The sequence below is a fragment of the Megalops cyprinoides genome, chromosome 7, assembly GCF_013368585.1.
Source record: "Megalops cyprinoides isolate fMegCyp1 chromosome 7, fMegCyp1.pri, whole genome shotgun sequence".
NCBI classification, from domain to species: domain Eukaryota; kingdom Metazoa; phylum Chordata; class Actinopteri; order Elopiformes; family Megalopidae; genus Megalops; species Megalops cyprinoides.
This window is the reverse complement of record NC_050589.1, coordinates 25,757,628-25,829,716: the sequence shown is the minus strand read 5'-3', so window position 1 is coordinate 25,829,716 and position 72,089 is coordinate 25,757,628. Positions and strand designations below refer to the sequence as shown.

Below are 72,089 nucleotides of genomic sequence, written 5' to 3'. Positions count from 1 at the left end.
GAGGCACAGAGACTGAGGGTAGTTTACCCTGGCAATTGGGAACTGTTATAACTGATCCCAGATCAAGGCAGGCAGCAAGACAACATCCAAGATGACAGCTGTGACAGTTATCCTAGAGGACAGCAAAAAGACACCCGGGTCAGGAGAAACGAATCCGCTGAAACCTCTAGGCTTGGCACTTTTGCAGCAATGACCTTCACAGTGATGCGCCTCAGCAGAGGCAGACTCTATAGACAAGCTCTCCCCATCTGAGATCAGGAAGGACAGTACAGCACAGTCCAGACTTCAGCCCCCAGTGCAGTCACCACATATATAGAGATGGTAAATTGGGTGTCATTTCAGACTGGTAACTTTTCGGTCGCAAATGAGATTTTCACTCCTTGGGCCCGAACACCCAAATGAGCGCCATGGTGTGGGACAGAGTGGTGATTTGATCTCACGGGAGGATGCGAGAGGCTGAATGAACTTTTGCGCCCAGTGCATGTCTGTGAAATGAGATTTTGTTATAAGATATCAGTTTTGTCACATCACATATCTTTATGTGCCTCCCACGGGTCACCCTGTTGCAGAGATTATTATTTTTTATTTCAACCAAAATAACTGGTAGAAACAAAAAGAAGGAAAAAAGAACAATGTCTGAAACCACCCCATGGCAGCACAGAAGAGGAGTGGGTGTCACCAAAAAGGGAGTTGTGCAACATCCTTCAGTGCAGAGAAACTAGAGATCTTATAATTCTATTGGGTCGAATTTTCTTCAAAAGTCTTCTTCCAGACCTGACTCCAATACAATGGCCATGCATCATCCAATGTAACACAATCCATCCATGGCCAATGGCCTTCATTGGCGTGTATCATTCATATTCACATAGTGGAGGCACTTATCCGGGGCAATGTAACTTGTATTCTTACATATTTAGATCACTATTTATACAGCTGGGTAGCAGCACAGTTTAATCACATAGTTCAAGGGTACAATAGTCATGATCCACTCAGAAATTGAACCTGCAACCTCTGGATTATGATCTCACCTCCTTAAGCCACACTACACTGCCACCACTCAAAATTTCACCTGCAAACACAGCCATCTCTCCAGGCGCCTCTCCAAATTACCTGTTCTGAGGGAAGAAAGTGAACGCAATGACAAACATCAACAAACAGCCTCAGCCTCATTTGCATGGGCATACTTATTGCCTGTTCCTGTGGGAAAAAACTAAACCGCCATTGTTCCCGCTATCAAGCATTCACTGCCGACAGGTGTTTAATTCCTCTTAATTTACTCTCAGGTTCCAAGTCTGGTTCCCTTCCAGCCCTGGGAACAAAGACACAAAGCACAACCGTTCAGATGACAGCTGACTTGGCTGCATGCACCAGCTGAACTCAGAGATAAAGTGGCCGAGGTAGAAATGCTCTCTGGTGTCCGTGCAGAACTTTCCAACAGCCTCATCAGGGTGCAGTCACAAGTAAAAGGGAGATGCCAGAGCCTGCCTTTGAAATGGCATTGAGTGTAAGGAAGGGAGGTGAGAGCTGAGCCACGCATCCCAGAATCCTCTCCTGAATAGAGAGATCATGTGGCAATGGTCCTATGTTCCGATGGCCTCATCTCGGAATTATCAGTGGAGCAACCCTACTGCCCATTGACTTCTATTAAAGATCCACATTGCACAATGGGTTAAATGGAGCAAACAGGAGAAATCGGCCAGTTGGAGAGTCAGAGCGATTATGTGATTGAATTAGCATTTGTAATTTCCCTGTCCAGCACTTAGCCGCCTGGTTGCTTGGCCGCTGTCCTGTTAGTTTGGCCAGTGTTGCCCTCCTGCTCTGTTTACCATTGCGGTGTACTGAGGTGAGAGTCCTGACCTTGGACACTGCGATTAGTTCCAGGGTTTCTATGTCCATCTATTTGCTTATTTATTTTCTTGCCAATCCATTTGTATTCTGCAATTGAAAAGGGTTTTGTGGTCCATGCCACTTACCGTCATGATGAACTACAGCCCTTGACGAGTTTCACAACAGCAGCACAGCAACAGCCTCCCAGCGTAATCAGGAAGTCCTCCAGTTTCCCACATTGCACCTGTGCCTTCATTTTATCAGCACTCAGAGCAATTTCCTTACATGATACACAGAGACAGGTTTAATCTCATCTCACAGTGCCCCCTGAATGCAACTGATTATATTCCAACACTTCTCCTAATCCACTACTTTGCTCTGCAGTGATTTGGGACAGTTGGGGAATGCTTTGGGGTCATGTTGGGGACACTGCTCTGCCAGACAGCAAATCTGTTTTAAGGAGGAAGGAGGACAGAGGGAACTTTGATCTATCCCATAAATGCTCCCAACAATTGATTAAGAACTGTTTACAGGGTGGTAAACAGTGTGGTTAAGAATCTCATTTTCCCTGAGCCATGTTAGAGGCAGTGCCCTCAAAATGTAGACATTTAAAGCCACACTCTGGAAACTGTCTTGCGTTTGTCCAAGTTAATTTCGCGGAAGGATGGGAAGCTTTAGATTTTGACATAACTGTTTAATTTAAACCGTGACTTTCAGTGGAAAAAACAGCTACACTCTCTGAATTTTAAACTGCAAAATGGATGATGAGTGTTATCCTAAGCAGAATTGCACTTGTGAAATGTTGTGAAAGACCTAGTTTAGAAAATCAAAATCAGTTCAGTAAAGGTTCAGTTTGCTTCACGTTCAGTATGCAATCCAAACAGCTGGCTTGTAAACTAACCTCAGCTGATTTATGCATGTCTACCCTGTCTCACTGTGACCCTGCTTAACAGCAAAAGCTAACTATGCATTGCTAACACTGGCTATTAAATATTTACAAACATGTAATAGATTACAGCTAACATCCATGACATGTTAAGTACCTTCCAAGAATTACATGCCTCCACCAAAGGGTTGAGGGATTACTGCTACATGACCCTCAGTGGTTTGTTATCCTCTGGAAGGCAGAAAACGACCAAACCGTTTAAAACGTTTAAAACTGTGTGTTTGCTTTGCGCAGGTTCTAAATGGTAACATGGGTTAACAAGTGGCCCTGCTCCCAAAGCACACTTAGAAACCACGTCAAGCACTACATTAATACTCCTGGCAGAAAAAATATAAATAAATAAAAATCAATGCTGCTCTTGTCATACTTATTTTACAGCAGTTGATTTTTGCAGCACATTGTTGCTCCTTGCAATTACAAAGACCCAGGTCAAGTCTGAATAGCTCTGAATGACTGAATGCTAAATCCAGCCTGTTACTCTGTGTAATTGGCCAGGACGTGAGAGGAAACAGCACCTGAATGCTAACTGACAACGACAACCTGAACACTATCCCAGTATTGATATTATTGAGTGTGGAACAGCTAATTATAGGATAATTGCTTGTATGTCGTAAAGGATTATGGGATTGTACCCACTGAACAAGAATTGAGGTAATCAGAGGAGAGAAAGCAGAGTTTTTTGGGGGGGTGTTTCAGTTCGTTGAAAGCCCCCCACTCAATTTATTGAAAAGGACAAGACATCTTTTCTGAGTGAGGTCAGTGCTGTCAATAACAAGGGGAACTGGAGACTCGTTATCCTTTGTAATCCTACTGAAATGCACAGTTTTTATCTATTACCTGAAAACAAGTTCATCAGAGACAGGGAATATTGTTAGGTTTAATGAATGGGTAACACATACTAGTATAATTGGCTCCAACAATCCATGTAAGCCGATGAGACCAGTTTACTTTTCTTTTAAGCTTCTGCCAATCCTCATGGATTTAATTTTCCACAGATGATCTTCCTCAGTTGTGTTTTCAAATAAAATGTAAAAAGTTTCATTTTTTAATTCTAAATTTTCTTTAATTCACATATGTTCTAAGTTGCACAGCTTACTTCATTTTGCTAAATCAATTCCATCAAAGGCAGTATCATTCATCTATTTTTTATCATACCTTCAAGGTTATCCTTGGAAAAATTATTTGCAATCAATTTCAAGCTCTGAAAACATGTTATGTCTTTGGGAATACTAGAAAGTACTAAGAAACACGGAGAGAAAGTTTGTATGGACACTTCTGGAACACACAAAGTCAAAAGCTGTGCTCCAAACTGACCAACATAGTACATGGTAGACATGGCTGTGAACTACACTCACACATTGAAAGCATGGATAATGTAGTGTGCTTCAAAATAACCAGACATCAGAAAAACAAACAATGCATTTATCCAGGAAGTGTTTCACATTTCCTTTTGCAGGGTGCATGGCTGAATTCCATGTTGAAATGTAATAATGGTCAGTATCTACCCACTGTCATATTTGCTTGACTAGTTGAGGGAAGACAGGAAAAATTTAAGGTGAAAAGACGGAAAAGGTAGTGTCAGGGCTCAGGCACAGACTCAGACGCAGACCACGAGTGTTACAGGTTCCAGGTGGCTTTTATTTGAATCGCTGGGCACGAACACAATGGCAAAACAGGCAGGGTCAAAACCAGGCAGGCAGTCCGAAGGCAAACAGGGATCAATAACAGGAACAGGCAGGGTCAAACCGGGTAGGCAGGCGGATCAGGCAATCAAGGCAAGGCAGCAGGCAGAGACGAAGTAGAGGAACAGGCAAAGTCGGAACGGGAAATTCCAAGCAGAAACCACAGGCGGGAATGAAACAGGCACAAAACACTGCAACGAACTGGCAACAAGACAGAGACAAGCAGGGTAGATGTAGGGCTGGGGTGACGAGGAGATGGGATGCAGGTGGGCAGGCAGGCAGGTGGAGGTGATCAGGTAATCAGGTGGGTGGGGACAGGGCAGACAGCGGGCCTGGGCTGGAACACAAGGAAAACAGTAAGCAAAAATACATGGACTACATTGACAGATAGGGAGAATACCAAAACAACAGCTAGGGGGGCGGAGTACCGACACTTATATAGCTCAAGGGGCTATGTTAGAGTGCATATAAGGTAAAAGTTCTTTAATACAGAATAATGATGAGGTGTGTTCACAGCTGAAAGATTTTGTATCTTGTAAACTTATGTTCTTAATGGAAGGTACCAAAAGGTTTTGTGTGGAGTACCCACTACACAGCATGCTAGTATGCTGTATGCTAGCAGGCAATTTGAGACATGGCCAATGACTCTTCCCAGGAAGATTGATTATTGCCTAGTGTACCCAACCAAATGATATAGATATTTTTCATGCTCAGGGAAATATTTGGTTGCCTTTGAATAAAAATCTCTGCCTTGTAATGCTTCTTCACATCCCAATCTTGGCAGAAGCACAGAGTACCAGGGTCAAACTAGAATTTTAGCTTGCATCGTGTGAGCTCCAGGTAGCTTGGCTCTGTTCAATCAATCGCAGATCTCCTCCAAATGCAGTGCGAAGGGCTGAGGTGGACTTCCCTGAGGTCAGCAACTCTTTGGCAATGGAATCCAACTGCCCATGACCATCAGTGTGTTTGCCCAAAGAGAGACTAAGGCTGCCAGAGCCAAAGGCAGGCGTTCTTAAAATAGCCTCAGCTCATATGCTGGCCAGGGCTGTCTGCTCACCTGAAATACAGTCCAGTCTGGTTTTGTCTATTCAGTTTTATTTACTTATGACCAGTAATAAAATTGAAATTGAGGAAATAAAATTAAGGAAGTTGAAAGTGCTGCATTTTTTGTTCCAAGTCACTCCAGCACACAGAGACAAGACATGCATACATACACACATACACACACACACACACACGCACACACACACACACACACACACACACACAGTCACACACATACACACATGCACACATATACACAGAGACACCTTCCTCTCTTCTGTCTTTTCCTCCCCATCTCCCTTTCACGCATGCCTTCCCTCTAATTATTTATTATTGGCATAAAGCTTGGTTGATACAATGGGACATCGATGAGCCGCTGGCAGAGCAGGAGCAGGAGAAAACGGACAGGCAATTTGAGGATGATTAAAACGTACTAAATCAGAGTGTCAGCCTCTCTTCTCCCCTTCCTCCTCTCCACTTGTACGACACTGGTACAATCACACCTCGCCGGCCAGCCATTATTCACCGGTCTGAGGCACCAGACACAGAGGACATGATTGTCTCGTAAAATTAATGGGGCCGATTGATTAGCGCCGGCCGTGTAGCTGCTGTGTGTTTGCTTTGCGCAAAGTGGCGGCTTGCCGGCTCTAATGTGGCGCTGCAGCACGGAGCGTAGCTCACTTCCACAGGCACCTACCCAGTGGCTGAGACACAATTCTATTATGTTGTGATAACATTGCAACAACGTTACAGAAACCCTTTGATTACGTTCACATAAACTGAATTTAAGCCATTTGAGTTTCTTTATATCCACAGCACATACACAGCATTTCCTTTTGATGTCAAAATATCAACATCACAAAAACTTTGCATGAATGTCCCTAGACCTGTAGCCCTGCTAGCATGTTTACTTAGCTTTCAGAGAGATAGGATTTCTATTATAAATTGATGTGACAGTGGGAAAACCTGATAATATCGTAATAACACTGCAGAAATGTTGCCGTAATTTAATTATTTAAGACCAGGGCGGAGCCAATGGATCATTGCAGAGGGGGCGAGGACCTGTAGTGGGCCGTTATACAGCCTATTATATGGCTGTATGGAGATGCAAGGCAGAACCAAGGGGAAACTTACAGAGACGGAAGGGCGGAATGGTGAGAAATGCGGGTTACAATGAGGTGTGCTATTTCAGCACACCTCATTGCGTGAGACCATTTTTAAATACCGCGGCTCCGTCAGCATTGACAGCAATGGGAAATAAAAAAGACAGCTGGCGATCGCCTAGTTCCTATACTTTGAGACTCGAACAGAGGGTGTAATTTTTCTGTTTGTACACTTACACAAGAATACTGGACAGCGAATAAAGTTTTCTGTAACTCTATTGTGTCTCTGCTCATTCAAAATAAATATCGTTGCGAGAAGCTTAGCTAGGGGTCGGTAGAAACCATTACGCCCTCAGTTTGACTTTTTTTTTGCCACAATCAAGACACACAAACAAACTTTATTAAAAATATTCAACTAAACAACAAAAATGCATGCTCAGTCAGGCAGATTGGGCCCAGGTGGGCCCCTTTGTAACTGGAAGAATCGTGGGCCTGGGGCAGCTGAACCCTTTGCCCCCCCACTCGCTCCGCTACAGTTTAAGACATTACAGCATAGTTATCGACAATGCAGATGAGAGAAAAAGACAATGCAAAGTGCAAGCCACTGTCAAACTTAGTGAAGAGGTGATTCAATCTTTCAGCTTTTTCTATTTTTGTTTTCTGGGATGGAGGGGGTGTCCATTACATGAATAATTTGTTCCCTCCGCACTTGTGCATTGCATACTTTTTCTTGACAAATGACACTGTATATTTCATCCACACCAAAGTGGATGAGCTGAACGTATTTTGAAGCCCTACAATAAAATCAACAACAATGTCTGCTAATTAGCTGGCATGGTGTTTTGTGTTCCAGGAGTCCCATCCATCATTATCTAAGAGCTGACAGCAGTTTATGGGCGTTATAGCCTTTGATTTATGGTTATATTGTTTAGTGTACAGAGGTATGGATATCAACATTATCCAACCGCTCTGACTCCTGCCAGCTAATAATAATAAAAAAATGCGAGTCACAGAAGAGATGAGCGTGAATCTGCACAGGGCTCGTCTGTGTGCCCCCTGACTGCCTTGTTTGCTGGGCCTCTCCTGTTAATCGCTGAGAGAAAGACAAGTACTCGGATTTATGCAAATTTGCAATCACCGTCATATCATGCCGAGCTGTAATCTCCGGTGGAAATTGGCCGTGTCGCAGCTACCAAAACCACCACTTTAATGTACCCCTTGTGTCAGTTGTTCAGACTCATCGCCCCGCTGAAGGTGGGTGTGACAGTAGGTAGAACAGTGCACAGAGATCTTGTCACAGGGCTGCAGCGTGACTGGCAGCGGAGGTTGTGCAGAGGTTGTGTGTGTCATCATTACGTAGGACAGCGGGTGTGAGAGAGGATGCTAGAGATGGAGAGAAAAAGAGAGAGGAATACTTAGCTTTTTGTTTTTGCTATTGTTTAACTATTTTATTGTATTTCATGCTTTATTTTTCTTTGAGTTTACCTGGCATACACTGTATCTATTCACCTGTAGTCAGATGTACATACTGTATCTGATTATTTTACAATACATAATTATACTCAGCAAATTACACTTTACATTGTATATGGCTGCTCTGGTAACACTGTTTTGGCTTATTATGCCAGTAAAGCCCCGTTGGTCTTAATTGAATGTAACTGAGCTGAGGGAGATTCTTATTGCATTTAACGACACCAGGAAACAGAGGGTGAGACAGAAGGACAGACAGATAGACAGAGGGGTTGGAGGGAGTGTGAGAGGGAGAAAGAGAGAAAAAGAGAGGGTGAGTCTGATTCATTTCTGAGCCGCAGAGCCCCTGTGCCAGTACACAGATGCGGATCTGCAGGCTGGATTACGAATGAGACAGCAGCCCCACGTTCCCCCTCCGTCTCTGTACAGCACTGTGTTTGTGTGTCATAGGAGGCTGGACAGCTTGCACTCAACACCAGGTGTGAAATGGAGACGGAATTTAAATCTGCATGAGTTCTCAGCTCTGTGGCACACAGGGGGAGTCCGGAGTGTGTGTGCGCGAGTGCGTGCATATGCGTGAGGTGAGATTTAATAAGGTCTTTTGATTTAAAAAGTCCCGTCATTTTTTTTCGTTCATTCAAACGACAGTACCCCCCTCCAAACTTCTGTCTGCTGTATCCTAAGAATTACAAATTCCATTAATATATTTTATTATTCTTATGTTTTGCAGCCATAAACATTCACAGCACACTAATGCAAATTCTTTGACGGCAGGAAGTGAGCTGAGGCTCCTTGGAGGAAAAAAAAGAGCTGAAGAAAAGAAAAAAAAATGTGAGGTGTGGCAGGAGAATGGTCTGAAAAGGGAGGGAGAGAATGCACCCCTCTTTCTGAAACAGCTCATCTCTCTCTCTTATTACCATGTCTGTTCATCTCCAGGCTCCAGCTGCATTCCCCACTCTTTTCACACACTCTGTTTCAGTTTCTCCCCTTCAGGAGAAGGCATCCGCTCCCAGTGCTGCACCCGCTTGTAATGAAGCCACGTATGGAAGCCACTCTGAGAAATATCTCTGGCTCACATCCACTGGTCTTAACCAGTAGAGTAAACTTCTCAAAGTTTGTTTTTTCTTCTTCCTGTGCCCTGCCGCAGTTTGAAGACCACCTGCCAGCGTGCTTTTCAGATTCTTCATTAACATGGAAAGGAGCCATCTCAGCATATGCTTCAAGGTAGATGAGAGGAGTACATTTAAATGTGCCGAGTGAGTGAGAAGCACAAAAAAATAAAGTAAAAAAAGGTGCTGAATCTACAGTTTCTGCTGATAATGTTTAACTCCCCTTTTCGTGCAGCTGCAGCTAATGCGTGATACATAACCGAGCACTGAACAGTCTTGGAAGCGCTAAGAGGAGGGAATGCGGGTTCAAGTCCTAGATGGTACCATACGTTGTTGCTATGGTTTGTCACCTGAAAGAGGTGCCATAATTTGGGATTGTGATGACCTGAGAGGTCATTTGACCAGCGTGCCTGTTCCCTGTACCTGCTTTCATAATTACTCCCACACACTGCATGACCCCTTTATGCCAAATGGGGTGACATCAAGATATTAAAGGGGGGACATCAAGATCAAGACAATGCATTGTTTTGGTTTATGTTCTGAAGGCCCGACTTGAGGTTTCTGGAACCTGGGGTAAACTGGAAGGGGCATCCCAGCGTTGGAAGACTACCTTCTGATGTTTAATCTATTAGAGGGTGCCACATGCCAAAGGATGTAGCCTTGTGGCCTGTGTGCAAAGTGAAATGCATTGGCCTTTATTTGAGGGGCCAATGCATTTCAGCCCACAAGCATCACAGTTCCAGTGCAACAATTACATAGCATCAGTTTGCAAGCATATCCTCTTAGCATACTCTTAGCGTAGTGATGCACTTTTTTGTAAATCACTCTGGGTAAGAGCATCTGCTAAGTGAAGTAATGTAATGTTATGTAATATCCCAACAGAATAGCTTTGCTAGTGTCAATAGCTGCAGCAATGTTATAGAAAGACTGCATGCTAGCTGGTTAGGGCTCTCTCTCAGGCATAGAAAAAACTACAGAAGAAAAATATGCTTGTGGCTTCTAGGGGACCTGTCCAGTAGGGAGGGTCTTGGTATTAAAGTGGGACTGTGCATCCAGAATGTGTGACTGCATTCTGCATCTAAAGCAGTCCATGTTTAATACAGAGTGATCGTTAATTCAACATAATGACTTGGGATGTTTTTTTTCTTCTTTTCTTTTTACATCATGCCGCTGGTGCTTGTGTGGGCTCGTCTGTTGTCCCCATGGCTCTGGAGTCAGCTGCTACGGCGCGTGGAGACAGTGCAGGGAGCAGACGGCATGCCGTTTGTCTTCGGATCAAGCGGTCTTGGTAGGTATTACCATGCAGTGCAGCGGCTACAGCCTGACTCAACTCTGAGCCCTGGGAGGCTATCCAAAGACCTTGTGAGTACAGGTGTCTGAATATGTCACAGAAGCTCCAGCAGTGTGCCCTGGGCTTCAAAGACACAGTGCTCACACGGGGCCTGCAGATGCAATGAACCTGTCACAGGCAGTTCTTTTCCTTCATTTGCACTTTTTCTGCTTTGTTAACATCCACATGCATGGCAAACTTTTTATGTTTCTCCTGTTTACGGCCCCTTTATACAGCTGCGTGCTTCCTGGAGCTGTCAAGGTAAAGTAGCTCTCTCAAACTTCCAGAAAGTTCACAACGTCCAGGCCTCAGGTCCAGTGAGCGGTTCTCTCACTGCTGATCCAGCTGGAAACATTGGAATGTAACAAATATCACAGGCTCAGGCAGTGAAATGGACAGCCATCACGGATGTAGTTATGAGTCACAAAGGCAAGAGGAGAAGGAGGAAGTTGGAGGAGTAGCCGTATTTCACCTGTGGTAATTAGGTCTTGGAAACTCTCGCTGCGACTTCTCCCGCTAATTAAAATTCCCCTCTTCTGCTCTAGACTTCCAACAAGATTCACCCAGACTGAGACATCTCAGGGCAGAAATAAACATGTATAAATAATGAGAACCATCAGCAGAAACCCGTCCATAGACCTCTTTTATCTGAGATTGAGGAGAAGAACGAGTTCAGTCATTTTGATTGGTTGCTCCTGGCAAAACGAATCAAAGGTTCGAAAGCAAAAAGTTGTCACTAACATGTCTCCCTCACCAGATTATGCTTCACATTCCCACTGTGTCCTATAGAAACATCTCATTCCAGTGCTTGGGTTTCAGCTGTGAAATCAGAGCTACCTGTCCTGATCAGAGTTCAGATGACAAGATGAGTTCACAGTGTTACTGTTAAGTCCAGAGGAGTTGGTTTGAAGCAGTCCTGAACTACATCTTCCCGCATTCTCTGTGGACCCGGTGACCAATCAAGCTTTTCCTTCCATCCATTTTGAGTATTTATTTACTTACTTATGTATTTACATTGGACCCTCACTACTAACAGGTTCATCATTCACAGTGTCACATGTTTCATCTGGCAAACTGCCATGTTCAAGATGGATAGAGAATGCAAGGAATCATGTAGCCAATCAACAGTAAGCATGATGATCATGTGACCGCATGCAAAGAGACAGTTTGGAAATTTTCCATATGATCTTTAATGGCTACAGTATGTCAGGATCTCAGTTTAACGCGTCAGAAGATGACATCTCCTAAAGCACAATGTACCCATCACTGCTTTGGTTCCATGGTTAAGACTGGCCCCTACTGGCCCAGTAACAGCCCACGAAATAGATTTGACCACAAGGGCACCATATTAATCTCCACATCAGTCTGACCTATCTAGCTGTGCTTCACCGCTGCACTCCCCTTCTCATCGATCGCCTGTACTGGGAAGGGATGGCGGTCTTAGGAGAGGAGCTTAACCCTCAGTACTCTGAGCCATTCTTTGCGAGACTGCAAATGTCAGCGGGCGTCCGTACTGGAGATAAGAGCTGCTTCCCACCCCCGGTTGCTGAAATTGTACGTCTCGGTGGAAATGTATTCCGAAGGTCAAATCCTGAGGCCAGGACCGTGGGAAAGTATACGCTAATCTCGAAAACAGGAAGGGTGGACTGTCTAGGATTCCTGTCTGCAGAAACACTCATCGTACACCTACTGGCGATTCCACTAAGACAGGTACTGCTGTATAAGAAAAGACTGGTCAGGGTGAACCAGTGGTGCTGACTGCTAACCTGAAGACTGCACACTACCAACAGGCTATAACTGCAATGCTAGGGGCATTGAAACATGACACCCTTCCTGAGGGGGCAGGGGTTATATTCTGGTACAGGCTAGCATCCCAGTTGTTGTGTCATATTCAATTTTGCATTTCATGCACATTAGGTTAATTATTTTAATAGAATATTCAATTACATTGATAATTACGGTATATATTAGTAAACTTTGAAGAGGCATGTATTTTTCCACCGTTTGATCATATTTATACTGCCCATGCACATTGACAGCAGTGTGGAGCACAGGGCAGCGGTGTCTAGACAGGAACCGGACTGTGGATCCAGCGGGTGCAGGTTTAAATGGGCTGAGACACATTGCTTTGCACTTCAGAAGTTTGCTCTCCACGACTTGCTCCAGTAAATAGCACTGCATAAACAGGCAAAGTATTAAATGCAGGCAGCCAGGGATAAGGCTGTCTGCTAAGCTAATAAATAATGTAAATTGTTATAAAGAAATACTGAAAACATCAAATCCGTTTGAATAATGACTAGCGCTGCTGAAAGTAAGTCGCCCACAGAAGAGCCTGGCAGAGCTTTGCTCAGAATGCACCATTCACTGATCTGGGCTGTGGATAAATATGTACATTTTGATGCATATGTATATGTACGTGAACAGGAACGTGGATGTATGATATTGGTGAATGCTGGAATCAGGCTAGAACGAGCAGCGCACTGTCCCAAAACACAGATGTCTGCCTTTCGGCTGGGTTTGCAGACCTCCAGTCCCAAATGAAGGGCATAGATGGTTGAGGTTGTCGGGTTTTAGAGTGCGCATACATTTTCCTCAAAGGTTAGCAGATGCAGCTGTTTGTGTGGAGGAGCCATAAATAGGAGCTGGCTTAAGGACAGTCATGCCCGTTTCAGCAGGCCCCCTCCTAGTCAGGGACAGCACTGCTGCGCTCTGCCTCCTGGTCAAAGACGAGTTCTTATTATGCAAGGAGTCACAAGCATACAGACCACTCACAGTTATCCTGTTCACTGATTTCTGCCTTCTTTTTTCTCCTGCACGGTGAAGAGTAACAGTTCGGGCAACCATTTCCAGGACTTAAGATTCTGCATTCGAATGGCAGATGCGACAGTGCTGATGTACCCTTCAGCAGGATGCTCAACCACAGATGTTTCAGTGAGAAATAAGCTCTCAAAATGTGTTACAAAAAATGCTAATTTATGAATCAGCACTGAATAACCTTGAGAGCAGATATTAATAACAGTGTTGCTGTGACGCAGTCATTTGTCACATCAAGTTGATTGTTCTGTGGTAATGTTTTCAACCACAAAGTGGCAAGGTGGTGTTTTTCTTTACATCTATACAATTCTCTCCTTTCTTTCGATGTTTTCAATTGTCAGAAACTGGAATTTTGAGCAGCTGTATCAGTCAGCTGTGCTGCACTGCCCTCTGCTGGCATTTTATATGAACTGACAGGATTTGAGGAGCCTGTTTAGACGCGAAAAGTACCAGTTACTGTTCAATTACTGATTCATACAACTGATACAAAAATTCTCACAGTTCATTAAAGATTACAGAGGCTTTGTTCTTTAAAGATCAGACAGAGAACAAGGAGATTTGATCATCAACAATGAACTATGCATGCTGAATATGATAATCCTTAACCCACTGCCAATCAGTGGCTTAAAAAATACACAGATTACTTTCCAGTACACCAATAATTGGTGTATTCATAGTTGTCAAAAAACAAAAGGAGAAGTTCTGATCCCCTCTTAGCCCAGAGAGAGGAGTATAAATATATTTTTAAAGTGCTTAAATGTGGTTTGGCAACAAAAAGGAATCCCACAGGAAGTGCTTAGTTGGACAATCCTAGCATTTATAAATTTGTAAGAGCCATTGACTCAAAGTGCACTTGGCAGATCTTATTCACTTCATTCAGATCACTTCAAATTAAATTCAGCCCCTAACTAAAGTGCATATTTGTGTTCAATGACAACTTGAAGCTAAAGCTTTGTTCATTCTTTTAGATTCCCTTCAAAAAGGAGGGCTGATCTGAGGTCAGTTCAGATCCCATTTATCTGCATTCTGGATCTCCTCAATGTATCTGCATCTGACATGCATTTCCATGTTTGTCTGGAAGCCAGAACTGCTGTGAATGCTAAAGAACAGCGTTGAGCTTGGCTAGTGGTCCTGCAGGACACATTCGGTATTAGTCACTCCCCGGCCAGGGACTGAGGAACACAACTGCAAACACGCATCTTCTGTAGTTCCCTCCTTTAGGACTGCAGCGATCAGTATATCTATCAATGAATCAGTATCTCCATTAACAAACCCAGAGCGAATATACACTTTTCAGCCAATGAGGGAGCCCTACACCAATGCTCCCAGGGTGGTGCCAGAGTCAACATGGAGGAAACGAGATGACGCAACAACACTAAGAGGTCAACACAAGTGCAGGGGCTACAGTTACACCTCCTGTCCTCAGATCATCTGCAGGTGAAAATGGGTTTCTGTTGTTCTCAGAAGCACGTGGCTCTGACCTATTTCAGTTGCTCCTCCAGCCAGGGAAGGGACTTAGAGAAAGCAGGCATGTTCAAGGGTCAGGGTGAACTTGGGCAATGCCCCATATCCACCATGACAGCGGTCTGATAAACCCCCTTATTGCATTTGGGCAATTGACACAGTTTCTGTTAATGGATTCCCACCAATCAGATCACACCAAATGGCCTGGGGAGGGCAGGAAGCAGCACAAAGGACAGCCTGTGGCTCAGGTACTGCTGTGTGCTTACCTGCCTGGGGCTCCAGCTTGCAGGTGGGGCTGAGGGCAGCTCTGGCTTCCCACTGCGGTGTGGGGATGAGTGGACGGGGGATTCAAGCAACCCTGCACCTCATCCACACGCCATGCAGCCAGGTTGTTAGCATGAACCGCGCCAAATGCAATCACTGCAATCAGTTCACACCTGGATCCACAACCTCACCTGCCAATAGTCGCACGCCCCATCTTTCCCACCCGCTGCCACACACCTAAACAAGAGACAGACTAACGGCAGGCTGAAGGAGTCTGAACAAGCCATTCATCTGGAATGCAATAACATTTCATTAAGTTCCACTATTACTTAGCTCAAATGATTAACAGTAAAGCTATCATTTAGGATTCCATTAGGAAGCTGCAAGTATTTGGCTAAATGTTGCTCTGTAAACACTGGCACAAACTCAGTGTAACTGTGATATCCTTAACTTTGGGAAACACATTTACTTGAGTGTCTCTTTTTGCTTCTTTCTCTCAAACCCAAGTGTAGCAGTCACTGAAGTAAATGAAAAATTATGAGTGAGGAGTTTAAACTATGCTCTCACTTTCATTTGTTTCTCGAAGTTAAGAAAGTGTAATACACAGTGATTAGACTGAATTCTTGCCACAGTTACATGGTCAGCATGCTGCCACACTCCTGCAGCTCTGGCTCAAACCTCATAACTGAAGCACACAGCTCCTGCCTCCCTGGAGCACAGCTGCCCAGGTGGCAGGCACAGTCTGGATTCTACCTGAATCACAGTTAGCCAGACACAGACAGACAGTCACTGCTGCTAATCACAATCACACACTGGGGCGCTGGCTTTTGCTTTTGCTGTGAGTCCTTTCTTTCTTAACCAAACACTCAACTTCAGGCATGACTGTAAGAACTATCGAACATCAGAACTATTGAATGTCTCTTCAGAGCTGAGCAGTGATCAGGGACACCAGTCCAAACTCCCCCAGTGTGACTCACAGTCTGCCCACAAAGACTTACAGACAGGTGTGTCTAAAAGGTGACATTCTCATCGCACTCAGGCAATCACCACATGTTTCTCAGAGGTTGGGGGGTTGGGGTCACACTGGTGCATTGCATGAGGGCGCAATTAACTCATCCTTATCCGAAGAATCGGATAAGGATGAACTGTGATTCTCTCGCCACTGAGCACCAGCTGATGTTTAGAGCCCTGTCTGAGAGTATCCACATGTTCAGTTCCTCTGAATAACTGTTCATCATCCAATAGCCTTCCCACTGAACAGCTTTTCTCGATGGGAACATGTGATGTGGCACTTTACAGTGCTTCACCCCTATGTGAAGACGTTTGTCAGGATTAGTTCATGTGGTTTCCTGAGTTTGACCCCCTTCTGACCCACATCCCACATTCCATGGCTTGTAATAATAGGGAATGAAGACAAATGGCCTCATGTCACCTGTGTAAGGTATAATACCAGCGCCCCCCGCCCCCGCATTCCTCTCTGACCATAGCTGTAAGTGTCTCTGTGACAGTGAGATGGATTTGATCTGGGACCACCCCCTGTGTGGACAGTAAGGAGACCAGCATTCTGTGGGGGGCGCATGTGGAGGAGATGCAGCGGGGAGAAATCCAAGCTTTTAACGCTTTCATGGAGCGGTCACCTAAGTGGACGCTCTGACTCGCAGTGTTGACACAGATGGTTCACCGCTGGGACAGGACTCAGGCTGTGATTTCAAAGCTCGAAAACATGACCCCTCTTTCACAGTCCCAGAGGGGACAGACCGAGAATGTTACCACGGTGGGGCTGACGATAGTGAGACGTGTATCACCAGGGGAACCAGAGGTCTTTTGCATCGGCTCCACTGATACAATGCAGATGGCATCACTCTCACTGTGCTGAATGTAACTAATGGTATAGGCAAACAGGAAGCTCTGCAAGTCCTGTTGGCTGTGAAAACTGTGCTCTGAGCATCCTGGACTTTATTATACTGTGCTGTATAATGAGAGGCATAATGACCTCCTGAATGACACTGCAGCATCCTATGAAGAGTCTCAGCAAGAGATGGGAGAATGAGGCTTCACAAACCGCAAAACAGAGAGAGATATCATGTTATCAGTGACTCACAGATCTGAAAAAATCATGGTGCTTTCCTGTGGTGAGTCAAGTTTCTTGTTTATCTCTTGATTGATAGTGCATGACAAACACATAAGGTCATGTGTAGTAATATAAAGGGCTAGCAATATGATAATATGTGAGGTTGAAGTCACACCTTTTAGGTGGAGCACCTGGTCAGACAGGGCTATCAAACCGCCCAGTCACTTTTCTACACACCCTCTAATCTTCCCCAGTGTGACAGAATCAATGTTTAATAAGATGTCCCTCCAACGACTCGATTGATGTCAACTGTGAAGGAGGGGAATCTATTCAGAAGTCCAGGAGGACAATAAATGACATGTCATCGACACATCAATACAGGCATTTCGGTGCTGTTCCCATTGAGTCACTGTGTGCTAACAGACAGCCACAGAGGGGAGGGCCAAGCAGGCAAACAAAGGCTGCAGAGTATACCCATACAAAAATGAAAGATACTGTGATATACTGAGAAATATGTTGTTAAGCCTAAAAATATATTGCAAATACATGTAGTAGTAGTAGTAGTAATAGTTTATTGTAATTATATGTAAAATATGTTCATGCAAAGGAGAAATGTATTGCAATATACCTAAGTCGCAATAATTGACGTATTGGCAATATATTGATTGAGCTAAAAATAAAATGCATATAAAATTAAATTTATTCTCAATGTATTAATTTTTGTATGGGTAGATGTTATGAAGGATTTTAAGGTCTGATGATGGACAAATGGTGCAAAAAGGAGCAACCATGGCCTTAAACCTTAATGTTTCATGAATTTGTGAGCTGAAATGCCTCTTATTGGCAAAAAATAAGACAGTCTAGCTGTAATGAAACAGACTGGGATCCAAGTGCAATCAACAATCTTTTCTTAGTTTTAATCTCCAAAGACAAATTGTAGTCAGGGACGTAAACTGGTCAGTAACAGGGAAGCAGCGGTACAAACAGATCCAACAAAAGCAAGGTCCAGAGAACAGGCAGAGTGCAGGCTTGGTAGAGTAACAACAACAATACCTCACAATGAGACTTGAGTCCTTAAGTGGACAGGAACTGATTGAATAATCAGTTACAGGTGCACTTGAAGAGCAGGTGAGGTTGAGCAGGGCTGAACTGGGTGTGGCTAAGCTGGCTGACTGGGATCGGGTGTGACACTAGTCACTTGCACTGCCAAGAGCCGTCACACACATCATCATTATGCACAGAATTACATCTAGCTATATTAATCACAGTCGCCATTAACAAACTCTGCACAATTAGTCATGCGTTAAGTGTGTTGCAACATAACAAATGTTTATCGTACATGTGTAATGGAGTTACAATTAGCAGCGGAGAGGACTGCACCTCAGTAGACTTAACACGGCCGCCCACGTGAATCCCCTGCTCGGGAAAGGCAGAGCGAGAGCTACATTAATGAGGCATGCTGTTTATAAACAGACTGTGCCAAGTTTAAGGAAGGATGTAATTACTTACAGACTCTTCATACGAAGACCCCCCTGGTGGTGTAGGGATGCAAACATCAGCAGGTCCCACGAGCTCCTGGAGCATATACCAGTACATTTTGTCATTTTTCTGTTCGTTAGGACAGACCCTGGCGTGACAGGGGAGAGGGCCCCCCCGGCCACTCTGCCACCCCCACAGCCATGGCTGTGTGAAATTGAGAATGCGGCTTTGCCATGATCCAGCTTATTAAAATCAATATATTAGATCCCTGGTGGTGGGAAGAATTTTGGGCTGGGGCAGCAGAACTATTGAAAAGGTAAGTAATTTATAGCAATGTTGTTCTGAACCATTTTTATCAACAACATTTAGGATTTCTTACTGGACTGAACTAGGTGTAGGGCACAGACTACTGTGGGGGGTGCCTTAAGATAAATAAGACAAACTCCACAGAAGAACCAGTAATTTGATAATCTTTCCTAGTACAACATTCAAGCCAGAAAGCACTGCAATGTGGTGTAACAGTCAGGAACGAGCTGTGGAAGCCAAATTTTGATGGTTACATTTCCCCGGAGGATATTTTGTTGTTGGGAAAGGTACTTAACCATAATGTCCTGAATAAATATCAGCTGTACAAATGGTTAACATGTCAAAAATTGTAAAGATCTTGCAATACAAACAGTAAGCAGCCTATCACTGAGGACCGCCATGTAAATATTGAATTCTTCCTGTGACTCTTTGTGTGATGCAGAGGGGAGAAGAAAATTACACACACATCCAGTTACTGATACCAAAAAGTAACAACACAAAATCCAGGTGTCCTGTGCAGTTTCAAAGCTCCCAAGTTATGTATTGCAAAAAAACAACGTTTCAGCCTGTGTGATCTTCATCAGGTTACCTGTAACCTGACAGACAGCGTGAGGGTCTAAACAGCATATTTCTCCTGTAGAAAATCAGTTTATTCTTTTCTTCTTCTATTCTTTGCACAGTGCCAAGACAGAAACAGTTTCATGGGTAGGAAGTTGAGATGAGCAGAAGGGGCAGGGCTGAGCAGACTCAAAAGCCACACGGTGTCCTGGGGGTTAATGTCATTTTGCATTGAGTCACACCATACCTGAGGCTTTAAACATTATACTCATTATCACTCAAGGTTACAGACAGCCATGGCAACAGCCCTGGGGCAGACAGGTGAACCATTATGGCTGGCTAATCCACACAACGGAAATGACTAAATAAATTGTCTGGGCTTCAGCATACTTTCAGAGTTTTGTCTCATACATAAAGAGGTATGTAGTGTAGAACATTTACATTGTGACTTGGCAGACATTCTTATCCAGAGCAACTTAGAAATCAAAAGGTACAGAAAGAGGAACATGAGGTCACATAAAGGACATTGCTTAAAACCTCTGCTCATTCATTGGCTTTAAAGCACTGTCTTTCAATATGACAAACCATCATCTTCACACTACATTGTCCTCAAGATGGAGGCTGTTAGTTGAAAGGGCTGTTTTGTTCCCAGTCCTTTGCATTTTAAATTACTTTCTGCACACACAGTTTAATTTTGTATGTCGCTCAGAATCCACCCACACTGGCCTAGTTCAGGGTGAGAACAATATACCACGGAATGCTTTATCTCTGGGTCATTTAAGTTACTTCTGCAGGAGGCCCTGAAATGGGATCATCTCTCTGTACTATGTAGGTATGGTAATATCCTGGAAACCTGAAACATGACTGGCCCATGCACCTGCCATTCCAATCACTGCTGAACCAACCAGATCCCCAAAATTTACGCTCTCTAGAGTCTAGATCATGAACAGGACCAGCAGACCTCAGCAACACTTTGGCAAGTGCTTAGGTAAATGCTTCCCAAGCTCCCTTATGATGCACATTAAAGCATATGAATTCAATTTCTGAAAGGAAAATAAAAAAAACGTAATAATTTAGAGTCCTGCAGTGATCTATAAACCATGGATTTACAAACATGCCCAAAATCAGCAAGTGGCAATCCCTAGCAAAATTTAATAGATTTTAAAAGGGCCATTTATGAACATTGAAAAACACTTAACCATTTTAAGACCCTCTTAGTGAAAAATAAACCCTTTCATCTTTGAATGTGCAATCTTAGAATTGCATTTTAAAGGCACATTTCCTCCTGAATCCCATCTCATTGTCTATCACGCCCTGCACAAGTAGAGTTTTGTGGTTATTACTTTCAGGGACAGACAATTAAAACAAAGCATTTGAAATGTAAATGTCTAGATCTCGGTAAATATATAAATAAAGTTGAGACTTTAATTGCCTCTCTTATCCCTGGAGCAAAATTTAAACTAATTTTGAACTCAAGAATATTGAATGCAGCACTTGTTTCAACGTTCATGTGAAAACAATTTCACGGTGTGTACAATCTGACAATGAGCACTTATTCTTTCAATTACCCCAAGTGCCCCAAGGTGCCACTCTTAGTCTGTGAATGAAATGTTTCATAAAAAGCCTCAAAGAAAGGCTTGACATCAATATCAAACAATCCTCAACTGTGTCTAATTATATAAAAAGTGGCAAAGGCTATTAGTTACCAGAAAACTTGTTTTAAGCCAGTGCCTGCTAACTTCAATTTGCATTCTTGACACGAATCTGGATTTTCTTGGTTTATCTAATCTCTGCCTGCCAAGTAGCACTTCACTTCAGCTGACTTCATTCTGCTATGTAGTGAAAGGAAATTTAAAGTATGTGTGTGTGCGTGTGTGCCTACACCTGCGTGTCTGTGTGTGCACATGTGCATCTGAGCATATGTTTGAAAGGAAAATAGGCAATTTGTGTCTGTGTGTGTGTGTGTGTGTGTTTGTCTGTCTGTCTGTCTGTCTGTGCATATTCCTGGAATGTACGTTGACGATGTTGTGAGTCTTATCTAAGTAGGGCTCTTCACTGCAGACCTCAGAAATGGAACTCCACAAAGCCAGCTCAAGTGCAAAAGAAATGAATGAGCTGAGTTCTACAGTATGTATGTGTACAAAAATCATCCCTGCAGCTCAATGGGAACACTAAAGCCACAGGGGAGTGGTGCCTGCTATGTACGCGTGCGTGGGGGTTCAGACAGGAGACCAGACCTAAGCATGGGGCTGGAACAGAGGGGCTCATTCATGTTGACAGAGGGGTTAACTCCCACTCCCACTCCCACCCCTGAGCGAAACCAGGCGTCTGTGCTTTGAGAGAAGTTGCTTGAGAGAGAGAAACTCTTTGTCATCTTCTACTACTCCCAACACCAAACACACACACACACACACACACACACATCAGGGAATGATTTATAGTGTGTCACGCAGAATATGAGAAGGTGAGGTTCATTTCCTGTGGAAGGCTGTCTGCTTAAGTCGGTGTACATGCGACTCGAGATTTGCAGTCTAGATCTGTCAGGAACGTTCACTAACACATCTGTACTGGTATTACCTGTATCACCAGAAACAGACTCCAGAGCAAATTAAAGTCAGTTATAACAATATGTTGCAAATACGGACAATATACAGCAAACAGGCAAAGGTTGACAGGTTGTCGTCAGGCATTTTGAATAAAATTAAATCAGTGCTAGCAACCGCACTAAGTCGTCGTTATTTTTGCCACCAGGGGGAGTCTAAACACAAACTACAGTTTTTTATCCTCGGTCCCTGAAGCGAAGTGTCAATTTTAACTAAAATTTCATCAGATTTAATGTCACATATATCTTCTGTCATAGGGGATAAGCTAGGGAGAGTATTGGGCGAAAGGAACGATGGCTGTATAAAAATTCCCAGTGAGGTTTTTTTAAACCGATCGAAAATAGACAGTTGTTTTATGATGTTTTAAATCGGCCTGTGAAATTTCACGATGCCTGGGGAATAAACAGTAGCGACTCATGCACGGATTACTGGCCACGCGGCTTTCAAGATCCACGTAATAATTGCATGAAGTGGCGACAAGTCTCTCCAAGCTAAAGCTCGTCTGGCTTTCAATGCGAGTGCGTTATTTATTTGAATGTACCTGTCATAAAAAGAGATACGTAATTGTTTAAAGATACTTTTTGGCATGAACATGTTCTTTTAAATGAATTGAATACCCACTGTGTTCTTATAATGTGAGTAATGAAAATAAGAAATAAGATAAAATAAAAGTAAGAAGTTTCAAATATTTGGCTTCAGTGCAGCCTGTTTCAACAGCCACGGAAATGTAACCTACAACATGCAGACACATTTTCATCGCTTCCTTTGAATGACGATGCAGTACTTGTCCTACATATGGTGTCTAACTAATGTGATAGATTTGGTGTCTAGTTATGATTCTGTCCTGTTTAGTTCTAAATTACGACAGAATAACTGTAAAATATGTCACATTAGGTTAGACTAAGGACAATCGAAAACAAAGACGCGTGTGATACAACTGAAAGCGATACGAAGGAAAAGTCCTAACACGGACCCAGGGACTACCGCACCGGCCAAAGTGCGTTACTATAGCTACATCACAACATATGAGGTAGCAAGGTGAACAACGAACTATTAAATATAAAGACGTACTAAATAACCATGGGAAAGCCGAGGGAAATGACTTCATCAATCAGTGCTGGGCAGAAGGAACAGCGGGATGAAAAAAGTCTAAACAAAGAGATTTATCCTAAAGCCAAACGACAGCCCCTTTCCCCTCCCCCGCCAACGACGCGAAACTCTCATAGGCCAACAATTCGACATCGCTCCCGCCCATAGGTTGGCTGCTTTGTCAAAGATTGTTGTCCATATTTTCCGCAGGGACTGGTATACAGTAAGTCTACTTTTGATGGTAAATGTTTCTTGTTTTGGATGGGGAAAATTAGGGAAGCTGGAACGGGGCGCATGAAGGTATGTTCATTTTCTTGCTTTTAATGTCTATTGTTGCCTGGTTGCGTGTGTTCAGTGTCAAGACTGTGGGGGCAGACTACCGTCAAGTCACAAACTTAGTGAAAACCGAGGCTTCGGACAGATGTTCCCAAAGACCTGCTAAATATTATGTGGACCGAATAGATAAATTCTGCAAAATAATGAACATGTGCTTTCAACAGTAGTCATAATAAACAAGAGACTTTTGTTGTGAGTTTTAGTTTTTTTTTTTTTTTTAGATTTTCTATACACAGGTTTTAGAAGTATTTTGGCAATGATATTGTTAGATAACATGACCGAATTGTAGTGAGAGAACAAACAGCTACAGATTAACATCTATATTCGCAGTGAGCCTTTAGTGTTTGTTTGGTGCATTCTTTTAGAAATGACTACAGCTGAACAAAAACATGTTATACTTGATACTGTGACTGGAGCTGAGGCCAATTTTACGCGTGCTCCTTTCGCTGTGTCTCCATGCTTCATTCTCACGACGATTTGGCAGTGTAATCGTTTGTCAGAGAAGTTTATTATTTTATTTCAGGTTATTTGGTTTTTCTTGTAAAACATAATGGTACTGACTTAGGCCTGTAAAACAGGTAGTCTGATCTTTTAAATTTCTTTCAATGATATTCATTAGGCGCTTCCAAGCTGATAAGTGCAAAGTGATGCTTCTCTTATAATATTCATTTTCTGTTGAACAGATGCTAAATTCAGTTCATTTTTTAATGGTCCCGTGAGTTTTATAATGTAATGTCTACATGGGGGGCCGAACCGGCCAAAAACTGAAAACTCATATTAAAAAACAAACAACGAAACAATAACAATTGAACAAACACACCATTATCTACGATAAAAATATATATATATATATATATTTAAAATCTTAGTGTTAAGCATTACTTATTTGAACGAATTTCTTCTATTTATTACTTCACACTTAGTTGTTGATTTATTTATTTTGTGAGGTTTGGTCCTAAACAATAAAACAAAAAGACCTTTCTGTGGTTAATTCAACAACAATGTGGTTACTTCGCGCTGATTGGATTAGAGCTGGGCCTTTTTTTTATTCGTTTAATTCTCATGCACCAGCCCTCGAATGGCTGGCTCCCCCCTCCGGAGCTCTGTGGAGACCTTAACAATATATCTCTGCAACTGTGGGAAAGACGGTAAAATGCGGGCGGCCGTGGATTTGCTGAACTATTTAAAAAGGGCCAACGTCTAATGTGATCGGTGCAATTAAGAATGAAGGTGAACAAGATGTGCGCTGAATGGTTACTCTAGGCAACAAATATCTATAGTAGTTTAACTTCCCGTTTTGGACATAGTTGGAGAGTTACTGACAGATCTCTCCTCAACATTCTTGCATGTCAGTAGCTTTTTTCTGCATCGCTCTCATTCAGTCATATTGCAGAGAACTCGCTGCTGAGCCAGTCCACACTGGTGTGCTGTGGACCAGCCTCACCTCCAGCAGAGCTTTTTGGTGATTTTTTTTTTTGTTAGTTCAGGTGGGGGAAGGTGTATGGCTTTTCTCACAAACACTGTGATGGTGCCAGTTTGTGATGGAGTCCGGCTTCTGCTCTGCCGGCTGTCATACAGGAAATGTGGAGACTCCACAGGGCCAATCACAGCCAGCGTTCTGTTGTGCGGTCATAGAATAACTTGTTTTTCTGTTTTCACAGGAATGCTTATGGAGGGTAGAGTAAATATTATCTTATTTATAGCTGGTTATTATTATAGCTGAAACCTTCAGAGGTTTCCCAAAGTTGATTCAGTCTAGAACCCCCCTATTCTGAAGCTCCTGCATCACAATGCAACCCCTTTTCACCTGCTGTAGGGGATATATACTGATGATCTTTGAGGCAGTAGCCACACAGCTTGGCTACAGTAAGTCACCAGTAATGTGTCGAGGTGTATGGTCCTGGACATAGGCATCATTTACGCTGGGGATGCTGGGGACATGCCCTCACCACTTTTTGTTGTGGCTCATTTCGTCCCAACCACTTTTTCAAATCCTTTAATTAGTTGAACTTAATCTGTCCCCAGCACTTTTCAAAACAAACTGATGCCCATGATCCTGGAGGTGGCATCCTGAAATTTCAGATGACTTTTGCAGACAGAAGTTGTTTAACCCACAGGTTAAGCAGTAAGTGGACCACTGACTCGCGTGTGTGGGTGTGATAACCTTAGCCACAGGAAAGGTTTAATCCTCCCCTGCACCTGTGCACTGTGATATCAGCGAGGCTTTGATCCAGGACACCCTTCGTCTTCCTCTTAATGCTGCTCTGTGTGTGGACATCCGCGTGGGAGAGTTGTAATGCTGATGTCTTTAGCACAGTGACTTGGAAGTGCCCAGGGCCCCGTGGCAGAATCTGCTCAATTTAATAATTTTCTATCCATGTTTATACCTCATTAGCACTTCAGCTCTTCCGCGAAGCTCCTCTGATGTCAATCCAGCCATTGAGCTATTCAGAGGTGTCTTGGCTGAGCAGGGTTCCCTCACCCATACCCTCCCGTTCAGCTCAGACGATAGCGTGGCGAGTTGTGCCGTCTGGCCCCCGGCCTCCTCGAGGTGCTCTGTGGATCCAGCAGGCCTGCGAGTGTCACCCGAGCCAGGTTAGCAGGGGGTTCAGAAAAACAAACTCGCCGCCCCCTGGGTTTGTTTATCTAGAGAGTGTAATTAATTTAGAATAGAGCCGTAAATTCCATGCTGCACAGAAGGGACTTTGCCTCCGCTTTTCACTTCCAGGAGGCCAAGACCTCTGCGTGCTGTGGGCTGCTGTTGCTTATTTCCCCCTATGATCGCAGAGCCGGCCCTCTGTAATTCCACTCACGGCAAAGGGAGGCATTTTATTAATTAGCCCCTGACATCTGTTTGTGTCAGGCCTGGAAGACCGCAGCAGCTTCACGCTCACAGGAGAGGAGTATGTTAAGACAAAACAGATGAGATTGACGTCTCTCATTTCGCAGAGCTGCTCGGCGGATTCATGCCAGCAACAAGCAAGACACATGTATGGAAACCGTCAGAGGCATAGTTAAACGTGTCCGTTTGTTATGAGGCAGCATGGGCACAGTAATATATCTCTGTGCCAGGCTGAAAATAAACTGGCATGAAAGGGTTGCTGCCAGCATTTTCCTGGGTAACTTGGAAGTTGAGGAGTGTGGGAACATTTGGGATTCCCATGCAAACATTGTGACGCAGTGTTGCTTTTCCAGTGCACATTTATACATGTTTTAGTATTCTAAACTGTCCTGTATAAACTGAATATTGTTACTGGGGGGAAAAGAATGGATCCACAAGTTTGATAATGTGTTTGCAATTTTTCTCACGTTACAGCTGTGCATCAGTCAGTGTAATTATCCATGTTGTAAAACTCCAACTTGCAAGCTTGTGGGAGTCACGGGGTTGTATTTTACAGCAAGAACTGAGGGTGCCACATGCATTAGCACTCAATCCAAGTCTGTAATTAGCATTCCATGCGTGCGGTCAAACCACAAGCCACTGGTGAAGGCTGTCAAAAGCACGCAGTGTACTGGAACACAGATCCACAGTAGACAAACCTCACCATCTACTTCTGATGAACCTGACGTTGCTGCACCTTGTAAAGTGAGTTTGCAAATATAGACATGCGTGGGAACCACTTCCCTCTACCCGCCAATGAAATTAATCATTCACCGGTGTTTACGGAAAAGTATGAGGACAGACCTGTCTCACCAAGCAACCGAAAGCAAAACATTCACATTGCACGGTGTTCAGCAAGCCAGAGCAGGAGCTGTTTATTAATGCTGTTACGCTGGTTTGTGATATAGTTGAAAGGGGTGGGGGTCCACTGTGAGGGAGAACTTTGCGCTCAATAACTTTCACAGAAGGATACACCACACTGCAGTTCATTTTCAGATATCTTAAGGCTCAGAATTTAAAGCCATCTTTTTCTTTTCTGTCAACATGCAGTTGCCAGGTGATTTACTCGTAACTGATTGATAAAATGCTTTGCTTTTGTTTTAAAAGTAGTGAATGTCCCTGCTTCATTTCAGTCAGTATCAATGCCTATATACTGAATGAAGATGTGAAATATCAAATATTTGTCCTATTACACACCAACAGGAAGTGCCCCAGCATTTTAGCAGGCTCCTGTTAATGTAAGAGGCAACATCCATGTGGTTGACTGAGCTTTTCTTCCCGCTAATGAGAAAACAACATGACCACATCGTAAAAAGCACTATAAATCTTCTATAATGTTGCTTTAATGCCCCCTCCCTCCTTCTTCCTCCCCCCAGGGGAGTGGAAGTCTTTCTTTTAAAGATTGAGATGTGAAGGCTGATTGCTGGCTGTAGCCCTGATGAACGCTTTGCCTCTGAAGGCTGGGTCTATGGCTGCGAGGACAGTAGCGTCAAAACTGAACTCTTCTGTTTACAGGTTTTCTTGGCAGCAGACTCACAGCGTAGTCCTGATGATGTCATAGGGCAGAAACTCTGGTCGGCCTCACAGCTCATGCAGGAACTGGTCCTGAAGAGGTCTGAGGTGTGAGAAAAAGCATGATTTCCCGCAAAAAGTCAATGAGAAAAATGCAGGGCCGCTACAGGAGCTGTAAATCTGGGCATTTTTTTTTTTACTTTTTCCTTGTTTGCCTTCCGGCAAAGGCACACTGTTAATCAGATATTTTAGGATTCCTTAGCTGAGGCATGGTGGCCTGGGAATGGCACTCAGAGGCTGGGTGACTAAGCGTTCAGTTGCAGGCGGTCTTAGGGGTTTACACTGAGTATTCGGAGGCTTTCCTACCATTTCCCTTGCAAGGTCCTTCTGGCTGTCCTTTGTAAGACCCTGACAGAAAGTCATCTGAGCCCTTGAAAAGGAAAATTAAGTTTGCACTTCTGTGTCTAGGGTAGCAGTCAGGCATACTTATCAGGATAGAGGCTTGTAACCCAGAGATCACTGGGCTGATGTGCAGATGGGCCGCTGCTGTTGTACCCTTGAGCATGGCACCCAACCTGACCTGGTTCAGTGAATATCCAGCTGTAGAAGTGGATGGCAATGAAGTTGTGCTGAATGAGAGTGTCAGCTAAGAAAATAATGTAGTGTAATACAATCTGAGTTCTCTCCATGGTTTAAAAGGCCTTTGAATGCATTTGAGGTAGTGTGGCTTGATGGCTGAGAGCTGCAGTAAGCGCACAGTGGATGCCTGCGTGGAGAAGTCCATCTCCACCGCAGAGCCCCCTCTGTGAACATGGTTTTAGTGTCACTGCTTAGATAGCATGTAGCTGCTCTGCCACCCATGCTGCCCCCTGCCTGTGCCCCTCATGTAAAAGAAACAGTTGTGACAGAAAACCCAAGCTTGCAGTTCAGAGTACGGTCGCCCGTTTGAGGTTCAGATGCCACAGGCTTGTGAAGGGAGGCTCTGGCGTGGCCCTGGGAACGAGAGCATGGTTTCTGGAGCGAGGCCGCAGCACGTTCCAAACATTTCCATCAAACTGCCTCTGGTGGCTGCCAAACAAACAGTTTAAAAAACCCTCTATACGCTCTCTGAATTTAGAATCAAAGACACTGTGGGAAAGTGCAACTGACCTCACTAACACATGCAAATGCATTAAATGCTTCCTGTTTCCAATCTGATGCTTTTCTGAGCTCCATTTGAAAATGCAGTAATTTCCTGTCAAAAGCTAAGAAATGCAAATTCTCTGCATATTCTCATAGCATATTTTAATTCACAGAGCACATACCAGCAGATTTGCCTGGAGGTAATTTGACATGAAGCCATAAATCTATCAATGTGTAATTAAAACTTCTGATTGAGCTAAAGTGGTCTGATGCTTTGATTCAGAAGAAAACCCACTTTGTTTATACAAAGGGTGTCGCAATTCAAACTGTTCATTATGCTGAAGCAGATGCCAAATCTATTTTACATTATGTCACAAGGAATGATTTAGTCAGCTTTCAGGAAACACTGCGAGTGGTTGGCTGCACCATGACCCTTCTCTTATGGTGTCGTTAATCACATGGTCACATGCCAGCATCTCTCACTCTCTGCTGTTGCGTTCCTGCCAGGAAACCAGGATGAACATGGAGAACCTGAGTAAGCCAGAGCTGCTGACACTCTTTAGCATCCTGGAGGGGGAGCTTGAGGCCCGGGACCTGGTGATCGAGGCTCTGAGGGTAAGTGCAACACTCGGACGTCGCTCACGGCCAATCATTGACCCCCTGCAAACCAATGACATTGAGTTTGCTGTGTTCTAGATCATGCTGAGTTGGTTGGAGTAAATGTTGTCAGCAGTGTTGAGCGTGACACTCCAAACAGTGCTTTGATGTAGTCATAGTTGTCAGTGGATTAAGTAATAAGTGGGTGCCTTCACTGTCTTAATGTTGCTGTGTATTGATTTCTCTTAGTGGTCAGAAGTTTAATTATTGTAGGGGTGTATTTACTGTATTTGCTTATGCCTCTTCTCCCTTCAAACCCAGCAGATGTGTTTGCTCAGAGCATGACCTGAAGAACAGTCTGCCACCTTTACGTTGTTATGAAGTGCACTCAGTAGTGTGCAACTCATGTAAATGATGGATTATAAAGGCTGTGGCTACTACAGTACACTTTTTTTTGGTACCAAGCCTTAGGTGCATTTTAAAGGGATTTCACAGGCAGGGGAAAGCTTGCAAAGACTTGCATTTAATCCAGTGAAACCTGAGTCAGAGCTCTGGCAGGACAGCGTAGTTCAGTGCTCCGTTGCAGGTAGCTGCTGAATGATCAGGGTGTGGTTGCCAGGTGGAGGTGCGTGGTGTCCTCAGGCACTGAACCTGTATCAGTCTCAGTCTTTTGCATATTATGGTTGGCAGTAGAATTAAAAGGATTGAGCTGACCCTGGATCAGTGTTTGCGGGGGTGTATATCTACTCAGAACTTGCCGCAATTGAAATGGCTTATTCTGGATGTGGGGGGCATTGTCTGCCCTTAAAACAGCTGTGACGAAAGGGAAGGGAGAGGAAGCACTCAAATAAATAAATAATAAACAAATAAAACTCAATGGCAGATGGTTAGAGACTTTCTGGTTCCTGTCAATGAAGCAATCAGTGCTCTAGTTTGTTTTCATGCCCCACCCTACACATAGCCATCAGTTAATGTGTCCTTTATCATAGCGTACAAACTTCCTCCTAAACATTTTAAAGATAAAAAGCTCTTTATCAGCCCTTTGTCTCTGGCCTTTATGATTTGAAGTGCACCAGTAGGCCAGGCATGTATCATTGCATGAGATCTCTTGTTTTTTCCTCCTGGATCGGTGTGGCTCCACCCTGGACTGGAGGTGGCAGTCCACCCCACACACGTCCCAGGAAGAAGTGTGCCACCCCATCTGGGCCAGTCTGGCCAATCCAAATCAGAATGTTGCTGGTGACTTCATTCTCAAGAGCTGAGCAGGGAGAAAAACAAGCTCAGCTCTGGTATCCTGGCAGCACCCATTCACCCAGCACGTGACTGAGAGCCCCGTCTCACACAGCTTGTGTCCTGGAGTTGGCTTGTCCACTCCTAAGGGCCGGCATGAAAAGGTTGTAGGTTATAGGGCAAGCTTCCCTGCAGCCGCTGACCTGGAGGCTCCACAAACACAGGCCTCACAGGACACATGGTCTGCTGTGCTGGCACAATCAGAGGACCGTGCTGACATCAGTTGGGGAAAACCTGTGTTGTGTTTTTTATCATTTTATCATTTTTTATTTTTCTTCCCAGTGTTACGAAAATGTTTAGTTGTGTTTATGTTAAGTTTTAGTTACAGGAACAGTTGTGTAGTAGGATGGACTGCAGCCAAAACAATCATTATGTTAGCAGTGGAAAAGAATCTGTTGAGAATGTGGCCATAATCACAGTGCTGTCATTAGTGTGAAGTTGCTGAAGGCCTGAGAAAGCCTGGAAGGAGCAAGGAACTCTTAGACTCTAAGAAAAGTCAATGCATATTAACAAACCACCTGAGTGGTATTTGGTTTGAAAATGTTGTATCATTGAATACAAGATGGCAATTCCCAACCACAGACTTAGTGGCAGGGGGTAGTCACAGATTACCTATGGTTACATATTGACTTCTCAGGTCTGACATGAATCCCACACTCCATGTGTATGTCATTGTCACAGTTTCCTTACACAAAGAGCAGTTTGTCTGCTGACAGCCTAAAAGGTACAGCAAAGAGCTGTTTGCTGAGGTTTGGAAAGGCAGACATGTCCACTCCACCCTCCCCATTTATCTTCTCTTACCAAAGCCTCAGTGTCTGAGATCTCCCACTTTTTGGAGCCTGTGTTTTGAGGATAAATAATTATAGAGTGAAAGAGCAGCATTTACTTAGATGGAGTCAGAATGCGGCCCTTAACGTGGTGTTACATCAGAGCCTGCCTTACACATTCAGCTGTAGAAACGCAATCTCACAACGCGGAGAATGGCAGGCTCTCAAGCACACTCTGGGCAAAACTCCCCAGTTGAGAATGTCAACAACAGTCTTGTATCACTCGTAAAGAAACTCTCCACTCGAAACATTCTCTTTCCAGTTGTCATGGTGCGACTGCAGTCTTGCTGTTTTAGGGGTAAATCTTTCAACCAAGCATTTTCCAAGATGACCAGTCTGTTGAATATTTACCCACTTGGCTCCAGCCGGTCGATGGGAAAGTGGAGAGGGTCGTGTGGGTATTTTACCTTTTGAAGACCAGCATCAGAACATAGGATTATTTGAGAATAGGGGCTTCCAGACAAATGGACTTTCTGTTAAAACAATTTCAACACTAACGGTAGACCCATTTAAAAGATGGGCAGGTATTAATTTATATAGGGGTATGGGTCATATGATCATGTTACACTAGATTATCTGGGTCCAATACCTTTAGTACCTAATATGTCTGTCATTGAGACCTGGCTTTTGGTTTGCTGTCAGTCTCCTCTAGTGTTATTTGTAACATGCTTACGGAGTTATCTTCAAATTTAGTACCTTGTTGAAGTTAGTCTAGGGGGAGGATTATTTCACCAGCCACATCTTTCAAACTAAAGTTTTATCATAATTCACTTAAGATATCTGCAGCTGTAGCATTGCTTCCATATGAAGACACATCAGTGTGGCTGTAGTCCTTCACCTGCACATCTGAGTCACAGCAAGCCTTAGCCATTAGCTGGGAGCCCAGAGTCCTTCCATCCTTGCCGCAAGACCACAGCGGCCGCATTGAGATCATTACGCTCCAGTGCTCGCGCTGAAAAGACTCATTCTCCACGGTCACGTGCACTTGTTCTTGCCTTTGCCACGTGCCCTTTGATTGTGCTTATCAACTCTGCCCGGAGCAAGTGTGCCATCGCTGCCTAGTGATTGGTCAGCGGCAACTGCGGAGAGGCCTTTGTCTGGCCTTGGGGGCGCATTCTGCTCTGATGACGTTTGGTTGAGGTGGATGTAAGATGGCAACTGTGCAGTCTTGACAAACACAGCCCAACTGAGCAGGAGGTAAATAAAAGGTGCACCTCCCAATGCGGTGCTGTGGTTTACCTCAGGAGAAGTAGAGCTCTCTCTGAGGCAGAACAATGTGAGAGTCACGCACAAGTGTGGGTCACTCACGAAACCCTCAACCCATGACTGAAATGCACGAAAACAGGAAACCGAACAATGAGGGAGCAAGGGGAAGGGCAGCTGCTGGCGACTCCTCTGACCTTGGGCAAGGATATTTAACAGATAGGATACACCTTAAAGCTCTGGCTTTGAAGCACATGTGGCCATCTGGAGCGATCGTACGGCAGAAGTGCTTTAAGATATACAAATATTCAAAGGATTTTCAGCAATGGGGCAGTATTTTTAACATTTTGTCACTTGTTCTGTGTCCTAGGACGCGAGCACCAATGTCCCGGCCTCTATGACTGTGTGCCTCTGAGCAGGGTTACATCAGCAACGGTGGATAATGATGTGGTGAATCATATAAAGGGTGACGCTTCTGCTGTCAGTCATTGAACGATGTGAGTCAAACAGAGTGTGTTAGTGGCTGGCAGCAGTTGATGGCTCCGCCCTGGGTGATGTGCAGATCAGCGCTGTTGTGTTTGCACTCGATCTTCTGGCAGAGCTTGCAGTACTGTTCGACCCACTACCTTTAAATCATTTAAATTCAGGTCATTCTTTTTACCACAGGGCAATACTTAACTCCTTTTCACTTTTTCTTCAGCTGTTTTTTTGCCTCTTTTTTTTTTTTTTTTTGGACTGGGCACCCCAGCTGAAGAGTTACTGTGGCTTGTTTGTCCGGAAGAGTTGGGGTATGTGAGCAGAGTGATATCAGACATTGTGACTGTTATTTTGGGAATTGGGAGGGCACAGGAGATGGCGGGGGTGCCAGTCCCCCTCAGAGCGTCCTTAGATCTCACCCTTTGTTCCTGTTCCCGGCCGTTTCCTCGGGAACATGACGTCCAGCCACCCTCCTCCCAGCGTTCGCTGGTTCCTGTGTGTTTGAAGCTGCAGGAAGTAAGAAGAAACTTTGTAACTCTGTAGTCACCAGCCCAGAGCCCACGCTGCCCACCCTCCCCAAACAGAAATCCTCCAGGGTTCCAATGAAAGTCAGGAAAAGGTGAGATAACTCATTGGACTCCCTGTGAACCCTCTAGGGTTGTGTGATCAGGGGCGGAAATGCTCTCAGCCCTGAGGGGTGAAGTGGTCATTACAAGGGTGGCCCTACTCTAACAGGGCTCAGAACTCAGAGGCCTGGAGTTTATGGCTGAACACAATAGGTGTTGATCAGTGGAGCCTAGCTAGGGTCAGCCTGTTCTGACTGCTGCTTTGCCTAGCAGAGTAAAGGAGACAGAGGTGAAATGCATGCATCTCTCTCAGGGCTCACAGCTCTAATGCACAAATGATGCAGAACGAGAACTGAAAAGACCGTTATTCCCGTCATTGAGAAATAAATCGTAGAGATCCATCCACCCCTGTGCCTCTACATTGTAAATTAGGCAAAACCTAAGAGTTATGGTAGTTGTGCCAATAGCCAGCTGTGTCCCTGTCTCTTAGTGTGGCCTACACATACAGTCTTAAATTGCATGTGCCACAGCTGGAATCCCAGCTGTGTGTGTGTGTTTGTTTGTGTGTGTTGAGAAAGAAAGACCAAAACCCCTTAGATTTCCCTTTGCATATTTTCATTGTTGATCATGTGACCATAATGCTATAGTCGTAGATTGAGTGATGGTGCCCTTACACCACTTACAAAATATTATGTCATATGAATGTAAAGATATACATGTAAATGCATGCCGTGTGGCCCTTTGGATGCTTGGTACCATGCCTGTGTAATGTTTGTAAAAGAGAAATCAATGCACATTTTCTATAATGATTTGCATGTGGAAAGCCTACATTCCTGTGGGAACATGTTATCTGTATAAGTTAGTTTTCTGTACTAGGGCGTGCCTGGTCTCTAAACATTAGCTATTTGTATGTCACAAAAGACTGACGGAAGGGCAGGCCATTGATAAGAACAGAAAACAAAACCCTTTGCAATAGATAAGAATGAGAATTCCTCTACAGCATCGTTCTCCCAGCCAGTCTTATCTCCAGCTCCGTGTTGATGAACACACTTGTGTCTGCGGTGAGAGGGAGCGGAGCGTGTTTTGAACTATGCGTTGTTTGAAGCACACGCCCAGCGTGTGGGAGATGTTTTGAGAAGGCTGGAGGTTATACAGCATGAAATACAGCATTTTTTCCGCTTGGGCTACATTCTGTATCATGCCTGGATATAGCAGGGTAGTGTGCTGAGGGGAACCTGCTTACAGTCAGACAGGGAATGGCTCAGACTGTATCAGGAGTGCTGTTTCCATGTCTGTGTCTGTGGGGGAATGTCCCCATTTATTGCTTTTGGTGGCCAATATCGCAGAGCAACACTTAGGCAAAGAAAAGTGTGTCGTTTTGCATTACAAGCATAGAGATGGTCAGTGTGACCTGAGGCCTACCTGTGGTCGTCCCCTGCCAGTTACAGGTTGCTATCGGGACAGGATAATTTACTAGAGGTCTTAGTGTACTGAAGGAGCAGCTGTGCAGTGGTGAGTGTACTATACTAATAGTGCCTGGACTGTGCAACCAGCATGATGTCTCCTGTTATTTTCTGTTCCGCACAAGAAGGTAAAATGAAATGACGGAGCACCTCCCCCCTCCGCCCCTTTTGAACTTTGAACATGAGCAGGAGTCAGGTAATGCATCATTCTCAAAACTCAGACAGTGCGTCTAAATGCAGATGTCACTTTATGATCCGTCTCCTTCCATGTTAGTTATATCTCCACCCTACGTGTGTGTGTGTGTGTGTGTGTGTGTGTGTCTGTGTGTGTGTGTGTGTGGGTGTTCACACAGTTTGCGTACTTGCAATGGTATGTTCACTGCACCTAATGCACTGAAAATTTGAGGGGATTTTCTTTGTCTTCAGCTGTTATTTACTGTCTGCAAGCATTACACAACAAAGATTCCTAAGTGCGTCAGAGTTGAGTTCTCAGACACTGCTCCATAGCTGTGCTCCTAGACCCCATGAATCACACTTGATTGGAATAAGGGACCTGAAACTGGAGGCCTGAACTCGTAATGCACCGTGGCCTCATTCTGAATCTCCCACTGGGATGCGATTTGTCATTTTTAGCTCAGTTTAAGACACCGACATTATCTATGTCAGTGCATATTTAGGAGCATGTGGATTTATTGAGTAGGATTTTGGTTGAACCGTCTCCTTAGCGCACAGTCTGGGACGGTGAGGGGAGGATTTCTTTTCAAACGTTGATGTAATTGAGCGTACAGGGAAATGACCTCTGCTGCTCTCAGACTATTATTTTATGGAGGTGATTGAGTGTTCATTTGTTTTTATGGTGACCTCAGATCACACCGGTACAGGATTACTGGTTTCCTTGATGTAATACAGTCAGGAAGCAGGTTTGCTGTGTGAAGGTCATATGAAATTTCATTTTGGTTTAAGTGAAAATGGGATACACTGTGAAAAAAGCCAAAGCCAGCTGTTTTATTTCTTTTTTTTCCACAAGGGACCCACACGTACTATCTATGAATCTTGGCAAGAATGTATTCATATATAACAATACATATATACACACACATACAGAAACACATACATACACATTTTTTTACACAGTTTTGTACAACAGGTTTTATTTCCAATGACTGCGGGAAAATTCCAGGTATTAATTCTCGTGATGAACTTTTGCTCACAGAAATTTGATCTCCACTCCCTACAGAAACAAACTCAATGGAGAGAAGAAGGAGGAACATAATTCCTATTGCACAAGAGAGCCTGTTGTCTGTCAGAGGACAAAAGCGTGGTAAACTGTGTGTTCAGGTGCAGCAGTGTGCATATACAGTACAGAATGTGGGTCAAAGAGTTGGGGGGGGGGGGGGGGGGGTTTCTCCTGTCATCAGAGGCACGTCCTGTCTGCACACGCCCCGGCCATCCTTCGTCTCCGCGGCGAGGAGAAAGAAGAGGGCTCTCGTTAATCAAGCCCTATAGCCACTGAAGTGGGAGCGGGATAAAAATATCACCAAGGTCAGGCTCGCTCAGGAGGCTGCTCAGGAGCGGGGGGGGCAACCTTTTCTCTCCATTATTATAAGGGAGCAATTCCAGCACACAGCCTCCGAGCAAGAGAGCAGCTTCACAAACAGGCAGATCTCTTACTCTTTCACATCCTACTTTAGGCTTTTTGATCAAAGGATAAGCTCTGTCTGGAGAGCACATTATATAATGATATATACCATTACTGTTATGTTCCTGGCACATTGTACCAGATCACCTGTATAATTAAAAAGACCAGAAGCAACAATGTTAGGCGTTTTGAACAATGCGTAACAGGCAGACCCTGGATATACATTGTGGGTTTGAATAGTATTTCACATTTTTCCTGAAGCTTGTACTTAGGGTGCAGTGGTTGGAAATGCAAGAGTGGCTTCTTTGTATAGAGTTTCATTACAGGCCCTGGTAGCAGAGCAAACAACCTCTGGGCCCTGTGACGTGTGTTGAGGAAGGGGGTGTCAGTAGGAAATAGGGGTCTCAGTCCAAACTCTGCCCCCAGTTTGTAGGCCCACAGGGTAGAAACACACTGCAGGAGGTAAAGGAGAATCTGAACAGATGAGCAAACCGGAATGGAAGCCAGCATCTGCCCCGCTATCAGCTACTAATCAGCTCCACCCTGCCACCACCTTGGAAACAGAACTACTAGAATGGTCTGATTAATCAAAGCTGTGTTCAGACATGTGCCACCTGGCCACATTTGGAAGTTTATATTGATAATCTTTGATCATATTTGATTGTGATACTTCATCTGTGACAAAGGATACTGAGATCCTAAAATATCTGGGGAGCTTAGCTTCTCTTGCTGTATGTCCATGCAGGTCACTATATTTGGGTAGGATAGGTTCGTGCAAGTTAAAGCAAATCCTTGGCTTTGTTACATCTATGGCTATCGCAGGGTCAATCGCGGCTCAGACTCCGTAATCAAGATAGGTTATTAAATCTCAACACATCCAGACCACAAACAGATTACGTAAAGAAAAAAGTTCTGTTTAAAGACTTCCTTGAACAGCATCGAGCCAAAGGAGAGGGTGTGGCTGTATCGACCTGGGTGAAGGTGAGGTGGGTCTGGATAGGATTTCAGTTGAACACCTCTACCACACCCTCTCCACCAGGTGAACTGTGCTCATAAATCCTCAACAGTGTTCTTTTTCTTCCTGGGCACAAAGGCTGAGTCAATCACAGTTTTACGAACAGTCCGTTATTGTTAGTGCAAGTACTATAATCCACATACGCCTACAAACCCACAAATAAGTCACCTCTTGACTAAAGGATCCTAAACAAACCTTGTTCTATCCTTCTGCCCCCCTTTTAGTTTAGTGGTGGATTGCAGCCAGCTTCAAGGAGCATTCCACTACTACTAGTCAGATTAAATATGTCAGCAACTGTCAGCAAGATACTACTATAATAGTGAAAAATCAGCTACAAAGGATATGTGTAATTACAACAGACTTTGAATTCAACACTGTGGTTTTGCATTATCACTATGCATTGCTAACATGAGAATGCTACCTTGGCAGGACAGAGTTTAGCAAACACAGATGCATCTTTTGGGTTTTTATTGAGTTTATATAACCATTTGTGTTGATTTTCCTCTTTGTAAGTGGCAGGTGCCTGGGGCTTCTGCTTGATGGAGTGCTATCAGCCAGACCACAGTTGTGAATAATTTAGGTGCTAATCCCCCTGTCCTGTTACTCAAACGCGCGTTGGCCATCCATCTGGCCTGCCCATGTCTGTATGCTCCCCTGGGCCTCTGGCCACCAGGAAAAGATTACAGACCCAATCACAAGTCCCAGAGAGGTGTCACATGGTCCACAGAGCCCTGGAAAGGCCCTTCAGCTCCACCTTCATCCAAGCAAAGCACCCAAAGGTCTCTTCTCTACACAGAAGGCTGAGGATTTATTCACTACCACTAGTTTAATACAATCTTATCATTAACAGGATTTGTGTGATAAGGACTCCCTTTGAATGTGGTTTTAGGTTGTTGGTTGGTTCTGTTATTCCGGCTTGGAATATATATGGTCTGCATGTGCTGCTGAATTCAGTCAGTTGTCATTCAAAAAGTGTGTGGTTCTGATTATTATGTGCATATGAGTTTACAGTTTTAAGGGTGGACTAAGTGTTTATCTGTTCTCTTGTTTTAAACTGTTAACATGATGAGAGTGTGATTGGCTCCTGTGTTTTTTTATTTATTTTTGTCTGGGAGTGACACACTTACACTCAGGGCATAACAGTCAGTGACTTCATAAAGGCAAAAAAAGCCCCAGATGCAAAAATGACGCTCTGAAATCAGAACTTGAAAAGCTGCCAGCTCTCTGGTTTATAATTACCGCAATAATTCTTTTCCCTGGGAAAAAAAACTAGACTGTAATGGAAAGCCCCCAGTTTTAAAACCCAGAAAATCCAGACTTCTTACTCGGTTGCTAATAGGATTAGACTTAGTGGAAGTGGCTTCGTTTCAATTTTTCCACCAGATACGCAGGCGTCACTTTTGAATAAGCAGGTCTGGGATTTTGGTCAGTCAGAGCTTTTTCTTTATCATAGAAACAGAAGCATTTACTGGCTGGAGGTGAACAGTGAAACCAACAATGCGTAATAAAATTGAATTGAGAAAAACACATTCATTTCATGATAAAGTGTTCTTTCCTTAGTCTTAAATACTTCAGTGGCCAGTGTTGTTGCCGCTGCGGTCATTTCCTACTATTTCCCATAAAAAAAATTGTGAAAAGATATTGTAGAGAGTGTTTTTAGCCCAATAAATGTATTTAAAATGTGTAAATTATTCCCATTTTAGTATATTGCAATATATTTCAGATTTACATTCAGTTGTATTTGCAATATATTCTTGAGCTGACCAGCATATTTCTCAGAATAGTATAATGTATTTCATTTCCGTATGGGTTATTTTCAACATTGCAGAACACCTTTAACCAGGGTGTGCAAGCCCACCACTCACCCACGCACCAAGCTTTTTTTTTCATCAAATCCTGAAGTGGTAACAGTGGGAACTCACGGCCGTGGCATGTCAGTAAAATGATGCAGAGTTCAAGGCCTTGTGCACAGCTGGGATGTGCCTCCTTATTCCATCTCCACTACCTCCTCTTGGATAAGACACACTGTTACTACAGCAGCCCCTCCCCCTCATGTCTACCACCCCTCCATGCTCCAAACAGAAAAACACTATAAAATTAAAGAATTGTAATAAATTCCAAGAGCTACAACAACAATGAGAAGACCTGAGAAAGGGAGTTCTGTGTTCTGACAAGGTTGTACATAAAGGCAGTTTTCTGTATTCTGGTGGGGTTTTACATAAGGGCAGTTAAGTATTTACTGTGGTTTTGTGCATTTCAACATGGCACTGTTGCAGTTTTAACTGCTTAAATTAAGAGCTTGGAAAGCAGGTTTCAGCCCAGTTTCAAAAGCATACGTGGCCATGTCTGGAGGCGAGCTGGAAGAGAAAGACTGCTCTGTCATGCTTTTCTGAAACCCACGATCTTATAATTGAGCTACACCACGAAGGAACACTCCTCTGGAACCCCTAATGACACCGGCAGCGTGTACAGGCGTAAAGCCTCTCTGCACATTGACGCTGTGGAATGCTCCCATATTTCAGTGTGAAATCTGTGATTTTTTTTTCTTTTTTGGGACTGACAGAGACACTGTACCTGGTATTCAGGGGTGAAGAGGCAGTACGAAGGCCCAGCTCACATTTCCTCAGTGCTCACACTGGCAGCTCAAGCAGCCCCTTCTTTTCTCTTGTCCTGCCCCCCCCTCCCTCCCCCCCATTAGGGGCTCAGGAGTGTGCAGTGCAGGGTGCTTAAAGTGAGCCGACGGCCCTGAGCCGATGAATCCAACTCGCAGGCAACGGCACTGAACCGGCTGTAAATGACCCAGATCAGTCCAGCCAGAGACTCCCAGAGAGTGGGAGGGGGCGAACGCTCGGCTCTCTGTGCGGAACATCAAATGACATTAGAGTTGTGTCAGAACCTGTCCTGCCATGGTGAGGGGCCCTGATGCAAATGAGCGCCCCATTTGTGCAGCCAGTGCTAATGCGCGGGGGCAGGCCGCTCGTCCCGTCGCGTCAGGGTCTGTTTCACCCTGTTCGCCGAGCCACACAGGAGTCAGTCAATTCATCAAGCAATGCCCAGATCAGACCAGGGAGAGCGCGGCCCCCCAGTCCCCACCGCCCCCAAACAAAGAGCAGCCAGTGCTGGACCGGGCACGCCTCCAGTGGACACTGAAAGGAAGGGGCCTGGCTGTGCCTTTTCTGGGATGGCAGCTCAGAAACAGAAACACTCTCTGAAACCCTCTGCGGAGCAGGCTTGTGTCTGCTGACCTCAGGTCAGTGCAGGGCAGGGGCAACTTGTTCAGAGAAGCAGGGAATCTTGTTTAAAGATTGAGTGCCATATGGTTGACTCCACCTAAAACTACACTGTGAAAGTAAAGCATACGGCAGTTCCTGTGCCTGTTACCTGTACTCGTTGTCTTTTTTGAAAGCAATGTGGTGGTGTGGTGGTAAGGGGCAGGGCTTGTAGTCTAAACGTTACTAGTTTGATTCCCAGGTTGGGCACTGCTATCATTCTTTTGAGCAAAGTGCATACCTCCATAACCGACTCCCTAAATACCCAGCTGTATAAGTCAAGGGTCTCCTAAGCAGATAATGTAATGTAATTTTCTCATTTGGAGCTGGATACCCCATAGGGGCCCATGTTGTGGAGCCTATTCGCTAGCTTTACCTGACGGGGTTCACCCTGTCTTTGGCCCTGCTGATGTTAATTACAAAATGAATTATAATTAATACTTAATTATAATTACGCAGGCCTCATTGAGCTCCTGTTGGAGTCAAACACATTCAGGGTTGCTCTGAGGAATTTGGATATGGCCTGAAAGCATGCCTGTTATCTGCCAAATTGCTCGTGAGAACTCCTGAAAGCGCTTTCTACTTGAAGAAAAACCTTGCCTCACCTTGCTCCGTGGTAATTCAAGCAGACTGGCTTACTCAGTTTGGCTGTAATTGCTATTCTCTCGATTGAAAGCAAACAAGTGTTTTTTTTTTTCCACAGAACAGCCTCTCTGCAGATTGCAGAGCCACCTCTAACTGGGGAAATTTTCTTTTCACCCTGCGACATCTTTTAAACATAAATCAAACGACTTGGTCCACATCTCTGCGTGCCTCTGTCCGAAAGCGTATTCTCCCAGTGATGCCCACTCTTCCCAGAAGCCCCTGCAGACAAAGGGAAGGCGCATTCCTCAGTGTCTCACGCTCAAGTGAGATTTTTTTTTCCTTGGGAATGAACAGCCGACATTTTTAGCGCCACTTTCACGGTTAATTCCTCCTGAAATGAGCAGTCATTCCCAGCCAGTGAGAAGGAAGAAACACAGTCATGTAACAGGATACCACACCTACCATGGTAACTTAACCATCTGCAGAATGCAATGTAATTCCTCAACAGGCGCGATAAAGGAACTAGACACTCAGAGTGTAGCCTGACAGCGGGGAAGTCCACGCAAATGCTCAGCCACAATTAACCAGGAAAATCTCACCCACGCTGAGGGGTGAGATTTTCCAGAGGGCACCCGGCACCCATAGAGCGGGGGGCCCACCCTTTGGCGTCTTGCGTCTGACTGTTTTTGCCAGTCAGGGTAAAGGCTGAAGGGATGAACATGTGGGAAGAGTACGGTGAACTCTGGGAACTCTGGGGGAGACGGCATTGTTTATCTCTGTGTTTAAATGAGTGCTGTAAACCAGGGGGAGGCCAGCCTTTTAGTGGCAGACGATTATGCCCAAGGCAAGCTCTCCGCTAATGCCTGACAAATGAAGGAAACTGGCCCTCATTAAATCCCAGTTAAACATTATCCAATACACAACCAAGGTTTTTCTCCTGTTTTCGCAATCCCCACTCCTAAAACACACAAACACACACACACACACACATACTCCCTGGCCCGCTAATGAGAACACAACTGGAAGGGCTGGGGTAATTGAAATGGCCTCTTTGCACTAATCCTGCGATCTGGGGACCAAGGTTTACATTCTTTTTTTTTCAGTGAGGGAGGAAGCATCAAAGCAACCATTGTGCCACAGGGAGGGGTGGGGGTGGGGGAAGAGGGAGGGGGTGCTGCGCTGATGAGCCGCTGGAGGAATGCAGGGCATTAGCTCCGCCCTGCCACACAGGGTCACGTCCCGCATCCTGCCGCACTGCACCCTCCCCTGGTTGATTAGAGGGCTTCAGCTCCCTTTGTACATTTTGTGCTTCCTCCCCTGTGTGAGGGACAGACACAAACTACATTTCAGAACTGGGTAAATGTCAGGATGGCAGTGCTTTGATGAGTGGCATTGTGAAAAAGTTAAAGTGCTGTTTGTGGCAGGTTTGTCATTTGAGATTCAGTGGAGGTGGGGTCTGTAATGCAATCACAGCAATGCTGGTTTTAATAAGATGAAGCAGTACTTTCCCTGTTGAGCATGACATTGAGAAGTTTAGTCTATCCACAGTGCGCATTGTCTCTAGCATTGAACAGCTCTTCTAAACTAGCATTCTGCTTTTTCCATCACATTAATTTCAGTGACCACTGTGCTAAAAGTGAGTTATTACATAATGACGATCGGCTATAGCTACCCATGCGCTGGGGTCCCACACAGAGAGGCAGAGTGCAGCACCTCACAGGCCAGTAGACAGGGTCCAGACCTGTATGTCGTTCACAGGAGTTAGGAGTAAACTACTGCCTGCAGGAGTCAGAAGTAAACTACTGCATGCAGGAGTCAGGAGTAAACTACCAGCTATAGTTAGGCTCTCAGTGCTGAATCAAAAGTACCCACTTCTGGGGAAAGATCAGAAATAAATTCATGTTTGCATCATTAAGAGGGAACTTATTGATCTGGTTCATAAAATTCTTAAAGCCTGTCAATGATTTTTTTCATTTCCTTACTGGCTAGATGGAAGGGCCACTTTGCCTTGTAGAATTCTGTATTAATTTTTGACCTTGTTATAACCTTGGGCAAACATACCCTGTAAAACTTTAGCTCTGTGCTAAGACTCTGTGCTGAGACAGAATTATATTGGGCTGGTTTTGAAATTAGCAGTTCATTTACATTGAAATTAGGGGTGAGTGCCTGTAAATATAAGGGGACTTGAAATGAGTAGATAATAGGAGTTATGACTGGCGATGAAGTATCGGAAAGCACGCATTGTTCTTAAAGCTACTGAGTCATATGGCGCCTTGTGATGTGAACCAGGATATGATATCATTACCATTATTACAGAGGCCTGGTCAAGCACGTAGGGAGGACAGAATGAATGCAGCAGCTGATCTCAGTAAATAAAATATCTTTGGCCATGTATCCGGGCTGAGGCTGATACAATATTGTCCTGCAGTGAGAACAAAGATATGACATCGTGATGGTGACCTCTGACCCCTGTGGCTGCATCCTCCAGGCCCAGCACAGAGATGCCTTCGTGCAGGAGCGCTACGGAAAGTATGACCTGAGCGACCCGTTCCTGGCGCTGCAGCGGGACAGCGAGGCGGTGAGGGGACAGGCCCCGGGGGAGCGGGCAGCCCCCGCCTGCCCAAACCCATTGGCCGTGCTCAAGCTGGTCATGTCCCACTGCAAGCGGATGCAAGAGAAGATGATGGCCCAGCTGGCCGCCGCCGAGAGCCGCCACAGAAAGGTGAGTGCAGGGGGCCAAGAAGTGCGCCTGCCCCTACTCCTGATGCCCTGCTCATCATACATTCAGAGAGGTCACCCCGCCAACTGAGCACAGGCTGCCCCAGAATAATCTAGTGCGACATTAGAAATAAACAATAAAGAGGGTGTACGCTGCATGCATGTTTGCATTTGTGTGTGTGTGTGTGTGTGTGTGTGTGTGTATGGCGAAGAGCAGTGTTGTATCCCTGTCTGAAGTGTCATTTCTGGGGGCCTCTAAATAAGTAGACATTTGGTGTTATTTTTCTGTATTGTTAGCTAAAATGCATTTGCTTTCTAAGAATCTCTGATAAAAGGATCAGTCATTTAAGGTAATTTATGATACAACAACCGGCTACAACCCCATACAAAACGCCCACCCAGCACAAAACACTTAGCTGGGTATAATAACCAAATTCTTTGCAGCAAATAGGTCTCTGAAAGGGAGTGCATTGCACTTATCAAGACCGACTAATTACTGATTTTTATGTATTTTCCTTTGTGTATTTATATGCCTATGTTCATGAAATACCTTGCTGAAAATGAAAACAGCAGACTCCAGCAGATTTCAGGAATGAAACGCATACCAATAAGGTCAGGATTATAGTGCCATGGTCACTGCGCTGCAGTTCTCCCTGTTGCTGCTGTCACCCTTTTGTGGATCTTACCGTGAAATTTACCATGTCACCTGACGCTGCAGGAGAGATGTCACATGACTGCATTAGGAGGGCAGCAGGCCCGCAGCCCGTCCCCGCCAGGCCTGCAGCTCCTGCCCAGAGACACGCTTCCCGCAGCTGCCACGCTGCTATTGTTCCAGCTGGCCGCTTTTGTTCCCAGACCTGGTCACACACAATAGGGCCTTTGTCACTCAGCGCTGAGGCAGGCTGACCCACGGCGATGACCGAGCCCTTGCTGAAAGGGGATAGGGGGTCGGAACCGAATCCGTGCCCTCCCTGAAAGGAGATATGAGGTCTGGCCCCACACTGAGTCCTCCCTGAAAGGGGATAGGCGGTGCAAACTGAGTGGGACTCTGGATGGCAGGGCTGTGAAGCTGGTGATTTATAGGCCACAACTGAAATTCGATTTCTGCCCAAACGCTGCTTCTGAATGACCTGTTCGAATACAAGCATAATTCAAAACATGCCCTGAAACAGAATGTGACCACAGCTCTGTATAAACAGCCATGTTTGTGGATCCAGCTGTGATCAGAGATGCTGCCGTCCGGTCCCTCCAGGAACCTGCTGGGTCTGGGAACAACCGGGCGGTCTCACTTCTGCCCCCTTGTGTCTGCGGCAGGTCATTGCAGATTTGGAGGAGGAGAAGCGCCGGCACGCCCAGGACACAGCGGAGGGGGATGACGTCACCTACATGCTGGAGAAGGAGAGGGAGAGGCTCCTGCAGCAGGTAATGTCCCAACAACATTGCGTAATATTCCAATGTATTGTGTCAACAGTGTCCCATCAACGGTCCAGCACAGGCAATGCCGTGGATTGGGGGGTGCAAAAGCATTTGCAGACTGTATGGGTCCCTTTTATCGCATGTTCATTATTTCTGTGCTCCGTAAACATCCTGATTGAGGGTAACATATTTCATGTCCACCTTTTGTAAGTGTATAACAGTGATACAATCAGCCTGATGTTGTGTCCAGTCCCTAAACATCTAACCAGCCTTTAGGAAGTAACTTAAGGCTGTTTAATTGATTTTTTTATTGACTACATTAGCCCTACTTTGGCGCTGGTGACATCCATCTCCATTCTAGGAAGCAGCTCATGAAATCTCACTTCAAACCTAGAGACACTCAATCGGCAAGTCTGAGAGTCGTTTTGGCAAGTAGCCCAACCAAATGGAGTAGAAAGAAAAAGAAAACATTTCCCCACCAGTCAAGGTCGCATCAGGGCCCTGATCTACAGAGGGCTGTGTTTCATGGTCTGGGAGATTAAGCCTCATTTCGATCCAAACATTTGGACTGCGTCCGTCAGCGTTTGAGGAGTCCTGTAGCTGGAGATGGAGAGGCCCCGGGGGGGGGGGGGGGGGGGGGGTGGATGGGGGGGGGTCTCCCTGCAGAATCCGTCTCGGTAACAGACTCGGCTGTCTGGCTTTGAAAACCCCTTTCCTGTTTAATTCTTCCTCTCGCCTCCCGTTCTGCCACCCCTGAACAGTCGACTCTATTCTGAGGGAGTGGAAAACAAATGTGATTTTTATGACGGGCTATTGTGTAACACAAAGGCCACAGAGTGGCTCCTCGCCAGGGCCCGCGCCTGGCCCCGGCTGCCGGGTGCCCGGCTCTGATTGTTCAGCAGGGGGGCGCAGAGGAAGAGGCTATTGTTCAGCTGTGGCCGTGGCTGGAGGCCTTTGTGTGTAGGACAGGAAAGCATGTGACAGTTCCTGTCCCAGCCAGCGGGGGTCAGGGACGAGCACCGCTGAGTTATGTAACAGCTTATTCCTGGACGTTTCCTCTACTTCCTGCGTGGAGCCACAGGGTTGCTTGATTGGGGCGTTACCATACCCCTGTCAGAGCCTTTGGGCTGCCACTCTGAAAGGGTAGGTTGTTAACGCTGTTAACACTTAATCTGTGGTTTCTGTTGCAAATAAACGTGTAATCAGACCCTTGACAGAAGTTACCAACACTCATGTATGATTGGACGCAACATTTACACAGTAATAAGGGAGGTGTAGATAGATTGTATCCCCAAACACTGACCCCAGATCAGCTGTTTTTCGCATGATGGCTGGGGTTGTGTGCTTGGATTGGTTGTGGGGCTGGTAGGAGACTCTTATGAGTGATTTTTAGAAAGGAACTTTTTCCCCAGGCTCTGTGTTTCAAAGTGCAGTTCCAGGTGTTGAAAGGAGAAGCTCTGTAGGATCATGTTTCATGTGTGTAACTGGGTTAGAAGAGTTCCGTCCTGTGTCCTACATGCATGATCTCTTTTGTGAAGGGGTGTATTGTTCACATGACATAGTTTATGTAGACAGTGTCTGTGTCTGCGAAGGGATGTGTTTGCCGGATCAGATCACTGTTGTTTGTTTGAAGATGGAATCACCTGAATTTAGCCCAGTACTCAATCTGCAGGCTCACAGAGAGCTCGTAACCCCTGCCTTATGTACTTTTGCTGCTTAAAGTTAGGCAAACAGGCCACACTGATCCTGTCAAATCACTTTGATAAGAGTTCCTGAAAAAATTATATTTGTTTAAGATTACAGTGTATATAGTATGATTTTCCAAACACTAGTTCTGCTGAACTTTAAATGATCTGATTATCCTCATCACTGGCTTGCATCCAAGAGCACTTGCTGCACAGACCATGAAATGTTTATGAACATTTGTCGCCCCCTTGTGGTCACTGATCATAGTGGAAATGTGATTTCGCAAAGCGAAACACAGTTCTGAGTTGCTGTGCCTCTCCCACCCCTTGCACTCCTTGTTTTTTCCTGCTGGTTTGTTGAGGCTGTGGGTTTCCCAGCTCTGCAGTGCCTGACCTCTGCTCTCTTCCCCTGTGTGTGTCCGCACTCGCAGCTGGACTTTGAGAAGGCCCAGGTCAAGAGGCTGGAGAAGGAGCAGAAGAAACTGTCCGGCCAGGCGGAGGAAGACCGGGCCCAACACAAGCAGCTGTCCTCTGCCCTGGCCAAGGAGTGCAAGCGGGCGAGCGCCCAGGCCCAGGAGGAGGGCCAGCGCGTGGCGGAGCTGAGCCGGCGGTTGGAGGAGGAGCAGGGAGTGGCGCAGGCCCTGCGGGCGGAGCTGGAGGCAGAGCGGAGGCGGGCGCTGCAGATGGAGGCACGGGCGGAGAAGCAGCTGGCGGAGTTCGACACGGAGCGTGAGCAGCTGCGGGCGCAGCTCAAGAGGGAGGAGGGGCGCTGCCGCGAACTCCAGGAGGAGGCGGAGACTCTGAGGAGGGCACAGGGGAGGGGCGGGGTCGAGGAAGCAAAGACCCCACCCAGGAAGTCTACGCTCGCCTCCACTGCCAGCCAGACCGAGCACTGGGAGAGATCACCTGCCAAAGCTTCCACCCCGCCCAAAATGAACGGGCACCACATCTCAAAGGAGTCCGAGGCATCCACGGAGAAGACCAGCCAGGAGAGCGTTGTGGAGAATGGGGGCCTCCACTCGCCAGTGCACCCCCACCTGGGCCTGTCCCCCAGCAGCCCAGCGTCGTCCTCCCTCACCTCCTCCCCCTGCTCTTCCCCCATCCTGGCCAAACGGCTGGCTGGCATTGCCAGCACTGGCTACCAGTCCTCCTACCAAGCTGGGATCAACCAGCGCTTTCAAGCTGCCCGCCACAAGTTCCAGACGCAGGCGGAGCTGGAGCAGCAGCAGCAGCATCAGGGCGGAGGCAGCGGCCCGCACTCGCCCCGTGACCTCTCCCCCACCACCACCCCGCCCCCCGAGAACAGCTCCGCCAAGCAGCTGGCCCGCAACACTGTCACCCAGGTGCTGTCACGCTTCACCAGCCAGCAGGGCGGCGCCAAGGCACCCGCCCCCAACAGCTCGCCCTTCGGCACAGACTACCGCAACCTGGCCGCTTCCTCCCCGACCAGCAAAGCCTCAAGCCCCCTATCTCCTGGCATCAAGTCCCCCACCATCCCCCGAGTCGAAAGAGGCCACCCTCCCCCCATCCCCCCGAAAAAGCCAGGCCTTTCCCCTTCCCCAGCCTCCCCGGGCGCCCCCTGCAGAGCCAGCCACTTCCCTGAGCTCTCCGGCAGCTGCGGCCTCAACAGCACACAAGAGGGTGCCAAAGAGATGGACCTGCTCATGCCCTCTACCAGCTAACCGCTGGCACTCCCCAGCCCTCTCCACTGTCCAGCACGGCCGCACTCCCCATGGCTAGTTAGAGGCAATCCCTAAAACACTGTGCAACTTATTTATTTCATATTCCATTGTTTTGTCATTTTAATAGATTAATAGAGTCTCATTAAAAGCCTAACTGTGCTATATTACTGCCGTTAGAGGTGTTTATGTTTATATTCCGTCATGTGGTTTTGATTGACATCTGATGACACAACTGGTGAAAAACCTCATGCCTATGACCTAAAACTATGAAGCACTAAGTAAGGACTTCCATTCTGGTGGCTGAGTCACTAAAAGGCATGCCCAGCCTCCCCTGAGCTCCTGCTCTGTAATTTTAGCAGAGCAACATATTCCGCCTCAGCCACTTTTCCCCATCTTTGCGAACATTATAAAAAAGTCTTCTTGCAGAAAGCAATCAGGGAAGCTATTATGGAGAGGAAATTGACAGAGCAACTGTAAATTTCAGACGCCTCCTTCCCACCCAAAGCAATAAACACTATCCAAAGAGTGAGTCACGGTGCGAAGAGAAACGGCTGATCTGAAGTACACCCGCTTTTTCCAGCAGTGTGCTGTAATTACACTGTGGCTAAACTCCCATTAGCGTGAGAGATGGTGACTGGTTGGGATCCCAGCATACGCAGCTGTTGCAGCTGTGCCTCCCCGTATTATGTGTGGTATCAGCTCGGCAGCACACCACTTTTAAGGTAGCGTATTATCTACAGCTGGGAATACCTGTAGCACTTGCGTCATGTATTATTCATACAGATCATTTAGTGCTGAGCCAGGTCTGGGTATTATGTAACTCACTGCAGGGGAAAGCTTTGGGTCTGAACCAGTCCCGAAACCTCCCTTGCTCCCTGCTTGAAATGAATCGGTTGCACTGGGCTGATGATGTTCAGAGGCTCAACCTACTGTACTGTACTGATGCAAAAGCACAAAGCTGCAACTGTTCCAGCCTCCGCTACACAAATCTACGGTGGGATGTGGGTCTGTGCCGATGGTTGGTGTAGGCTACTGATGGCAAGCACAATTCTTACGAGGGCAGCGCTGTGTATGTGCAGGTTTTTGTCACAGCCAGTGTCCCTAGATTAATTGGCTCAGTTTCTTAGCTGACTGCATACATTTACATCCACGCATTTCCCAAATCCCACTGCAGTGAAATGTTTACTGAGTACAGACACAGTTACAGGCAGGGTATATCAATTTGCCAAAATGGTAAAATGTCAGACTGAATTAAAGATTTGGATGCAGATGCTGCTAAAACCAGCATAGCCCTCTGAGAATCTAGTTTGATGCCTACTGTTCAGATGGTGAAAAACGTAAATGGCGCCCTCTTCTGCCCCAGTAAAATAACGTTTGAACGTTAAGAGGGGAGAACCTTCTGGAGAATACCGCTGTCCTTTTTGGCCGTGAAATTAGAGGCTATATTTGGTTTCGGTGACTTGGAGTCAAAAGTCATTGAGAATTTTCATTGGTGAAGAATACATTTGCACACACACCGCTTCCACTTCACCAGTGTCATAACAAGGTTATTACAAACCAAAACCAAGTGTCTGCATTTTCATTCCAGGGACTCTGTCAAGACCAGGAATTTACTTTTATTTCCTTCAAGCACTGTTTATTTCAATGCCTTCTAAAGCACACTGCATATGATATGAAAATGGCACTCTTGTTCAGGAAGGCTTCACAAACTGCCCAGGGAGTATTAGTGTTTTGGACCAAATCATCTGACACTGTTTTTGTTGTTTTGTGTTATGTGCGTGGACATGGGTGCATGGATGGGCTCGTTAGTAAACACACTGAACATTCGCATTGCGACAGCTCCCTCAAGCACATCATAAGATGTATTTACAAGTACGTTGCTATTATCTAAAATTTTATTCTAAATTTTAAAGTGTATATTAAAGTTCATTTTTAGTTTATGCTGACAAAGTTCACCTGTGATGATGTAATTCAGTTGGGACTTCTATTGGACAAACTCAGAGCACATTTCGCATTTGATGCTGTAGCTTTGGTTTGGCAGCTGCATAATTTCATAAAGGATCTTGCTCTTTGTGGGCTATGCAGGCCACATACATGCAAGTAGTCTGGATTAGTGAATCTCATGGGAAATGTAGATCTGGTAATTGTTTATAAGGGAATTGCTGGCCTGTTACTGTTGCCTTTGTCATGAACACCTTGTATTGTCATATGTTTCAGTCCATCTCTCTGCAGCCATAGATGAAACATGTGTTTCCCCCTCTCTGCTGGCAGGGGAGTGCCACCATGCACCTAGAGTAAATAGCAGTTAGGATGTTTTTCCACTAGAGGGCGAGCAATGCCAGTGAAGCTGCTCAACAGTACAGTTTATTCTGCCTGTTTTAATTAAGCGCTGTGTAAATTTTAGGAATAATTATGACCACCAGCAATAACTATGCCACACACGTTTTTGGTGGGAAGTTGAACGAGAAGTCAGTGGGAGGAGTTTACATGCGACCACTGCTGCCAAACACCCTCTCCCATCACCTTCAGTTCTCAGAGGGCTGCAAACCCATGGACTTTACCTCAACACGGATGGTTCCAGAAATGTGCACATGCTTGACAAAAACAATGTACGCATCCAGAAAGCGAAGGGATGCCTGTAGAAATTTACTATAAATGGAGGTGAGGCTTGTTTGCTGGGATTTCTTCTTCATCTGTCTTTTTAATGTTCTTTCCATTGTATCTGTCTAACAATGACTGTATTAACACCTGCTCCCAGTGTGTTGGCTTGAATACATGATTCTTTCAATGCTCTGGTGTCATCCTTCACACCCAGTTTACAAAAAGCGTACTTAGTATTTGGAATGATAAAGTACGGGAAGAAGAAAAAATCTCTGAACATTTCCAGTCAATTTTCCATGATTGCAACATGACTGTAGACACTATGACATGAGAAAAGTGAGAGAGATTTATTCCAAACAATAATAAGGGAATTTAAATATATTTTTAAAGCCATAACACTGTAAACACTCAAATTCCTGTTCAATCCCCAGGACTCTCCAGACCACGCTTACTGTGTGTGGAGGAACTACATTGTATGTACAAAAATGAGAAGAAGGATGAGATTTCTGAAATGTTTTTAATTCATCTAAGTTGACACATTTTGGACTGTGGTTAAGTCCAGACTGCACTTGAATTATGGGGATATGTTTTGATGTCGCTTGGTTTGTCAAACGAATATTTTTTATCCTTTTTCTAAAGATGAAACATGTATCTTAGATTAACATTTATTTGATTTATGAAATAATTTTGTGCACTGGCTGAGCACCTGTATCAGAGCAATAAAAACACTGTTTTCATATGCATTATGATTCACACCATGTACTAATACTTGTCCCTTTATTGCTGCTTTTCCTATTGTCCACAGGCTAAAGAGGATTCCATATGTATAAATATGCAACTTCAAGTGCCTCTGAAATTGCATGATGAACGTGAATCTAGATTTGAATCTAGAGAGACACAACTGCCCTCTACTGTACTTCACCCTTAAATGCAACCTCCATTATCTAATAAATGTCATACAAGGAAAAATGTGTGCCTGTGCGTCTTTCACATGTTGAATAAAGAAATTGGTTTCAGCTGCTGGATTGATTTAATATAGTCAGAAGTCAACAATAGGCTAAATATCATGCGCCCTTTCATGTTAAAGTTAAACCTGACCAACATTTTACCTGCCACTAGATGGCGACGTTGGATAAAACTGTTAATCGATTGTCAGTACTGGCTTGTAGAATGTAAGGTTGGTTCTTTCTTTGTTATTTAATCAGTAGAAGGCTATGAATAATCATAGTAGCACTACTGCTGTCAGAAAGCATTTAAAGAAGCAAAAAATGGTTTTGAGGGACGAGATAAGCGGTGACCAAAAGAGTTATATCTGAGAATGAGTTAAGACTGAACTCATTAATAAGAGAAAGAGGAAATAAAACCCTCGAAAATACACTAAGCGTGTCCTGGGGAAATCAGCTCCATAGCTCTTGCTGACAACTGTGCAGGGCCATACATTACAGCAGCAACTTGTTCTCAGTCTAATTTTCTATAGCTGGGAATTGGATGGGTTTCAGGCAGGCTGTGCGTGCGTGTGGGCCTGGGAGGGGGGCTCGCGCACAGGAGACTCCGCAGGGGCAAGCTGAGGGAGTTCATCTGGAGCTCCTTCTTTTGTGCCGACCAATCCCAGTTTCCTAAAATGGATAAGCCCTGTTCATAAGCACAAAGATACCGATAAGAGAAATGCATTAGCTACAGCATGCCACTGGAACGAGGACCACACACAAAAGTACAGATCTACATATAAAACAGACAACTTGAGAAGATTTAATAGATTTTTTTTCAATTATATACATAGATACACAACATTATTATAAATTTTAAATTTATAATATATTTATAATGTTTATAATATAAATTATTATAGCTCAGCTTAGTTGATTGTGGCTTCATTGTAAGCATATGTTGGGAAAAAAAGTACATTATAACAGGTTTTGTGATTGTTTTAATGCTTTTGTGAATGAGAATTTAATTAAAATGCTACAGTTTGGGACAGATTTGAGTGAATTGCTTTGGCTTTTGGCCAAGTTTATATTGGACCTGTAGTCAGTAATTTATTGTGATCTATTGTATCATGGACTTGTCTAAAAGCACACTACTCACCCCTATAAATGGCTTATGAATGTTCATTGAGCACCAGTTAACACTATAAAACATTAGCTGACTTGTGCAATGCCCTTCCTAAAGTCATTAAGGGGTAAGGGCCCAGTGATGTCTCCTTTGGAATTGGCAGTGCACTAGAGGTTAATAACATTTTAATAATGTATTAATAAATGATTAATTGATGAGACAATAACCATTGAGCCCAATAGCAATTTTTCTTAATGAATAATGCCTAGGATGGATAAATATATTTCTTACATGATGTTTTCAAGACTTGAACACTTGATTGAATTCAGCTCATGATTTCAGCTGTGTGGCCCAGTCTCATTTGGAAAAGTGGGAAAACTATGACTTGTTCGCCTTACTTCTACAGAAGAAAACCCTGACAAAATGATTATAGGTTGCCAATTTTCTGATAGGTGAAACTGTTGAAGGTATAGAGTGTTACTTTCTATCTACATAAAATGAGTAAACTTTAGAATTTACTATTTATTACTGGTGTTAGCTCCATATGGCAAAAGTGATCAAAACCTACTAATAATACATGATTATTAATTCAGTAACAGATAATGTGACAACAGAGAGACACAGGGAGTAAGATGCAAACAGAACAAAAATGACAGAACACAGCAAATGAGGTGTCTTTGGGAAACTAAAAACCATAATAGACAGGGGAGATGTAATTTAGCCAAACGACAAAAGCCCAGAGAGACCTTTTAATCCCAGCCATGTTTCAGAATGAACACAGACAATGTCTAAAGTGGTTTCCTTACACAGTTAGTATGTCTTCAAGAAGTATTCAAATCAGAACATGAGCAACAATGAGCTAACCTGGTAAAAGCATGCACTGAATAATTTAACAGGGCTGACTGTACATTTTTGACAGGAAGGTATTTGTTACAACATCCCCCTCATCCTGCAGAAAAAAAAATGTTTTTTCACTGTTTGACTTTACGTACATTTTTTAACACCAAAACTTTAAACAATTAATAAATCTACCTTGAATGCTACATGAAAATAGAAGGTTTGTATATAGTGCATGGGCTAACTTTCAAAACCACCAAGTACATTCCAGTAACATGAGTAGCCTTTTAAAATAAAAGGAAACAAAGTTAAGTGTTATAACAGAATTCTGTTCTGTAATACAGAGCACAATTGAAGTCCCTGCAGAGCAAAACCCTGAAGTATTGTACTGGGGACACTTAATAGTGGACGGAGTTTGATGCAAAGGATTAAAAGGATTCAAATCTGCTTTAATGGGATGATGGGAGTTCCGCAGTTAAACAGCGCTGCCAAAGTATCTTTATCTCAGCCAGGTACATCTAATATCAGCCCTCCCCGATGATGCATTTAATGAGGTTTGTTCTCAAAACAAAGAAATGCACTTGCATGTGAATGAATATCTTGCAGCTTGAAGGAAAGGCCTGCTGAGATCAAATGCATTGCCTTACTAGCATTGAGGCTTATTTGAAAAAGCCATTGTCTGGTTGTTCTTAATATTCTGCATTATGCAATTTTCAAACTTTTCAGGACTCATCACCACTTTCAGATTCAGGCTGCTTGGCTCTGTGAGATCTTTATGCATGTGGCCTGTTTCAGCAACTACGGCCTCTCCTGGCCCCTGCTTTTCAGTGCTCTCCAAGGCCAGAGAGAGAAAAATGCCTTTAATGGGACGTGTTGCATGAGGGCAGAGATTTGGCAGGTTAAATCCTCACCATATTTACATTCCACTGTTGTTGGAATGGCCGTGTGTATAGCCAACAGCGAGGTGCACGGAACCCCCCATTTGGCATTCCCATCCCCGGCTCCCCCACACGGTTGACGAGCTCTCTGAGCTAAGCTGTGAAGCGGCATGAGTAGGCGGGCATGGTGTGCAAGTGCATGTTGTGTCTGAGGACAAGGGGAGAGCCCATCCTGAAGCGGATCACGATGGCACTGTGGGGGGTCAGGTTTGTTTGACGGCGGCGCGTCACACCACCCTGGGAGGTTTGTTCTTTCTGCCAGTGTTGTGTACAGAGCTGGGATGGGAACGTCGTATGTCACTCATGGCCGGCTGAGCCGGAGGGAGCCGTCCCTGACAGGCTTGGACAGGGCTCGGACTTTATGAGCTGAGAGCTGGAGATCGCGCACATTGCCTGTGGCATGATCTGCAGAGACGAGGCACAGCGCTAGGGGTCTCGCAGACCTGCAGTCAGCAGAACCGAGCATTCCAATGGAGCAACGCTAAGTCTGTCCTAACCCAGCTTCTTCCAGTAAAGAGCAGGGCGAACAACCCCCCCCCCCCCCCCCCCCCAGCAAACATCCCATCTCTAACTGAACAAGCTCTCAACTGGGAAAAAATAATGGCTCACAGATCAAGGCCCTGCATATCTGGAATGGTGTCTGTTAAAAGTTTGGACAGAAGTATTTTTCCATTTAATTCACATAACTGACATCGGACTGTCAGTCAGTTCAAGGAACGTTCATGTCATTATTGTTGGGCAGCTGAAATCAGAGCTGTTTACAAGCAAATTTGTCCAAATAAAAATGATAGCAAACCTGTTCACCACATCGAAAAAGAAAGAATGAAAAAGGAACACTTAATATTTTGGACAAGAGCAAAGAAATACTGCACACAGCCTACACATTCAGGCCGCTGAAGCCTCTAACGGGGTATGTTAACTTGGAACATTTGATATAGACTGTTCTTTCATTCATTCGTTCTTTCATTCATTTATTCATTCATTCATTCTCCATACATCGCATGTGTTGTATGGCCTGAGATTCGGCAGATTAGACAGTGGCATCGAGAGTTAAATGCGTGCAGCTGCAGCTCCAGCATTAATGGCTATAATAGTGTACATAATGGCCTGGGGAACAAGGTCATGATTGCACCCTGGGAATGCTTTGATCTTATCAAAACGGCGAAGGGACGTCCTAATAGCTCTATTAGACCTAGGGAACGCAATCAGCTCACTTGTGAAAGGGATCTTTGAAGGCCGCAGTCAGGATTTTTAAAACACAAAAAGTTAATTTGCTTTTAAAGAAGCCACCACGGTAGACCTCTTTGTTTTGGCGTGGGCCTTTTGCTTGTGGTCGCCGTGCTTGGCTCCTCGATCCCGGAGAATGGTGTCTTTTGTGTGCCGTGCCATTCGCTCGATTAAATGCAGGGTGAATTAATTATGGATAAAATGATGCACATTCCAGAATAAAGGTTGTGCCCCCCCCCTCCAGTTTGCAGTGATGCGATGACTCTGCAGCCAGTTCTATCTGATCTGCCCATGATACCAGGAGTGATACCGTGCTGAACACACAAGGCCTGCAGACATGGATGGTGCACTTTAATATAATCTATATCAGTAATAAGCGCAAGGGGACGTATCAACTGTGTGCACAGCTGACCTGTGCTGAAACCTGAGTTTGGTTCACGCTTCAGTGCTTCTACAGGTTTGAATTATATGTTTGGCATCATACCCTGTGCTGATAAATTAAGCCAGTTGAGGGCTGGTGGGCTGAAAGATGCAGTATGATGTGTCAGAGCCGTACCTCCAGGAAGTAGGCTTTATCTGGGAGCAGACAAATTCAGGGGTATCAGTCTTCCACATGGAGTTAAACCGCTCAAGGGCCCACAAGAAAAGGCCCCCATAATTGCATGTTGACCCCTGTACAGAGCGCCCCACAGTCAGAATAGTCTCTGTGGATCTTCTGTAGATTAGGCACGTATGTTTCCATCCCCTGTGATGTAAGTTCCAGGGAAGTTTGCGCAAGTCCCTTGCACAACTGCAACCTATCCCGGCCTGGGACACGTCCCATCTGACAGAACACATCAGAGGTATAATAATATAATGATACAGAGAGGAAGACTAAAAAAGTAACTATGAAGGAGGGAAAAAATGAACAATTCATTCAGGCATCTTCAGAGAATCAGCTGTAGAAGACACCTAAGAATACACTTTTGTGGTTTCCTACAGAGCTAAATGAACCACACAGTGTACCTTTGTTCTTTTGTTTTTTTTTTCCATTGAAATGTGTCACACGAGTACAGAGGAAAGCAGACATAACAGACAAGGGAAGACGTGTCACCAGAAGACCTTGGTTTTTTTAATGCCCTCCATTTTCCTCAATATTAATCATGACCCTGATCAGAAGTTAGGACAGAACAGAGACCTTAGGAGCATTAACAGAGATGGAGGCAAGATGCAAACACAAGAGAGACAAGAGGCTGAGATTGGCTGGTGCAGTGTGTGAAGAGGAGACTGATTGGCCAGGAAGAATGGGTTTCATTGGACACTTGCAGAGGAATGGCTCTGGCTCTCATTAATGGTTCTGTCAATACACAGCATTAAGATCAAATCATAAGTAACAAATCATAAAGGACCATTCCAACATTGCTTTAAGTGCACTGAGTGAAATCTGTTTATAACGCACTGATGTATTAGCTATTAACTGCACACAAAGATCTGTATTTATTCATTGCAATTTGGCTGAAAGCATGAAAGCATTTTTGGTTTGTGGAAACACGTTTTAAATTGCAGCTGACGCCTTCACACAGACCTACTCTGAGAGTTGCTGCACACTCTTCTGTTGATCTGGATATCACAGTTGGGGTTTGTCTTCCAAAAAATTCAGGGATAAGTATTCAAAACACCCCTGTCACTATTGAGCAATGACTGTTGTAAGACCAGCCTTTTTAAGTATCTGCAAAAATGCCAAAAATGTGGGTCTGATCAAGAGGTGTCAAGGTGTACAGGCATGCCATACACGGGTCGTAAGGCCAGGCTGGGTCTGACGAAGGATTTTATAGTCTCTCAGCCAAATGATTTTAGTGGTAATAGGTACCTTTTTAAATACCCTCGGATAAAGCTACAAAAACCTGGCCTAGATGTAATCCACATATATCCTTGACAAAAAAATGCAAGTGAGACTCTTTTCAATGTAAACACAATTCTTTTCATTAATTTTGGTGGAGACTGTGGAGACTCTGCACATTGTGTTAGTGAAGAGTAAAAGTAATGTGTGCTAAACAATGAGACAAAGTTCAATTCTAAGGACAAGTTCAATTCTAAGGACAATGTGCTTGAATACAGGCCTGGGTTTTTGTTTTCTCTGATCCTGGTGGTAATACCTATTCTTATGATCATCATTATTATCATGGTCTTTTTTAAAATTAATTCTCATTTTTATATTTCTAGTGCATTGTAGCCTGTGGAAAGTAAAGTGCAGGATATCACAGCCATCATATGGAAGGCGTTTGACACCACTGGATCAAGAGTTAGAAGATACAAATGTCCTGTCAAGCCTACATTGCACAACTTGTGAAATATTACCAAAATTATGCAAAGAAGTGGTCATATGAGTTAATCTCAACCAATATATCTGAATTATAACACGGCAGTGACATTTATGCTCCTGTCGGGACCGGGCTGAACAGCGCCACAGAGACTCGTCCCTCAGCGGTAGTTGCATGTGGCATCGAGTGGACGAGTATGAAAACGCTCGTTCCTGATTTTTCACAGCGTCTTCTGACCCCCAGCCCAGGGTGAATCTCTTTCCCAACAGTGTTTTGGAGGCCAATCGCTGATGGTGCGGCCCAATGTCAGTAATATACGATTAACAGCTGTTGAAGGTCATTTAAGTGCAGCCCCCCCACCCCCCCACCCCCGCACCTCCCCCCTACAAGCCACCATGTAAAAAGCTTTGATGACACTCACACCCCAAACCCCCACCTTCCCACCCGAACCTCTCAGAGGACACCAACACTCACCTCCCTGCCCCCCCCCCCCCCCCCCCCCATCCTCATACAATCTTTTCTACACTCTTGATTTTCAGGGAGGGGAAAATCGTGGAGTAGGGCTAAGGATCAGGACTTGTACTGAGGGTTTTCAGGTCAGATTCTCAGGCGGGATGCTGCTGTTATACTTGTGAGCAAAGGTACTTTACCTGATGTGTCCCAGTGAAATGTACAGCAGTATGAGTGGAGTGCAGAAGTGCAAACTTCTGCTGATAAAAACATCAGTTTTCTGTTAGTCTGCCGTAATGGGGTACGGGGGGGGGGGCACTGGCTGTGGTGTGTTGTCGGGAGGGGGGGACGTGGAGCCACCACGACCCACGTGATTGCAGCTGCATGGGCCAAGTGAGACTGCTTAATGCCCCCCCCCCCCAACCCCCCCACCAGCATAAACTGTTGCTCTTCAATGTCGCAGCTGCATCACAGAGGTTGTTAATCTCCCCACAAGAAGAGAACTTCCCCACCCACACACCGAAATGCGCACGCACACACACACACACACACACACGCCTGTGCACACACAAGCCTGCATGCACACAACAATTTACCTTAGACATTTGGACAGAAGAGGGCCGTCTTTATGCACTGGTACTCAGTGTGACTGATACCATGTGGGGTTGAATGGTGATTTATGCATGTGCGCATTTTGGTTATTGAGGCTGGCCATACAAACAAAACACAAATCAAATTCAATATATCTTTAAGCTTGACGCAAATTGTTTGAGAAACGTTAATAATCTGATGAGTGTTGTCAGGGGAATGCCAGTAAATCTGGGCACACAGCTTCATCGAATCTGAACAACAGCATATTTTCAAAATGAAAGGGGGAGATTTTGGCAGAGGAAAGGTCAGCGGTCTGATTCAAACAAAGGGCTATCTTCGATGCAGACTCAGTGTGTAGGTATTCCAGTCCCTGTAGGAAGTGCAGAACTCAGACCCAAAATTTTGCAGCTTGACAACATACAAAGAACCTCCTTCAGAGGGGCAAGGGGTAAGTGCCTCCTCAGAGGGAAAGTCATCATTTTCCCAAATCCAAGCCATCTTTGAAAGGTTTGTTCTTGGATGAAGCTGTAAACCAAAAAATAAAACAGCTTTAAATTGTGTTTTTTTGGTACATGCATGCAAATACACAAGAAAAAAAAGACAAGGAGACATTCAATGGGATTTTTTTGAGTGTCTCTGGGGACCGGTTCTGGACAGAGTTGTCTGTCATCAACCAGAACTTCCAGTGGATCAGTAGGCGACGGGTACTGGTTCTGTATGGAGATGGCTATCAGGAACCACGGGATCCAATGAATCAGATAGCATAAGGGAGCAGTTCCTTACAGAGATGGCTATCAGGGTCCGGCAGATCCAGCGGATCAGAGGAGAGCGCTTTAATGCTGCAAACCAAATAAGTAAGACTTCCTGACAGAGCAGGCCCGAGGTGCCGCGTCAAGTGCACGGTGATTAAAACAAAATCGTGGCTGTGATAGCGGAGTCGCTGGCACGCTACCCTACATCTGGTTGCTCTTTTCCAGCCTTGCGTTCAGGACAGAAGAAGCATGAGGGAATTAGGGCCCAGGGAAAAAAGGTTAACCTCTTGTTCACCAGAACAGGGTTTTCTGAGCCTGAACCTGTTAAAACCTGTTGGATTGTCTGCCTTCCATAAGGAGAGAGTTTGGAATTGTGCAGCCACGCAGCAGACTAAATGGGAAATCATGCTCTCTGGGAGAGCTGTAGGGCAGTGCAAGGGTATTATTGGGGTAGGAAAGTTTAAATCTACTCTTTTGACCCCAGTGGAAGGTGCTTTGCCTAAAATGGTCATGAAAATGAATGCTTGTTTTTTTTCAGTCTAGAGTTTATTGCAAAGTCATCTCTGATAGCTGTACGTAGGAAACAATGCTCAATACCAAGGTGCCTTACAATGGTAATCAGAATCCAGAAATTATTCATGGAGCAAAAGTAAACCATTTTGCTTCATTACCCAGGATTGTTCTAAACCTACAATTTATTTACCACTCACATTGACCCCACCGCCTCTGTTATCTTCTCAATCCAATACAGAAATAAATAATTTTATTCCATCACAGAGCAGCGACATTAACATTTCTGTGGTGTGTATGGTTTTGGAGAAAAGCGCATGAATGCAGCTGTGGTTTTGTTTCATTGTGAAATGAAAGAGTTTTCTGGAAGATTTGTTAACATAAATTTCATTTTCCTCAGTTCTGCGGTAAGAGGCAAGGCTGGATCTTTAGTTTTGAATTCAGTACAGGCTCAAATATAAAAAACCTCTTGGCTCATTCCATTTATTCCTGTGGTTCATAATCAACCTAATTTCTGCAATGTGTCCACATCCTTGCAGCCATAATCCCCCTAGACAAACACCAAAGGAAATCGCTTGATTGACAAAGGAAGTTGTAAATGCTTATTGCATATCCAAAGAAAACAGCTTGTTCATATCTTCAGGACTGGCACAGCGATCGTGCAGCTGATCCATACAGCGTCCATGGACAGGCATGCAGTATCATTCTATCTCTCCCTTTAGCCGGGAGGAGAGGTGACCCAAGGCCTCGGACCCCCCCAGAGAGAGATCTTTCCTCTTGTGGGGGCCCAAATTTAGCCAGCAATTTTGTTGTTCTTTCCTCCCTTCCACTGAATAACACATATAGATATATTTTTACACAAGGTTTTAAATTTGCAATTCCATCTCTGAGAACTAGAGCTGTACAACTGTTTGAATAGTGGTTTAATGGATTTATTTACCAATAGTGAAAAATATTGTGTTCAACTGGTAGCATTTAAGCACTAGAGAGATTCTTTACAGCACGACTTGCACAGGTTTGGTGTGACAAAGGTATGAAAGAGACTGTATTAATACAGACTCCAGAATCTCAGGAGTGTGAATCTTTTCACTTTTCTGGTGGAAGGCAGAAAATGATTACTGCACAGATATACTAGATACCAGATCTTACATGGCAAAGCCATAAGAACAATCTTCTCAATGCAGTTGATCTTAACAAGAATTTAAAAAAAAAATCAGCATCCATCTTTATTTGTGAAGGTGTCCCCTGTAAGGGGGCTTGATGTTAAAGCATGACTGACATTCCCATAAAGTTTTTACAGCCTGGCTTCAGGACAGCCTTGTCTTGGAGGCCCATGCAGCTAAATTTAGGGATATATCAGCTTGGAGTTAACTCTGTACAGGTGTAACAAACGAGCTGAGCCCCCCACCACAGCCAGTGTGAAACCCCTGCCACAGAGAGAGAGCAAGAGAGAGGGAGAGAGAAAGAAAGAGAGAGAGAGAGAGAGAGAGTAAGAGAGAGCGCGACTTGGCCGGGGAAAAGAAACAAATGTCAAGATGCACAAATGATACCACCTGGCCATCCGTGATTTATGCTGGTATGATTTCTTGAGAGGAGTCAAAGAAAATGCATGTGGGAGCTCCAGCGAGATAGCCAGATAATGTGGAACAGTCTCCATTAGAGGCAGAAATATCAAGCTCTATTTGTTCAGTGGGGATAACGAGGAATTATTGCAGGCAACATCCGTTTCGTAGTTGCTGTGTGGCATGGCAAGTCACTGAGTTTGTCCTTCAGCTCCTTCTGTCTACCATTATCTATGTGCTTGGTCTTGATAGAGACTCCATCACCATTTACCAGAGCTGCCTGATGCTTTCAGACAGACAAAACAAACAAAAAGATGTCATTTGATTTGTCTAAAACATTTCAACATAATAATCTCTGTGTAAAAATGTGACTGTTACTATCACTGACACATTTATGCCTATTTGTTGCAGTGCTGGCAGTGGAAGGCTGCCTCTTGTAGTCTTACTCCCCAAGTCAACGTGTGGAGTGAATTCTGAAATATGAGCACACAGATGTGCTTCCTTCATAAACATTGATTTTGGGACATTGAAAAACAGTAAATGTGGACATCGAAGGGAAGGAGGGACACCAGCATGTCGAGCTGGCTGTGGGGGTAGGAGGTTCTGCTAGACCGCCGGGGTGCCGCCCTTTCCCAGCGTGGTCCCGACCGTTGCAGTGCCGAGTGGATCCATGTGGCCAAAGCCTAAGCCATTGGGCCCTAATGAAAAACGCACTGAATGAGCGGGGAGTAGCTGCCTGCCAGACCTGCACATCAGGCCCACAGATGTGTGGGGGGACGGACTCCTTTCTTCTGAGGCCACTGCGAAGTACAAAAGGTTACCCCAAATAAGGTGCAGCTGAAGAAGACCCTCCAACTCCTCCGGGGGCTTTTTAATCCACAGCGGAGCTCAGGGGAACAGGGCATAAATCGCCCAGCAGAGGCAACGTGCGCGTCTCTCTGGTTCAGATTTACAGGGCCCGCAGTGGTTCAGGTGCACCCCGATTTGTCACTGTCTCCACAGAACCCATGAAGAGCAGGCCTACAGTGCCCCAGTTGTAGGATGGGTGCAGAGGGTTGGGTTCATAAGAACCCCATCTCTATTGTTGTCCATTGCTGCAGTCTTGGATGTTGAGTGTTGATTTTAAATACGGACTCCACAGCTGGGTCTATAATTCAAGCTCTTTTGTATGAGAGTATGGACTTTGGAGAAATGCATGTAACCCCACGCATGCCACACAAACAATTGTGGTGGTTTTGGTTATTGTTATGATCTACAGTACATTGAACATATTGCCGTGAACTTCACAAAGGTAAACAGTCACATTTAGTGTCAAATTCAGTAAATCAGGTCCTGCAGAATGCAAGATGACAGTAAGAGTTTTCACCTGGAATATGAATTTCACACATCTGATCCATGGCTGCAGGAATAAAGCATTCATGTAATACTTGAACTGTAAGTCAGGGTTTGCAGTAGGAAGAGAACCGCTAGAGAGATCTCACTGGTTAACTGCATCTGCCCACCAGCGATGTGTTCCTTCCTGCTCTTTCCTTATCAGGTTAGGACAGATAGAGAGATTGTTACATGGGCAAACCTCAAAAGCTGGTCATCTTATCGGCATATCAGGTGAGTTGCTACGATACGGTCCACATGTGGTTCTCTTGTTCCCTGCTCTGACCTAGCTGGCTCAAGTGGTTTTAAAAGGGAGCATTACTCTACCCCTTCACAGAGACTTAAACACCAGCCTTTCCTTTACATACACAAAGAAAAGCGATTTCTGTGATATCTGTGATATCCGCACGTGTAAAGTTTGACGAAGAACAGTTTTCTTTTCCTATTGTCGTATAACTCCAGTTCTGTGTTATTGCTGAAAACCGGAGCACACAACTCAAACAGCTGGAACATAATGAGGTGTGAACGGTCACAAACAGATATTTACAAACATGCTCAGGCCACTGACCGCGTGAGGGCAGATCTGTTTGTGTTTCTGACGTTCCAGTGCTACACCAAACCCTGACCCTCTGCTTTCTCATATGTGCACCCCCAAATCTTGTTTAGAGTAACTAGATAAGTACGTGAGAGCACTTCAGCCAAGCGCCAAAGGTCCTCTGAGGTTATCCTGGCTTCATTAAGAAGGACTTTGAAAATGAGAGTTTTAAATGGTTGTCTTCGGCCCTGATGTGAAGTCTGGGAAAAATCTCCTTACTTTGTTTGACTTCAGAATGTGTATTCTGATATTGTGTTGTGACAGTGACGATCTGATTTCCCCCCACACACTGTGATTTTCCATTATAGAGCAGATAATATCTCACGTAAAACACGACCCACACTTGGCTCTGCAGTCCAAAGTACAGGCAGCTTTACACAATATACTTCTAAAGAAAAAAGCATGTTACATTTACAGTGTATGATGTGTACTATGTTGTAACAACTATCTTAACAGAGTAAAGGAAAAAAGAAAAAAAAAATTGGCCACAGTGCACAATGCTGAACACAGGATGTTGACATTGTCATGTGGATGTGTATTAGGAGAACTTCTCCTGGTGCCAAAAAACTATGTGACATTACAGTTGCTGTGAAATCAGAGAGGTTCTTTCTGCAGCACGAGGGGTCCTGGGGTGGGCGGGGGTGGGGGGGGGGGCTGGGGGGGGTGAGAATTTTAAGATAGGTATGTAGGGAGGTGGACCACCAAGGAACGTCCACAGAACACACGCCTGGATTGAAACCACATGGTAGAGGGTACAGGCAGGGGCTTTGAAACCTCGCGCTGGTGGGCTGATTGATCGTTGAGCCCCCACAGTTTTCAACGTGATAATCAGCCTCCCCCGGCCCAGGGCACGTTTTGCATCACCCATGACCACCCCCCAGGCCCCGCCCTGGAGGTTCGCCCGTGTCTCCTCAGACCTCTCTCTCCCCCAGCCACGGCCACACTTGTGCCACCCCCTTGCAATCTTTTCACTGATGTGGAGTCCCGAGGAATGCAAGGCTACTGTCCACCAGCTTTACCTCAGGGAAATGGATTCAAGGTGGGATAAAAGTGAAAAAAAAAAGAAAAAAAAACATGGCCTCACTGTACGGGACCCAAACATGGATCCCAAACCTTGGGTGGAACCGCATCTCGTTTCTCCTCCATAAATTTGAGATGCATAATTTATCATCCCAGGGATAATATAGAGAGACTTGGAGAAGCGTGGCACAAAGGGGGTGGGAGGATAGGCAACATTTCAATTCGCTGGATCTGCGCTGCTGTCAGGACGTGTAAAAGGAGACGTGAGCTTTACTGCTCCTGTGAGTTTGCTGTCGGGGGGAGGCAGGGCAGACCTCACTCCCTCACATTCTCACTGGGAAGAAGCCTGTTATATTTCGACAGTTAGCCACTAAACCTTTTTAAAAGCTGCCATACAACTCGATGAGTGTAAGTAAGGCCATTATACACACAGAGGTTAATACAGCCACATAAAGAGAGCAATAACAGTCTCAAACGAGGGAGCAAGGGCAATTAAGTTCAAATGGCCATGTCAAAACTGTCTGTGGGGCTCTTTAAGTAAACACTCAATGCACTAAACGGCTTAATAGGAAGTAAGAGGGAATCAGGGAGGCTCAGCTCTTGCTGTGTGACAGTCTTCTGCAAGCATTTACGTCAAAAGCCCAATAACAAACACATGTGAAGGGTCTGATATGGTGTTAAAAGCTTTGTTGAGGTTGGGAAGCGATTACATCGGCATACAAGGGGAAATCTCTTGAAAGCAGCGATATTGCTAATGCTTGGACTCTAAGGTTTGCATGTTAACTGATAGCAGTGACTATACAGAATTATTCTGGGTTTTTTACACACAATTGCACTGTTTGAACCCATTTCATGCTACTTTCCACCATCATTTGACTCTGAGGATGAGAAGTGTGCCCGTAAAGAAAATGTTTTCAGCAATGAGAGTAATGCTAGCTTTTTAGTTTCTAGTTCTAGTTCTAATTTTTCCAACAGATCATTGTCCAGGGGAGTTCTCCATATGAGTGATGTGGATGAGGCAAAAGCAAAGATAACATAACTAAGGACTGAATTTATGTAGCATTGTTTAAGGATCCAGGAGTGCTTTACAATGAATAAGGGGGGACACACCTCAGCCATCACCAATGTGAAGCACCAAACTAACTGATACACAGCACCCATTTTGTCCTAGAACGCGCACCACCCATCAGCTGAGATGGAGAGGGAGGGAGCTGTTTTGCCAGTGGGGGGATGATTAGATGGCCAGATTGAAAGAGCCAGGCTGGGGATTGAGCTAGAACCTAGTGTAACCTCTTCCCTTTGGAATAACAGCCATGGGATCTGTCATGATTACAGTGAGTCAGGACCTCAGTGAGACAGCTAGCCTCTAAGAAGTGAATAATTAAATTTAATTAATGAATTAATTTGTGAATGGCCAATCAGGTGTCCTGCCCTTATTCGCCCCACACAGGTGAGGTGTGGACAGTCACCGTGCTCCGTTTCCCTCGCCCGGACCGTGCTCACCCCTTGCTCCATCAGTGCCTGCTTTGCATGAGACGCGAGTGCATTTCAGAAACCACACCAACTGCGCTCCTTTCCCGCTGCAACATCGTATCTGCTCTGTCTTTCCAGGAATGCACCAACATGAGACGGAGAATGTCAAAACAAGATGTCTCTTCTTAGAAAACATCTTGGATCAGGCCAGGGCACAGGGCACAGAGTAGAACTGCTCTCTTTTGATCTCTGGGAGTTCTTTTTCCTCTGAAACACAATATTTTAACAAATGTCTTACAGATGTATCTCTTTATTAATTCACCCCACCCCCCGTTTTTATTTTAACTGAATATGCTCCCTTTAAAGCAACTGTTCTCTAAGAAAGGCCTGTAAATGTGGTTTGCATTATAATGCCATCAATAACCTAAAACTAAGAGGGTATTTTGGTATACTTACTTTATATTCTAATTTTCTTGAGTAATGATCACTGAATTATTTTACAACATACCATGCAATACCAGGGATCTTAGGATTCAGGTTTATAACAGCACCAGAAATAATATTCTGGTTTTGAATTCATGATTTTTTAAATAGATTTTCTGAGAGATCATAATTCTTCAGTGCCTTTTTGATCCATCAGTAATTTTTCTTTTTTCATATATCATTTCAGTTGCTCTTAATATAAAATATATTTTTAAGAAAATTTCAAATTGTTTTTCTTGCAGAAGCAATACACATAAAAACTATTTTTGATTTTAATGATTTCATAACAACATGCTAGTGTCAGACATTGTATTATGACCAGACATTCCGCTCCTGTGCTCCCACTGTCCTACATCCAGACGTTTCCAATTGGTAACAGGAGGGTCTGGGGCTTTCTGCATTACTATGCTGATTGTAGGTGTTCTGTTTTTGAGAACACCCAACCAATATTCATAACGAACCAGCAAATCAGGACACTTGTAGCTTCAATAATGAAAGTGACAAAAATTGGAAAGTGAAACACACAGAGCTAAATATAACATCATAATATATGGAATATCTGTGGTACTATCATTGATTTTTGCAGTGTTTAACAATACATTTCATTTTAGAAATTGACTTATGTACACCAGCAGACATAGCAGTTTAAATATGCCTAATTGGAGTGTCCCCCCTTTATTAAAAGAGCTGTGTAGACAGTGGGAACTACTGGGTAGGCCTATGTGTAGGTTCATTTTCTCCTCTCCTCTTCCTTTCTGAGATTCCTTTCTGAGTGCCTCCCAAATATTCTGGATCACTGTAAACAAATGCAAAGCATTAAAAGTGAGAGTGGCTGTCACATCTGCCTTAGCCAGCTTTCAGGGGAAACACTGCTCGAGCAGACAGGTCTGGGGAAGCTGTTCTTTCTCCTCATTTCCATTCCCTCTCTGTCGCTTTCAGTTGAGCTCTAATCATCTGGGTGTGGAATAACATGGCATCAATCTTTATTCGGCTGACAGCACATGTGTTACTCTGTGTCCCTAACATTTCCATGGAGACTGGCTAGGGAGCAGGCTCCCAAATGATCCTTTCCCAGCGCAGGCTCACGCTCGATGTCTCAAACAGAGTGTACAGCACCAGTAACCCAGAATGCACCAAAGGGTGGCGCAACTGCGTGGGCCAGTGTGCCCGCACAGCGATGGCCATGTAAAAAAGGCATCTGCAACCTTCAGCACTTTTCAGGTGTGTTTCTGCCTCAAAGGTCTGTTTTTTGTTGTTTTTGAAGTCTTGACTGTCTTTTTGCCACGGAAGGTTTAAAACTACAGGTATCTGGTTCGAGTTAGTGTGGTCCAGCAAATGTTGTTTCAGGAACACAGCTTAAAGGTTAATGTGATTTCGATAACTCAAGCCAGCTTCATTCAGTGTAATAGCTTTAAATTCCATTAATTTACGGTATGTACCACAGGGTAACTGTGGCAGTCTTTTTTCCACAATGCATTGCTTTTGTGGAGGGTAAAAAGCACGGCCTTTTGAAATAAACATTATGTGTGTTCTACATTTATGATTAATTGTTGTACACAATGTGCCCCATATTTCAAAAAATACTATTGTAATTGATTTACACCAGTAATTCAATGAATAACTTTAAGGTTTACAATAAATAATTCAAAAGATTACAGCATAGTATCATAAGGTAATGACTTAAAAAAATGTTTTGCATCTGAATTATGTAATATTTAGTTCATTAATGACATTGATGTGCAAGTTGTAATTGTGCATTAACACAATGTTTATTGAATATTGTGAAGGAAAACTTGACTACTTTCTTCTTTGAGCACATAAACAGTACATCTTTGAGTTTCTCTTAAGTCTGTTTGGCAAAGTTAAAGTTTATATTTTTCAGGCTTTAAAGCCAGAATAAGGTACAGAATTGATCACCTATAGGAGCACATTTGCCACATTAAAGTAAGTTTCCACAGAAATTAACTTACACTTTACTAACCTGAGTTTTCAAATTCCAATGAAATGTAGGCTTTTGTTAATCCACTCACATTGTCACATTCACCTCTTTCTCTTAGATTTTGTTACTTTCGTTTTTTATGTATTTATACATTTTTTCTTAAGCAACATTTTTAGACAGTTGACAGTAACTGTACAGTGCTGAAACAGGCAGGTCTTTCTGGTATGGGTCTTTTGACTGTGGGGTATTTACATACCAAACACTCACCCATTGAAATGCTAACACTGTTCACTGTTCAAGGGCTATTGTATTATGACAGAGGTCAGCAATCCACACAAACATTAAAATAAAAAATAAAATATAACATTTGTAAGATATTGCTTCCTCTAACTCACTCTTAAAAGTAATTTTGTAACATTTGGAAAATGTTTCCATTAAAGTGTTATTATTAGACTGATTCATACAGCTGTCATGGAAAGCTTTGACTTGGAGTGAAGCCTTATATATAATACTATTGTTGGATCTTAAATTAATAACTTAGTCACTCTTTATATGATGCCTCAGAATGTCAACAGGAAAGGTTAACTCATGAGTGATTTGTAGAAAAATATCCAAAATGAAGCTTAAATGGCTGAATGCTGCTGAAATGTTTGATGTGCGGAAAGTTCTATGCAACAACTTCCCTTTTTGAATGCTACCCTGTCCTGAATATAATGTCCCGTTAAATGATGCTGGCGGTTACGGTTTTTGTCCACAGGTTACACGACAGCATTTGCCAGTTGGAATGGCAGCCTACAGAAACCGATGACTCAGCGTGAACCAAAACGAACACCGGGGCTAACGCGCCACGTCCTTGTGATTCATCACTTCCCACGTGACCCCCTTCTTGCCATGTCACTTAAACCAAGCAATTCTGATTTGTTTGAAAGGCAGCAAATTAGCGAGGAGCGGGGGAGTCCAGCTTTTTGCACCATGCGTCCAGCAACCACGGCATCGGGTCAGTATTTTCTGTTTTCGTTTTCCAATGAGGCATCTCTTCCGCTCACCATCATTCCACCATGTGGAAGAAACCTAATTGCTTCAACTTATCTGCCCGGTGGGGTTTTTGCAGACATGATTCACAGGCTAGGAGTGTCCACCCCTGCTTTGGTTCAACCGCGTTTGCGAGAAAAGACCACGTTGCGGGTAGAGAGCATTTTGTTGGTTGATGCTGAGGCGTAAAGACCAAACACGAAGGCTGGTGCTGCCAGAGCGTCTGTGACTAACCCACCTTTGATTTTTATATGCCTCTGGCTAACATGAGCCAGATGTTTTTTTCTGCCTCCTGGGAAGCTGCCAACGAAAGAACCATTTATTTCTCCCTCTCGCTCATTAATGATGGGGGGTGGCGGAAGGGGGTTGCATGGCACTGAGGGGAGCTGGTACTTGGTGTGGCAGTGGGGGTGGATTATTTCATTATCCAAACACCAGGCACGAACACCCCGCAGAGCTCTAAGCCCCTTTAACAACAACAAGGGTAAGAATGCAATGGTGGGGCTCATGATGCAGCCTAAATTGCGAACTCCACCAGGGCCATAACTTTAATGTGACATGCTCAGCGCAATTCCATCAGCTGGAGAGGAAAAAATGATCAGCCTATCAGGCATCAGTTTCACTCTGAACTAAAATGGAGGCCTAAACCCCATAGTCCACAAAAGCAGCCAATGGGAGCAGGCCTTTCACCAGCATGTTCATGGGACATTTCTGCTTTTAAAGAGTACAACCTGCCCCCACTGAGAAGAAGAATGTCAACTTTTTATTTATTTCTGCATGCTTTTATGTTACTATTCCATGTCATGATGCAAGGTCATCCAATCACAACAGACACGTTCACCCCATACCCACACAGCCTAGCAATTGATATCATCAGATGAACGTGCTGGATGACAGGTTCCCGGGAAACAGAT

The 72,089-nt window shown here is 44.5% G+C and overlaps 1 protein-coding gene across 1 annotated transcript; it reads left to right on the top strand.

The window, feature by feature from the left end:
- The first annotated feature begins 23,337 nt into the window (after nucleotides 1-23,337).
- Nucleotides 23,338-53,012, top strand: cttnbp2nlb (CTTNBP2 N-terminal like b). Its single transcript, XM_036533525.1, has 5 exons — nucleotides 23,338-23,459; nucleotides 29,518-29,625; nucleotides 44,430-44,663; nucleotides 45,974-46,081; nucleotides 48,192-53,012. Exons 1-5 carry the CDS (start codon nucleotides 23,421-23,423, stop codon nucleotides 49,440-49,442), a joined length of 1,740 nt encoding a protein of 579 aa, XP_036389418.1. The 5' UTR covers nucleotides 23,338-23,420; the 3' UTR covers nucleotides 49,443-53,012.
- Nucleotides 53,013-72,089: the final 19,077 nt, after the last annotated feature.

Bases quoted from the DNA above. Each gene is read 5' to 3' on its own strand.
- cttnbp2nlb (XM_036533525.1), top strand. From the start codon at position 23,421: ATGGGGAAAATTAGGGAAGCTGGAACGGGGCGCATGAAG. The intron at 23,460-29,517 runs GTATGTTCATTT...CGTTCCTGCCAG, and splicing joins CTGGAACGGGGCGCATGAAG to GAAACCAGGATGAACATGGA. The intron at 44,664-45,973 runs GTGAGTGCAGGG...TGTCTGCGGCAG, and splicing joins CCGAGAGCCGCCACAGAAAG to GTCATTGCAGATTTGGAGGA.